We start from the raw sequence: 72,089 nt of genomic DNA, 5'->3' as shown, positions 1-72,089 counted from the left end.
ACCAAATTTCCATTGAGTGGTTTCCGGCTTACTCGTTAATCACTATCATCGCAGCTACTGCGTGACGCTCGAGAAATCGCGGGGTCAGCGTGAGTGGTAACACGGTCTCCAAACCCGCTTCACCCGCCTGGGTCTGACTACGGTGCTCTCGCTGCCTCGCACAGCCGTCATCTCGTTCGCGCGGCAGTCTACTACGACACGTACGCGTGATCCCGCGTCGTGGCAAATAGGTCAAGAGCGACGTTCGCTAAGCGCGTGGGCGAAACCACCCTGGTGTCAAGCGATGGCCTCGACAAAGAAGCCAGTCGTGGACCCTGGCAAGTGGTACCGCTACTCGCCTTCCCATGAAGACGACGAGACAAAGCTTCCCAAAACACGCAAGAAGCTGAGCAAGCAAAAGTCGAAACCAGGTTCAAGGCGAGGGTCAGCAACCGCCGGATATAGTTTGCAGCCAACGCATCATTTGCGCAATCGGAAGGACAGCAAGTCCTGTCGAAAGCGATCTGCGAGGCGTGAATCACCGGTCCGGGAAGCAACTGTTCGACCGCGTCGCCGTTCGCGCCCGAGCCGTGGAAGATCCAGAAAAGCAAGACGCCGGCACGGGTCTGATACGCCGTCCAGCACTCCTTTACAGAGCGAACTCACGGTAAGAGTGCCACGCTGTGTTTTATTTTGGGAAGGGCGTCGTGCTAGATGACGGCTGTTTTTTCAAGGTGGAACTGAGGCTCCCGATTTGAACTCAAGCCCATCAATGTCACTTTAGTACATATTGTAGTGAAAACACTACCTTCACTTCAAATTTTATACCGTCATAAGAAACATTTAGACGTCGGAGAACGTCAGCTGGATTTGTTCTTCGGTGACGTAGCAAAAACATTTGCTTTGGTTATGGATTTTATAATCCGAGCTTTGGCCGGTAATGCATTGCTACTTAAATTTAATCCTGGCAAAAGTATGTTTAAAAGGAGTCTTTTCGCGATAACCGTACCTATATTTCTAAACCATGATAAACCCAACCTCCCGTAACATACCGAATCGCAGTTCACGCCATTTTTAATGATTGCGAGACCCCAACCACAACGTGCACTTTTGGAACCAGTAAGTTCAAAGCGCATAATCTAAATGATATAAAAAAAAACTATACAAAAACACTGCTCGAAAATAAGAATAATACCCACCGAATGAAATGCTGTGAAAGCTACGGAAAGTAGACTACACTCCGCCGTGTGAAACAAAATCGTACTCAGTACAGCATCTGGAGCTATTGACAAGTGCTCAGTAATCTTAACTGCGGTGAACGTTTCTGTCCCGTGTAGCTTTATTCATTGCTGTTACAAATAACTTTAACTTTTCTGTAGTGAACAAACCATGCTCGTAGCAAATAAGTTGTTTTCATACCTGTTGTTTGTTCGCGCAAAAATAAGACCCTTTATTTAGAGAAATACACTTACAACGCGAACCTTCCTTCTGTGCAACCTCAGTCAAAGTCTAAGTGCAAATCCAAACTGCTTCGACCGTGTCCGAATGCACAATAGGATAGAGGGTGACTTCATAACACGAGGGATCCAGGTGCCATGCCCGCTGCGGGAAGCGTTTTTACCGTGCGGCACTTGATGTGCTTTCGCAAAAACCCATCGTAAAAGTTCGCTTTCCGGCAGTGCATTTTTGACGTAACGATTTGAATCCCAGACTTTGACTATGGAATTTCGACCAGACCTAGGTTCGCTTTTCAACCATGTTTCACTTCATCGCTATTCATCATCGTCGTCTGAGAAAGTTGGCCTTTTTAATAGGCAACGTCGCCCAAGTGACCAATAAAATGCTCCCCTTTAAAATTGCCTAGAATTTGTAAGCAATATCTACTAATGCAGCATTTGTCGCAGCCCTATGTTTGACCAACCTTTTGTTTCTTTACTTGTACTGAAGACAGACGTTTTGCCGTATCCGGCTTATTCAAAGCTATCCATTCAACTGCAGCGTAACGCCATGACATCGCTTCTTCGGCTTTTGCCGAGCAGCAGGGCTGTTTGTACGGAGGCATTGTTACCACACGTCGACCTACTATGTTTAAAACCTTGGATACCAACAATGACAAAACTGGCACCGACCATGAATGTTTACAAAAACGCACAAATACATTTCGGCTTCTATAAAAGAATAAATAGTTCACGAGGGTGCTGGTTTGGGCCTGTTCGTAGAATATGACAAAGAATTGAAGCCCTAGGACATCGGGACAAGGGAGTCAACACACACAAGGCGATACTTCCAACAGTTTTATTAGCAGACGAATGCACATATATAAACCTTTTATTCCGTTAATCTTTAATAAGTTCAGAGCATGTTCTGGGTTGTGTTGCGCATGCGCAGTTCCATCTTCTTGTCCACTTGGCCATTTGTAGGCTCGCTAGCACAGCCCACTGACTAAATGGAAGCTCCCAGGACGAAGAAAATAAAAAGGTCTATGTACACATGAACACTGCCCCACTTCATAGTACAATTCTACACGTCACACTCGATTCGGAAATCACGCTCTTTCTTTGATAAGCCGACATACGCACTGCTAAAACACTCGTGGTCTGCTTTCGCTATCATGTAAGCTTCCAATATCTCTCGGATAAGCTGGTTCCTATGCAATAACTGCGCACTTGTCGAACAGGGGCTTGCAACCATGATACTTGCAGTGTGACGCAAGCCATCGCCCCGTGTTGTTCTTTCCGTTATTGTTGTGTTCACGGAGGGCGATCATTGAGGCCCCACCCTGTTTGGCCGATATACATTTTGCCCACAGTCTAACGGAAGGCTGTAAACAACGCCTTCTGGGAAAGCTACAAAGTGGTTTTTGTGCTTTTTGTCGCACGTCGGTTACGTGGGAAGGCTGGGGTCTGTCATTTCGCATAGCTTGCTCAGTTTGTTTGGAGCAGAAAAAAACAACCTTAATTTCGACCGCTCGGATATCTTTTTCAAATTGTGGGAAAGTTTGTGCACGTGGAGTATAACTACCATTTTTTGCTTTTCCATGGGCGTTGCCTCTATCTTACCATTGCTTCCTTTTTTCTATTCCTTGAGCAATGCTTTCGCTACCAAAACTAATGCGTGTTTGGGGAACCCGGGCTGAGACAGGCGTGCATCTTGATTGCCAATGCTCCGAGTCATTAAATGAGGACATGATTGATTTAGGCATTCCGGAAGCATAATTTTTCGGCCCCCCCTTTTCACAAGTTTGGAATGCGCAGAGTTGTAGGGGAGGAGCGGCTTATGTGCTCGTGGTGCGTAGCACCAGCAGACATGTTTATCGTTAGGTGAAAAACATAAATCTAAAAATCGGATTGACCTATTGTCAGGAAGTTCGTGTGTTAGTTCAAGCGGTGCGAGGCACTGCCTAACTTTTGTTAATACATTAAAAGCCTCCGTCTCAAACATGTCACGCCTGCAATTAAGAACAATTAAAAATCCTCGACAAACCTAGAGATCTTATAACCACCGACGTTCCTTCAAGAAAAGAGGAGACGACCTTGTCGAGTCTTCAAAGATAAAGAGCACTAAGAACGGTGGCGGTACAGGATCCAATGCAGATGCCCGCCTTTTGAAGGTGCGCTTGATCGCTCCAGATGATAATGGTAGATCTAAGATATATACCGAAAAGCTCTAAAAAGTCACTGCAAGCTACTCCGGTTGTGTTTTCGAAGGCAATAACACCTTAGATTATAGAAGGCTTAGAGGGCAATAATACCTTAAATCTACCTTTATTATGTGCAACGTTCAACCAGAACTTCAGAAGTCGGGCATTGCATTGGATCCTGTATCGCCTCCGTTCTTAGTAATCTTTATCTTACAAGACTCCACAAGGTCGTCTCCTCTTCTCTTAAGATCATTAGGTAATTAAGATCTTAAGTTTCGCGATGATTTTAATTGTTCCTAATTGCAAGCGTCATATGTTTGAGACGGAGGCTTTTAATGTATTAACAAATGTTAGGCGTGCCTCGCACCACTTCAACTAACACATGAACTTCCCGACAATGGGTCAAGCCGGTTTTTAGATTTATGTCTTTCATTTAGGGATAAACATGTCTGCTTGTGCTACGCACCGCGAGAAAATAAGCCGCTCCTCCCCTACAGCTCTGCGCATTCCAAACTTGTGAAAAGGGAGATCGTAAAATTGTGCTTCGGGAATGCCTTAAATAAATCATGTCCTCATTTAGTAAGTCAGAGCCTTGGAAATCAAGATGAACGCGTTTCTCAGGGCGGGTACCCCAAACTCGCATTAGACCCTTAGCGGAAACATTGCTCAAGGAACTGAAAAAAGGAGGCATTGGTGAGATCGAGGGTACGCCCATGGAAAAGCAAAAAACGGTGGTTATACCGTACGTACACAAAGTTTCCCACAATTTGACAAAGACAGCCCAGCGGTCAAAAGTAAGACTGCTTTTTCAGCTCCCAACAAATTGAGCAAGCAATGCAAACTCACCGACCCCAGCCTTCCCACGAAACCGGCGTGTAACAAAAAGCACTAAAACCGCTTTGTAGCTTTCCCAGAAGGCGTTGTCTACAGCCTTCCGTTAGACTGTGGGAAAAGGTACATAGGCGGAACAGGGCGCTGCCTCGATGATCGCCTCCGTGAACACAGCAATAATGGAAAGAACAACACGGGCGGACGGCTTGCGTCACACTGCAAGCAGCATGGTTGCAAGCCCCTGTTCGACAAGTGCGCAGCTGTTTCCAAGAATAAGAACCAGTTTACGCGAGAGATATTGGAAGCTCAAATGATAGCGAAAGCGGACCACGAGTGTCTTAGCACTGCGTCTGTCGCCTTATCAAAGAAAAAGCGTGATTTTGTTAATCAAGTGTGACGGGTAAAATTGTGATATTACGTGGGCCAGTGTTCATGTGTAAATGTATGTGTATTCGTCTGCTAATAAAACTGTTGGAAGTAGCGCCTTGTGTGTGTTCAAGCGTTAGGACAACGGGACAAGCGAGTCAATTCTTTGTCTTTACGTGAGCTTTCTCCCCATTACGATGAGGGTGAAAGTGGTCGGGTTATGTTTACTTCAAAATGTGACTTAGGCAACGTGCGTTACATGTGTGGAAGTTGCCGTCATTGCGACCAAGTGTGTGCTGCGGGGCATGGCTAGTCAGGGATTCATGCTAATGCCATGAGGTTCAATTCATCGGTTTTTCATTATTTTCTCATTCGCCAGGCTATTTTATGGCGAGTAGCTTGTGCGTCCTCGGCTAGAGAGTTAGAAGATGCGTTTTTTTAAGTTCTGTATGTGCTCCTTGGCAACAGGTGGTCCATATGGACCGCTTGTGTCTGAAAAAAGAATATTGCAGTGAGCAAATGGGAAAATAATGAAAAAACTCAAGAATTGGACCTCATGGCTCTATCTTGAATCCCTGGCAATCCAGAAGATAGAGGGTACAATCTCATTGACAAATTCCCACGTGTGTATGTACATTGCCTGCGCCACATCTCGAAGCCAACGCAACAGAATCGCTTTCGCCCTATCATCTCATTGTGAAGTAACGTCATGTAGAGGAGCCGAAATGTCGTTTTTTTAACATTCATTTTCGGTTACAGTTTCATCACTGTTGCCATGAGTTTTGAAACAAGACGGGCTTCTGTCCAGCTCTTGATTTCTCGAACCTCTTGAAGCCTCAATCATAAAGCCTAATTCTATTATTTCGAATTCCGGAAGACCCATGCCTAGCAGTTTAAAAGTGGCAAGCACAAAAAAATTACACCATCTTCCCGTGGGGAACCCTGATGAGGATGCGAAGCATCGTGGCGGTTCCGTGTGGTTCCATAGTGTTGCCGTTATGTTGAGTGATCTGGTTTTTACTAGCGTCAGAGGGAATTCCGCGTCCGGGTCTACACCGGTGGCAAAGGCACGCAAGTGCTGTTGTGTTACGGTGAGTAGGCGGTGGTTCTCGAGGCGCCGAAACTCGTCCATCATCTTCTTGTCGATGTGTAGAATCGGTAGTCTCCGTCAGCTTTGGGGAGGTAAAGGTTGTTGACATTGGTGCACCGGCTGAGAGCAATGTACGCGCCCTCCTCTTCGCAGCTTTGTCTTTTCGTTCTTCTTCTTCTTCGGCGGTTCCCCTACGGGAAGATGATGACGGTGGTTGAACGCGAACCTATCTCGTGATGGATTCTTTGGTTGGCCAATCCCTTGGGGCATCCTGCCACAATCAGCATCAGAGGCGCTGCGGACGGGGCTGGTTGAGCTGCAAGGCGCGTTGCGTTTCCCGCCACAGCTTTCCCACTGGAAATTCAGCATCCCCCTCTAAAGTTTTCAGTTCATCGTTTCCGTTGACGTTCAGCTTCGCGTGCCTTCGTTGTATCAGTAGCTTCTTGACGTAGTTTGAATGACTCAAGGACATAAGGCGTGTTCGTACCACTTGCTCCTGTCCCGGATTTGTGGCGTAGTGGGAAGAGCACCGCGTACCTCCCGTTGCGGCAAGAGAGTCGTGGGATCGAAACCGGGCACCGCTAACTATTTCTTTTTTTATAGTGTAGTATCGCGGAGCTGTGGGTGTAAGGAGGAGAGTTGCGCATGCGCAGTGTGAGTGCAGAAGGCGCTGATGCCGACGAGGGACAGGCCACCGCTATAAGATGCTCCGCATCTAAAAATTACCCGCACTGGATGAAGGGGGCGCGGCGTGTTTGTATGCGACGGACCGAAGTCAGGCGTAGGCGTTGGGGCACGCTTTCAGCTAAAACGTCATCAGCATATATCCCCCTTTGGCATACAATGTTTGCGTTGCTCGTTATGTCATAGATATCAAGCGGAACACATCGGCGAACAATGAATTTTGCCCTCCTTGGAATGACAGTGATATCACCTACGACGATATGCCGCCTTCGTTACGCCTAGCATAAAAAGATACGCCTAAAATTACACTTCAACCACCACCATCTTCGACTCGTGCGGATTGGAGCAGGTAACTGTACTATCTACTTCTTGGCAAACCTGTTCACGACATTGAAGCTGAATGTTTGGCGTAATCTGCACAGCTACGGTGCACACGCTGCAGTTTTTGAGGCATCCTGGCGGAGAGATACATACCCACAATTTGTCGCATACCCACAGTGGCGTTTTAGACAGCGCTTTAAAAACAGTCATGCAATGTTCTGTAGCACGCGGGGCCACATACGGTGGCAGGACGTGCACCAAGCAGTCAATAAATCACTTATTTTACTTTTACGGCATCCACAAGGGTGGATGATCACAGGAAGTCTGTGCTCGCACAGTGAATGTTTCATATTTAAATCATTTAAAAGAGTTACATACGTCCCGAGCCGCACATGGCCAGAATCGGGTATTCTTCCACAATGTAAGGTTGCAAAGAAATGCACCTTTCTTTTTCTACGATATCCAGTGTTTTGTCGTGAACACGCATTCCGTTATTCCTTTGTATGTAACCTCCACTAACTGACAGTGACCCAGAACTCGATCCCCTATCGAGTAACGTCATTTGAATTACGCCCATTATTTTATTTGAAACAAATCTTGGGTATCACAGCTGACGTGTACTATTGCTCTCCTGAAAAATGATGACGCAGCAATTTACTGATGGGTTTGTAATTTTGGGACTGATAATTTTCTGCTTCTCTTAAAAGCAAAGCGGGTATTAGCTGAAGTTCGCCGTCGGTGGTGGCTCAGGCGGGCACGCCTGGCAACAAAGCCCACTTTATCAACGTGTTCAAAAGATGGTGATGATGGTGTTGATGACAATGATGATTCCCCTAAAATATTTGGCATGCGCACATTCGGGGATGTTGGCCCGGTATGAATTGTTTTCTGCACCCCGGTCGGAGCATAAAAATGTGTTGCTGAAGCTCGAATTTCGCAACTGATGCGGCAACGCACCCACAAATCTTGCTTTATATCACGATAGTCGCGACATTATATCAGCGCCGTGACTCGCATCACGCCACATTGCATGTTCGGGCACTCGTTCTTGTCTGGGAGTTCACCTTTTAGCGCTGCATGGCTAGGCTAGGCGTCGTTCCCTTTTAGGTAGAGCAGGCAGCCATTGAAAAATGCAAATGTTCCGATAATCACACAAGAATGGCTTACGATAATTTCAACCAAATGTTTGCCTCTAGTGAAACTCCGCAAAAAACGTGTTCGTTTTGGTTGGTCAATGGTCCTGCGTTTTCATTTCGATCATTTTGTTTCCATTTTGGTAGTCTTTATTTTCCTTAAAGGAGTACTAACACAAAATTTGAAAGCTGAGATAACTAAATAAAATGCTTCCTTTTTATCAGGAGATATCTCCCAGCAAGTTTCAACAGCAACCGTTGGGGGTAACATATTTTAAATCCATTTGAATCTTCACCCGCACGAGAAAGCCCAGAGCGGGCCGGCATGACATCATCTGCTACTTGCCCCAAACTGCCGACGTCGGGGCTACCGTGACGAAGCCGACGCGCTGGCTGCGGTTGGCACGCGCTGCTCCGGCGTGTGTAGGCGGCATCGTTTTGGGACTGACGTCATGCTTCCTGCGCGCGTGGGGACAGTGAACACCTCGGCCGGTCTGGGCGCGCGCGTCCAGAGCGGCAGCGGTACGGCAAGAATGGTGACGTCACATGATACCTCCTGTCATGGCGGCCGCTCGTTGTTCCTTTTGTCGAAACCGAAACTGACACGAATAAACAACGCCGTAAATGAATGCTTACGCTGCTCTCGACAGTGTAATGTGTCATTCTATAATCGGTAGGCTGGTAGGCACGCATACCAACGAAAACAACATAACACCAAAGTTTCGTGTCAGTACTCCTTTAAAGTCAAGCCCCCGCACAGGCGACCTTGAGTACAGCCGGTAAAACGCTTGTCTATAACAGCGATTTCAACTTCAACCAGCTACATCCGAAAACTGCCGAAACATACTCGTTCCAAACATGTCGGAGGCAAAAGCGAAGGGCTAAGGCTTCAGAATTCCGCAGTAGTTTTATTCAAATCCTGCTCCGGCGGGGCAGGATAGGGCTGAGAGTACGAACGCTGTGTTATAGACAAGCCTTTTACCGGCTGTACTCTTGGTGACGTTAATGGCGACACATCGGATGCCCAGCCCCTACACCCACGCTGTAACCAACCGTGGTAATGAGTTTAAAGGTGAAGGGTAGAAACCACAAACGGTTACTGTCGGAGCAGTGGTCAAGCTCCGGCGGATCGGCTCCCTGGATCTGTTTACGAGGCAGGGAGCGCCGCGACCTGTTTGACCATCAGAGTAAAGTCAAAGAAGAAAGTACCCCCGGCCACTGATTTATACTATGGCTCATGGTATTATGTAAACCCCTTCTTTCAAAGGATCGGGCCCCGGAAACCATAGAGTTTCTTAGTAAGTATACTAGACAGGAAACTGCGCCTGATAATCCATGTAGTCGAAGGGGTTTATCGGAAGATCCCCCATTTTGGCTTGGGCTTGGCTTGACAATTGGATTCTTAAGGCGTCTTGGGGAATTGCTTTCTTCACCATGCATTAACACGTCTACGAGCAAGCCAAAATGCTTCCTGTTCTGTGGTAGGCGTGTTCGGTGAAACAGGAGGCAGTGCTTGATAGCACCTGAGATCATGACGCCGTCGAGGGACGTATGACTCAGCCGGTAATACGCCGCCGCGAAATGTGTTGCCGACGAAAAAAATAAACAAAAAGTACTTGGACGAAGACAAGATACGACAGATACGGGTGCCTGAATCTGTCCTATCTTGTCATCGTCCACGACTGTTAAACCGCACATTTTTCTTTTTTCTTGTCAAACTGCAGCTGACAGTCGGTGCACCTGTTCACCACGAAGGTGACATTTTCATAGGCACGATGCGAAAACTTTCCAAACTCTTCAAACAACTTATTCTTTGAAATATTGGTAAAGTTATTAAAATAAGAGTCCATAATGAGCTTCCTCCATAAATATCAGCATTATTCGTAACTACCACCTTGGCCTGCAAAATAGCAGGATGAAACATTCTGGCAAAACTATGCTTTACCCCCTTTTTTATTAGTTTTAAAACAGCCTGTTCTATTTTTTACACACATAATATCATACTAGTTTTCGCAGTTTTATGGAACTTTGTTTAAAATTGTGGCCACTAAAACGTTTCAATCTAATCCAATGATGAAATTTGGCTAGCGCATGATCTAATGGCGGCCCATGACGACACAGACAGCCTTGATGTGAGCCGCATAGATGCTAGCACCAGATTCCTCTCTGGTGTATATTGTAAGAAACTCTATGCCGAAAAGGGCACACACCGAAGCGATCATTGTTCCCCTACCAAACCTTATTTTCAACAAACCTGACAACTTTCCTCTCTTCCCAATCGTGCATAAAATCCACGAAGCCACCCCTGTACTTTGAAATCTGGCTTCTTAATCGCCAAGTTCATTGAATGTGTGGTTCGAAAACCTATGACGCAAAGAAGCTTGCATCTGCAGACATGCTTATTGATGTCAAAACTAAAGAACAATCTGCTAACCTTCTAAAACAAACAAGCATACGTGACTTACAGATCACTGTAACACCTCACTGAACCCTGAATGGCTGCCAAGGCGTCCTCTCGGAAACGGAACTCATAAATGCAGCTGAGAGAGATACTCTTGATGGCTTGCGTGAGCAAGGAGTGACTGCAGTTAGACACATCACAATGAGACGCGATGGAAATGAGATCAAAACGAAGCATGTCATCTTTTCTTTTGATCATAGCACGCTGCCTCAGTCAGCCAAATCAGGCTTTCTCCATTGCCAGATAAAGGCGTCCATCCCAAACTGGCGACGTTGCTTCAAAAGTCAAAGGTACTGGCACAGTAGCAACAATTGTCGAGAGGTAAACACGTGCAAAATTCTCGAAGCACGACCACCAGACCGATGAGTGTAACGCCACACAATTTCACTGTTGTAACTGTGAAGGATCCCGCCCCAGGTGTTGCCGTTCTCGCAAAAAAAAAAACAACTCAGAAATGAGAAAGACATCATAAACCTCAAAATCGTCCCTAACCTGTCTTACTCAGAAGCTCGGGAAGTACATTAAATGCTTCCCTCAGGAAGTTACGCTGACACTGCTCCCCGCCAGGAGTGGGGCGGCGTCAAGTTTCGGTGGCTACACAGTGCAGCGACGCTGACCTGGTCCCATCCCCGCACCACACTGGGCTGGCTTCGGCTGCCCCGCCTGTGGATTCCACTGCGGCTGAGGTGGCAATGAACACCGTAGGTGCACACTGCTTTCCGTCCAGTCCTGCTGCGCTGTCTGCCCTGGGCACAGTAGACAGTGAGGTGGGGAGCCTTGCTTCACATCCACGCACACAACGCCTTTACAGACACCATTGGCACGCCCGGCAAACATGATCGGCCCTCCACGGGGTCCACGGCAAAAGGATGCAGATCCTGCCTTTACTCCTGTGAAGAGATGGACGTAACACCCACGCCAGGCCGATCAGCTCTTCAGCCAAACGAGCAGCGTGACAACATCGGCTGCGGGAAACAACCAGCTCCTGGCATAACTGGCCCTAACACACGCTCAGTAACATAGATAGAACCACCAGTCTGCAACACACAGATACACGCTGCACTCTCTCTTTAAACACTTATGGTAGTACAATGCATTACACAATGGGACTGCAGGGGCTTGATGAAAAACTTGGATGACAAATACAAAAATCTTCATAAAAACCAATCGGCCATCTTATGTCTCTAGGAAACACACTTACAATCGAAACAAACAAATATGCTGAAGCGCTATTATGTGTTTAGGAAACATAGGGACAACTGTTCTCACTCCCCTGGTAGAAGTAGCAATAGTCATACAGCATTATGTTACCAGTCAATTTGTTCCTTTGACCACAACCCTTGAAGTGGTTGGTGTACAGGTAATTATCTCCATCGGTTTAATAACAATCGCTTCAAAATATATTCACCCTGAATTTCGCCATTCTGGTTCGTAATTTCAATCCCTAAATAATCAGCTACCGGACCTATTCCTACAGGTGGGCGACCTTAAAGCCCACAGTAAATTCTGGGGATCCGAACGCGATGATGGCCGGGGCCGTTAAATTGAAAGTTTCTTACGGTCATCTGGTGACTCATTTAATCAAAATAAACCAACATACTTCAGCACGATACACAACACCGTCTCACACACCGAATTAGCAAGTTGTTCGTTCGTTCTCTTCCCTCGTTAGAGTGGAATGTGGACTCCAACCCTTATGGGAGTAGCCACTTCATTGGCACTCTTCAGTGATTAGATACACTCTCTGACAGCGCCATATACCATAAAGGTGTAAATAAACCAGTGGAGTCTGAGTAGCTTTTGAGCAAATGTTACAATGTTACAGCTCTCATACACAATCAAAACACTTACAGATCCATGAATCTTGTAGCATTGTTACCTCCCACATTCTCGTTGCAGCCAAGAGTTCAATCTCTCAAACCTCCCGTACTCCACAAAATCACAGAAGGCCCTGGCGGAGTGAATAATGTCAAAACTCATGCAAAGCGCAAGACAAGGCCTGTGGGTATCGTGTAAGGTACCCAAGGGTGAATCTTATTACTTTCAAGCGTGCCGAGGCAGTTGGAATACGTATTCGCTGAGAAGCCAAAACCAACAGCCGGAGACCTTTTGTGGGTTCGATTAACTCTTACGCTGACACAAGCAAGGTGGGGAACAGAAGAAGAAATTTCAAAGGAAACAAAACCACCTTACCCCTTGTTAACACCCCTCGTAACACATTAGAAGACCAGGCAAACACACTGCCCAAACACTTCGAACTTATATCAGGCTCTTCACATTATACAGACAGATTTATGAGCTACAACACGTCTGCCGAATTCAAATCTATTAGGGATATCAAGAAATCATCACAAGACTCCAACAACTGCCCATGTTCAATCCACGAGTGCTTAAGGTTGCCTTGGCGACTTGTAAGATATCAGCACCAGGTGCAGACCAGATCACATATGCAATGATTCAACACCTCCACGCAGAGACCCTCGAAACACTCATTTATTTGTTTAAAAAGATATGGAGTGCAGGACATTGTCCACGGGCTTGGAAAGAGGCAATTGTGGTACCACCCCTAGAACAAGGAAAAGATGCCTCCTCTCGTTCTAGCTGTCGGCCAAAAGCCCTTACTAATTGTTTAAGTAAACTGTCCGAGAAGATGGTCAAGAGGCGGCACGTGTACGTTTTAGAATACCATTGTATTCTAGATTGCTTCCAGGCAGATTTTCGTTGGGGAAGATCTACGACCGACAAGCTTGTGGTCTTGTAATCGTACCTTGATGCTGCTTTTGTCTACAGGCAGCACTGTACGTCTACTGTCTTCGACTTAAAGAAGGCGTACGATACTGCATGGCGCTACGGCATACTGCGTGACTTCAAAGCTTACGGTGTATCTGGAAACTGGGTCGTCACTATAGAAAGATACCTGTCTGAGCGAACTTTTCGTGTAAGGGTCGGAGCATCACTTTATAGAACGCACGTTCAAGAAACCGGGTTCCCGTAGGGTGGAGTAGTGAGTTGTACACTTTTCATTGTCAGAATGAGCTCACTCTAAAAGGCATGGCCAGCCAAAATTTTCTACTCAGTCTACATTGATTATATTCAAATCAACCATAAATCTTGTAACTACTTAATCCGCGAGCGGCAGTTACAACTGGGTGCTAATAAACTTCAAAATTAGGCCGATGAAAATGGTTTCAAGATTAATCCTGAAAAGCGCACGTGTGTTTTGTTTTCTAGGCTGCGTGGAGTCCGGCCTGGCCCTGATGTTCGAATTAAAAATGTAATGATTCCCGTCAGAAATGAACACAACTTCTTGGGCATCTGCTGGACGAAAGGCTCACAGTTATCCCCCACATTAAACAACTCAAAATTAAATGAACTAAAACTATGGACGTTTTTACGTTATAAAACAATATTGATGCAATTATATGGTGGAGATAAAACATGCCTGCTCCGTCTTTTGAATAGTTTATGGCGATCGCACATAGACTACGGGAGTGTGGTGTATGGTTCTGCTTCAAAAACAGCTTTAGAAAATTACGCCATCTTCCCACATGGCAACCCTGAGGGGATGCAAAGCCGTTGAGTAGTAGCGTGTTAATTGGTTGTTAGAGTAAACACACGTGTGGTAGTGTATTAAATGTCTTCTTTATTTATCAAGTAGTGGGGAACGTTTTGCGGATTCTGGTTCTCGAAGCGAGGAATCCACTGTTCGACGCTGGCGTTTCGAAGCGTTGTCACGCTGCCGAACGCCATCTGGATCAGCTACTCGCCGCTGTCGTTTCAAAGCGGCTTCTCGTTCTCGAAGCTAGGAATCCGCTGCTCGACGCTGCCGTTTACGTTCGGCGTCTCGAGCTCTCCTCTGTGCAACCTTGTCTTCGGAGGTGCTCGCGGTTCTGACAGTGTGCTGGGTGGCGCTAGTTGAAGGTGTGCCAGCCAGTTCGCTGACGAAATCGTTGGCGTCCATTTCCAGTCATCGGATGGCGCAGTACACAAGAAGCAACTGACCGGAGCGTTGACCGGGTTTATTTGCAGAGCAGAGGGAGTGGAGAGGAAGAGCAGCGCGCCTGCGCATGATTAGACAGCTGGTGTGGAGAGGGGAGAGGAGGAGCAGCGCGAGGAGCGCATAGGTGGTGCGGAGGGGAAGAGGGGGGAGAGTGGTGTTTTCACAGGTGGTGTAGAGATGAGAAGATGGGGAGATGGACGGACAACAGAAGACGGACGACGGAGGGTTGACTAAGAGATGCTTTGCATCAAAAATACTATACCCAGTGTTGCATTTAGGGCTCCACAATGTGCCTGGGACTTTCCGGACAAGTCGTATAGAAAGCTTGTATGTTGAAACCTACGAGTGGTGTTAAGAGCACCAACGTACATACATGGCGCTTTTGTACTGTGTGAGGGCAATGTGATTAAGAAATCATACGTTGACTGCTATTATTCTAAACATATCTGAAAGGTTCTGTTTGAGCAATCCGTCACTCCCTCTGCTTTTTTCTTTGCGAGTGATAGCAGAGGCAGATGACCTTAGTGTCACCCTGGCCGATACAAAACAAACATCCCCGAGGTGATTGCACCTTGTAATATGCTTCTTGTCATCTGTGACCCGTCTGAAAGAAATTTACAAAAGTCACGCAGCCAAGAAACTCATTCTACAACACTCTACACTTGGAATACAAGTACCCATACAATGCTTTTTTTACAGGTGCCTCAAAGTCTTCTACTGCTGTGGCATGTGCTGCACATGGTCCCCACTTTCCCAGCTCAAGAACGCTAAACAGTTACACAAGTATATTTACGGCCGAAGCTCATGCTATTTTAGTAACCGTACAACAGATTACACGAAAAGCACAACTATCTATTATATTTACACACTCCTTACGAGTTGTAACCGCGTTACGCTCAGGCGAAAAAAGTATAAATGCGATATTCAACAAGGTCAGTAAAGAAATCATGTCAGAGTATGCTTTAAAGGAGATCATATTAGTGTGCTGGGTGCCTGGACACTGCGGAATTCCTGGCAATGAACTCGCCCGCCAGGGCGCCGCTGCAGCAGCACTCCGCATTGAAATAGATGTTCCTCAGCTGTCCTATCTTGATGTAAAACCGCTCATTCGTAAGGCACTACGAAAAACCTGGCTGCAACACTGGTACACACAGACAGGAAACAAACTCAACACTACAAAACCCCGAATTGGCATCTACTACACAGAAAAACATAAAAAAACAACAGAAGTGTACATGTGCAGACTACGTATTGCCCATACATTAGCCACTTATTCCTATCTTCTAATCGGAGCTTTACCGCTACGATGCAGGAGTTGTGGGCATCGTCTCTCACTAATGCAACCTCTCTTTGAATATCCAAACTTCCAGAGTTCGAGACAAAGGAGCATTTCCGGGACCTGTACTTTCACATGATTCCACTTCATCCGTCATTATTTTTAGCTCACTAAACGTCTCTTTGCTTACCATGGAGACATTGATTTTTTAAATGGCATTTCATACCACACATAATAACGAAGCCCCTAGAGAGTGGCTTTGATTAAACATACATTCTTCACCCTTACGTCATAATGACTTGGCTAACTCGAAAGTTATTGTGTTAAATAAGGGCTCTATACACACCACACTAGCCTATCACATTTGTATTTTACTTAAAATACTGCACCCGAAATGACACAACCTTTCTTTTGGCGCTCTTTGGCCTTTATTGCCTTTGCGCCACAAAGCAACCAAAGATCATCATCATTAGGGTCAAGCTACGCGTGTAGCCCTGCTAGAGTGAACTAGAAGGTTTAGAGTGGCCCGACCGGCCGCCCGGAGAGGTGCTCGTTTCGCGCAGAAAATAGCGGCGGCGCTGTGGTCAACGACCATTGAAAGCGAAAGCGGCGGCTGGCCGCGCGCACGGCCGCGCGCCCAGCCGGGCCAGGAAACGCCGGGCCAGGAACCCGCAGGAAATTTTTTCTGCGGGTCGTCTAATTGCTGAAATGTACTGTAGGTACAGTGGACTGTGGGTAACGAAATGAAAAATAAACGCTGCCGCTCATTTTGCGTTAGTTTTGCCTCTCCCGCTCGACAACAAGGAAAATTACGGATTTTCCTTCAGTGCAGCATTCGTAACGGATTATAAATAAAGTAATTGCAGCGACATTTTCGCTATTACAATGTCCTATAAAAACGTATTTTGCGTTGAATTGACTAATATGAACCAGTTTATGATTGCTGTGATTGTGTCCTTATTGGGCTGCTTGATGGACATGACACGAAAAAATATGAGGACTGGGATGATAGCTTCTCAGAAAAATTTCTTAGTTATTGTCTTGCAATTTACGCTCGGACTGCAGTTATGTGGGTTACTATCGTAAGTTGTTGCGTTTGTTTTTTATTGCGTGAGTTGTTATTATAGCAGTATTTAGGCAGTGGCCCGCTTGGGATAATTACGGGTCACCGTGGTGGCCGAACAGAAAATGACACGCGCAAGCGAGAGATCTTTTTAGAGTGGTTAGCTCAGTTAGCTCAGTTGTCCCAATGACCGTCTTTCATAGAACTATTCCCGCAAAGTTCTATTATTCGCACCACCTTTCACCTGATTCGATCAAGAAAGGAGTTGAATCAGATAACACAAATTGAATTCGCAAGTATGCTGAGAGTACAATTAGACGCACATAAAACAAATGCAAAACATAGATCAGAAGATATATTGACCGCGACAAAAATGAAATATAACACGTCTACTATAGAGGTAAAGGTTCAAGAAGGCTAACATGGAGGTTCAAATAAACGGAACTGGAACAAATACACATTTTGTTTTCATTTTCAATAGCCCAGCAAATGAAATGTAACGCGGGAAATCATGCACAAAGTCTACACATGTAAAGGTTTAGGAATCACGGCAACATGGAGATTTAAATTGACATTTTTGGTCAACGCATTTTCATAACTCGCCCTCGATCATTAGCGACGGCTAAGTTTAAGGTGTTGCTCCCACCTCCGCATGTAATCACGGAACTTGTTTAAACATTTTATGTAGAAATGAATCCGTGTCGAAATGTATACAGAACCAAACCAAATTTGCGGTCAAGGTCTCACGTGCTGGTCGCAACCAACGCCGTTAAGGTGTTTGTTGTGAATAATTGCTGCAGCACATCCATAACGCTGTCATGGTGGAGCTCCTTGTCGCTGAAGCAACCGGTAAAAACGTCCTAGAGATCGCTAATAAACTTTAAAAAATGCGCGGAAGGATTCAGAAGTTCCCCCAAATTACAAGAGGTAGTAAACACAGCGGCATCGTCCCCTGGCATGCAGGAAGCAGTAGTTGGTCCCGCAGACTTGGCACTTCGTTTTCAGTACACACTTTCTTACCAAGTGCCTGCGACAAAGTAGGTTAATAAAATAAGCCCACTAACGACAGTACACGCATCAACGGTAGGGGTATCCCAGAAGAAGGCTTTAGGTATTTTCGTTCCAAATAGGAACGTAAAAAACAGTAAACTTTTTGCAGCATAGAATGTGCGCCCCGCCGCTTTTGCTTCATTCGCAGTCAAGAAGGGGAAGGGAAGAACATTCCTGGTGACTGTCCGTCAAATTAATCCCTCGTTAACTCGAACTCTGCTATATCTCAAAATATCTTCTCGAAACTTTTTCTCACCGTGTTTACCTCCCATAGGCGGTACGCATTTGCACGCTTTATCTCAAAACGTTTTTTCGGAGGACCACGGATGTCTCGAAATACTGGCAGAGAGGACACAAGGCAAAGTCCGCTGCAGGCAGCTGATAAGGTCCCCGTTCGAATGATTACTCCCACTACTCGCCGAACGCGATCGTGAAGTGCAAGTTTAGGTGGACTACGCGTCCCCGTTACCGGAATTAATGCTGTTTGGCGCATAAGATAACTGTGGACGACGCAGCTGATCATGCGGACGAGGAGGAGCCTCCAGAAGTGCCTACAACGGCAGAAACGACATCAAGGTAGAATGTAGCGGTGGCGACCACCAATTCATGCGATGCGTTGAGAATTCTCGGGTACGCTTTTCTGGGATGCAGATGCGAACGCGAATCAGCCGATCGCAACACAGCTGTTTCTTTCTTCTGCAATAATAAAAGTTTCTTTTTCTTGCAAATTATTTTGCCTTTATTACGAATTCTCCCCTGTGCAATAGTGCTTTTGTTAGCAGCACTATATATATAGCTGTTATTTCAGGGACCTGGCTACAAATTTTCTGCATTTGATTTAACTCGAAACTCCGCGCTTATCTGAAAATTTTCAGCTAATTTTACGGCTTTGAGTTAACGAGAGATTACTGTATATCAACAATTAACGTTTTCAGAAAACGCATACAAAATGAGAAAGTATCGTTGGGGGTGGGGGGGGGGGGTGAGGGAGGAGGGGAGGTCGATAATTTTATGGCGGGTCGTACTAGTTTAAAGTTTGCTCAAGCGGAGTCATAACGTTTCTGCGTCTACTTTCTAAGCCAGCTGACCAAAGGCGCAGGATCGATTCCCGGCCACGGCGGCTGCTTTTGTGATGGAGGATAAAAGCGAAAAACGCCTGTGTCTTCGAGATTTCGGCGCACGTTAAAGATCCCCAGGTGGTCAAAATTAATCCGGAGCCCTCCAGTAGCGCTTGCCTCATCGCCTGTGTAGCGCCGGCACGTTAAGCCTCATAATCCAAAATAAATCAGCTTCGCAAGCGCAAAACACCGCAGCGAGCAACGCAAATATTGCCGCGCGCAGGCTGGGAGCTGGTGCCGGGGAGCGCCGGCTGTTCAGTTGTTGACGACAGCAGCGCCGCCGCTATACCGGTTTTATTTTCTGCGCGAAAGTCGACCCGGCGGAGCAATGGGAGAGGCCGCCGCTCGGGCCACTCTAAAACTTCTAGTACACTCTAGCCCTGCTTCCGCAGGGACGGTGTTCGTTTATTCTTTTGCTGACGTTTTCGCAAATACGTATAAACCGACAACAAAAATTACCCGACCTTGTAACGCCATGCTCTTTTTACAGTATTCCTAATTAACAGAAGTAACACAATTTACAGCAATATTAGCTTATACGAATAGTCGTTTTATAAAAAATTACAATACCAAAGACACACAACTCAATGGCACAGCGATAAAACAAAAAATGGGCATTTACTTTTGACCTTCAAAAAACATGTTCCTGCAATCTCATACCTTCAAACATGTTTATTATAGATTTTCGTCGAAACCTACGTGTTCAAACATTCTTTCAACTGTTTTTTGCAAATGGCTTAATAGTGGGATTGACATACAGATAAAAATTGTGGCGTCTGGAATACCTAAGCTTTTGTTTCGCCACATTTTCAAAAGAAAGCGGTGGTATTTTTTTCTACCGACGCAGGAGCGGCAAATACGACATCCGAGCAAAGATATGCCTCATCAAACGGAGGCTACTCGAGCAGGGCCCTCCGCCCCAGTAATGCCTGGCCAACTGGCTGCCGTTCTTGGAGGACGACGTGGCTCTGGACCACACAAACGGGTCGATTTCTGTGAAGCAGCCGAGGTGGGACGGGCTCAAGTTTTTCTTAAACTTCAAATACGCCCTCTCTTTTCCGCATGCTTGCCTTATTTTAATTAAGCGTGCTACTGTATTCTTGCTGCTTGAGTTGTTGACAAACTATACGCTTCGGAGCAGTAGCTCCAAACGGAAAGCAAAGAAAGGTCGGAAAAAGGGATGAAGGGGAAACAGAACAGAGACAGGTGGATAGAGCGTTATTTGTAATCTCGTTTTTCCATAGCATAATGCCGCGATGGATGTTATGGTAGCAGTTCATCTAATGATTGCTGCTACATCGTCGCTTGGCTGAGGTTGAGAGCTTGATGAAAACCGATAGAATTGCCAATGAGGCAATATGATGCACAGTCATGGACGAATGAAATGGGAACACGAAAGTATGAACCAGAAAACACAAATAGCATGAATTCCTTCCATGCAGGTCAAATTAACACGTGGCCTTATTACATTAACAGAGCTCGGAAATGTGGCTTTCCGACTGTACTAAAAGCGAAAAATTGTTGGACTCCACCAAAAGTATTTTACCATTACGTGTGTTCTGTTTCATATTTTTGTGTTCGCAATCCATTTTTCTATGAGTGTACACATTGGCGGTGCTGTAACTTTAAAGGGAAAGGCCTTATATGTGGCAATTTAGTTTTGCATTGGTTGTAACCATTGTATCTACATATATTGACAGGCACTCGCTGGTCAGGCAGGCGGCTTTGTTCGTGCGCTCACAGCGCCAGGAAGACAGAGCCAGAAATCGATGTTATAACGCTGCACCCACTGAGAAGATGAAGATGATGTGATAATGATAGCATGTACACACAGAACAGGAGGATTGTGCACATTCTGAGACCTAGTTCACACCGCTGCTCACGATATGTTAAAAATTCGCGACATCAGAAAAGGAATTATCCCAGAATTTATCACGCCTATTGCTGGCCACAGAATGTTGTGTGCTTGTTAATAATTAGTTACCTATTACATTGTGCCAGCAACGCCATCTTACCTAGTGGCTGCAAAGCGGGGGAAAAGTAGTGCTAATTTAACGCTTTCAAATTAAAGCTTTCAATTTAACGCTTTCAATTCACATGCCTGGCGAAGAAATGAAATTGTGGTCGCGATACTCAGAATTTCAATTGAAGCGCCACCAAATCAAACATTTCGTACTGTACATTTTTTATTATTGGTATTTACGTAGCTCTTCATCGCATTTAGGTTCTTTTTCGTATTTAAAAGGGCCTGAAAGCTGTTAGCAGAGATAAGCTTCCGTTGAAAAATCCTGTGAAAATTCACCTCACTAAGACATCCAGAGTGAAATACATTTCAGAAAATCAACGCACTTTTCTTAATATAACGATGATTAAAGCTTCTTTCATGCAAACTGAGTCAAATCAAAGATAAAAATCCCCATTCACAAAGTCAAAACTCCAGACTGCCAAAGTCCAAGGTCAACAACGCTCATTTTTACTCGGGGTGCACAATTCAAAGTCAACGGTGGCGCAACTAATCCGAAGGAAATGCGGAGCGTAGAGAACACAATTTCGGAACTTTCAACATTATCAGCAATTATATTATATCATAAAAGTTTATTCCAGTGCTATACCTTATTGTGTTTTTTGCTTAGCGACCTCCTATTCTCTAGGTCTCTGTTACGACTGATGTTCCTTCACGTAAACCCATTGTATAAACCTGGCTTACCTGCATAACATCTTCCGTAAAAAATCGCCATCAGTAAAGCACACAAAGACTCCCTTCAAAAAGAGAGCAGGTTAGGGCCCCCAAATGCGCGGATTGGTGAGCTACTACGGTTTTCTGCTGACGCCAGGTTCCGTTCCCCGGTGGGTACAAGCCAGGCACTTTATTCATAACCTGGTGCCATCTACTCTTTCACATTAAACACAGAAGCTGTAATTTTCAGCTACTGTTATGCCTCTGTGGCTCCGCAGAAATGTTCTGGGTTTCGAGGAGAAGTGGGCCTAACAATTGTTCACACATCTTGCTTTGTAACATCGTTTCCTTAAATCATTTATGCTCGTTGTATGTGCTTAAAAGCGTTGTTTGGGTGTCACTTACTTCTGTGTGCTACGGGGCAGCGATTTCGACGCGATTAATTAGTGTTCTGCAGGGCGCAAGAAATGCCGGTTGTATCTACATACAGACGAAATGTGGCTATTCTGGATAGCCAAGGCCAACCAACATCGGTCATAATATTTCACTTTCCCGAATTCCACCGATTCGTAATCAACCTACACTGGTTATTTTAATGATGATCATGTTCTGTGGGCCAGGCTCGCGTAAAAAGTTTACGTTCGTGCACACAATTTTAGGCGAGCTTCCACCGGAATGGAAAATGGCTAATCTGGCACTCATCCCGAAACCCGGCAAGAAACTAGGATTAGAGAATCTAAGACCGATCTCCATCACATCGTGTGCTGGCATGTTAATGGAACATGTAATTCAAGCCAGACTTGTTAGGTATCTGGAAGACGAGGGGATGTACCCAGACTCCATGATAGGTTTCAGGGCGAACCTTTCGGTCTGTGAAGTAATGCTACAAGCCAAGGAGGATATAATTGACAGTACGAGTAAAGATACGAGAGTCATTGTTGGCCTCGATGTAGCCAAAGCTTTTGACAACGTCAGACATTCGGCCATCCTGCGCCACCTGAGCGCCCTAAACGTTGGGACCAAAACATACAACTATGTCAGGGATTTCCTTTTACATCGTACGACTAACATAGAGTTAGGGGGTGCCTCTCTCCGGAACATCGAACTAGGTAATTGGGGCATGCCTCAAGGGACGGTCCTATCTCCGACATTGTTTAACGTAGCCATGATAGGACTATCCGAGAGGCTCGATAAGATAGAAGACCTGAGATACACCATTTACGCGGACGATCTCACTCCGTGGACGAACCCTGGTAGTGACGGGCACATTGAAGATATGCTACAGCAAACCATAGATGAAATTGAAAACGAGTTAGAAACTTTGGGACTCAAGTGCTCGTCCGGAAAATCCGAGGCACTGTTTCTCGTCTTCCAGTACAAGCGGAAAGCGAGCACAGCCACAACATAAGACGTAAAGTAGGAGGACAGCAAATCCCCGCGAGGGACAAGATCAGAGTTCTGGGGTTTTATGTCCAGGACACCTGCAAAAACAGGGATACCATACATCGACTAGAAAATTCGGTGGCACATGTTTTCAGGCTGATGAAACGCATCTCAAACAAGCATGGGGGGATGAAGGAGCGGAACCTTCTCAGGGTGTTTCAGCCCTTCGGTATCAGTAGGACCTTTTTCGTAGCCCCCTACATGAGGCTGACAAAATCCGAGAAGAATAAGTTGGACATAATAATAAGAAAGGGAATCAAATGTGCGGTAGGTCTTCCCCCGAACACGTCAACGGCAAAAATTCTTAGTTTGCGCGTATCGAACACTTTAAATGAACTCATAGAGGCGGCAAATGCATCACAACAGCAGAGACTCTTTGGCAGTAGGACGGGTCGCAAAATACTGGAACGTCTGGGACACCAGACCAGTGAACTAGCCAAAGATACACGCGAGATACCAAAGTCGATCAGGGAGAAAATTAAGGTAACACCCATGCCCAGAAACATGCATTCCGCGTATCACGAAGCTAGACGAAAGAGTAGAGCCAAAGCCCTGCAAACCAGATATGGTGGACAGACGGACGTCCTTTACACCGACGCAGTGGCATATCAGAGTAAAACCGCTTACACAGGAGTAGCGGTTACGGAAAGTGGGGTCCCAGTCTCGTGCTGCACGTTACTGAGTAGGGACACGACGGAAGCCGAGGAGGTAGCCATTGCCTTAGCAATGCCCCGGCCGGAAATTAGAACGATAGTGAGCGACTTTAAATCGGCCATCAGAAATTTCTACCGAGGGAGGATCTCCACCGCCGCTTAGAGTATCCTCGCAAATGTAAAAAATTTTACAACCGAAGAGGTAACGTCAGTGTGGACACCAGCTCATCGGGGACTCATTGGTAATGAGAAAGCACATGCGACCACCCGCGGTCTTACAGTCCGGGCGACCGGCGCCAACGCCGCCGCTGCTGATGTCCAGTCGTTGGCCTCAGCCTTGCATCCCGAACCTCCTTCCCAAATGACGGCGAATGAAGGCCGGGTGACTACAACGAAATCATGGAATATTATAGACTGGAGAGGAAGATACTACCTCCTGCGGATGTGCAGCTAAGAAAAAAAGAGGAAATTTACGGAAGGCGTTTGCAGACGGGAGCTTTCCAGAACCCAGCCCTATATATAAGTGGCATCCAAAAGTTGTTGATCCAAGATGTAAGAAATGTAAGGGTCGAGCGGACCTCGTCCACATGGTGTGGACGTGTCCTTCGTACAAGAAACCTCAGTCGAACCTCCGAAACCCAGCGCAAGATCATCGGTCTCGCCCTAGACGCCGTCAAATCCCAAGGGATACCGGCCGGCCGACTGATGGGGGGGAGGGACCACCTAACGCTCCCTTTTGAATGGTGTGTATTAAAGTTTTCACTGACTGACTGACTGAAGGCACGTAGGAACCACTTTTTTAACAACTTGATGAGCCTGCCCTCCTAATTCAAAAACTAGTAAAATGGTAGTTACGGCTGTATTTACTGACAATTTACAAACTTTACTGCCCCGCAGAACGGTACGTAGGTACTGCTACTAAGTGCGGAACCAACTATTATCGTTACTATAATATACTAACGACATACTGTTGCAAATGAAGAAGAGGGGAAAGCGGGCAGGGGCACGCAGCGCATTATCATCATGGGTAGTTGTTCGAGGACATGGGAGTTGTTCGAGTTGTTGGAAGCCTTGGAGGTCCCTGAGATTTGCTCCGTGACCAGTCCGCAGCTGGACAGCGCGTCTGCAACCATCCTCGATGGAAGGCGGTACGACATCGCCGACGCCTTCCAGCCTAACACATGGAAGGCAAAGGAAATCGGCATACTGGTTGGATCGGACGCCTACTGGAAGGTGGCCACAGGCAAAATAGACCGAATCAATGCAGATCTCACAGCTGCAGAAACAGCTCTAGGTTGGACAATTCAAGGAGCACTCAGATCTACGGCTTGTAGCTTTACTAGCGCCATGGTACTCTCGGGTGGCACACGACGGCGTTAAAAATTTGGCGCACGTGCTGTGTGGCGACGGCGGAACTGCTGTTCCAGTTCATCGCATGAACCCGAGTCGCCTAATGCCTACCCGAGCACTTGCAAGGGATTCAGTACCAAACGCAAAGTAATTGAAGACGTGACGATGGATAAAGGGGCGGAAGGAACGGATAGCTCTAGCGAGCAAACACCGAAGGAAGAACCTGCCCAGAAGATGCCCACTTATCAATCCACTCGAGGACTCAAGAAAAATCGATCCCCCGAAATGGCCCCGAAAGAATACGCACCTAAGGATCCGACGTCGAACCCGAGCGCGTTATCGAAAGAGGGCACCGTAAAGGCATGCTCGAGACGGGTCAGTTCTGGAAGTCCAGCAAAGGGGGAGACGAAGACAAACCGAACGCCCCATGCGTGTTCAGCCAAGCGTAAACATACGCATGTGGAGAAACGCCAGAAACGTAGCTTGGGCAGCAGCAGCGAAGGTACCAACAGGCAGAGCGTAGAGCGCACCAGCCGTTTCTCAAGGCAAACCGAGCCCAAACAGTGTGCACAGCCATTTGTGTCTGCGGAGCCGCAACGTCAGGTTTCGGGTGGCTGCAGGAACCCTCATACGCGGGCCTGTAACCGGAAGGTTTTCACGCTGTCGACTCCATCCCCAAGCGAAGGAAGTCACACGTCGAATACCGACGATGGAGTTGGACGCCATAGCAATCGTGATCCTGGGCGGCAAGGCTCTTCAATTGCAATGGGGACTTCGCCAAGTGTTACCGCCACATGAGAAGTTTCATGTGCAATCTTCCTTTGTAATAACTGCACGTTTTTGAACTCGCCGACTGACCATCTTGGGCGCGCGGGAAGATGTTGCAAATGAAGAAGAGGGGAAAGAGGGGAAATTATGACCTCATAATTGGTGTACCTAGCGTCGAAAAGGCAATTCAAGTGTACGAGGAAGCTCGCAAAATATTCTCCGAGGCCGGAATGGAGATACGAAAATGGGCATCAAACTCAGAGGAGCTCGGACATCAGTTTGTGCGGGACAACGTCGCAATCGAAAATGAAGCGGGAGACGCAATCAGGATGAAGGTGCTGGGAGTCCTATGGGAGCGTGCTGGAGACTGCATTTACCTGTTGACGAAAGACGCATCAGAATTTGCGGCAGCCAATCCGTCAACCAAGCGCACCGTGCTGCAGACGTTTGCGAGGATGTATGATCCCTTGGGATACTTTGCACCATTCACCGTAACGGCCAAGCTTGTGTTCCAGGACCTCTGGAAAAAGAGCCGCTCATGGGATGAACGCCTTCCAGATGACGAACAAGCGCGATGGAACAGCTGGTGCGCCCAATTAACAGAGTTGAATGAGGTCCAGGTTCCACGGTTCATGTTCTCGCATTCGTTCGATGTGGAGGGTTCAATCGAGATCCACGCTTTTTGCGATGCAAGCCCGCGAGCTTACGGCGTTTCTCTATACGTCCGAAAGCTGGGTGACAATGGCCTATATGACACCAGATTGTTAATTAGCAAGAGCCGAGTCGCCCCTATCAAGCCCATCTCCCTGCCTCGGCTAGAGCTTCTTGCCTGCGTTATTGGAGCACGACTCGTACGTTATGCCAAAACAACTGCAATTCTGGAAGACTCCCCCGTCAGTTTGTGGACGGACTCTCTTGTCGCGCTGCACTGGATTACTAGCGCCGCCACAAAGCGTGACAAGTTCGTAGAACACCGCGTGGCCGAAATACGACGACTAACTGCTCCTACAGACTGGAACCATTGCAGCGGGAAAGACAACCCGGCAGATTTATTCACACGAGGTATATCGGCGGCGGCTCTTCTGCACTCAACCCAATGGTGGCACGGACCTTCGTGGCTCCTAGGTCCAAAACAGGAGTTCCCTGAAACGCAGATTGATCATGTTGACCCGAAGGAGCTCGCAGTGTCACAGGAAACTTTGGTTTGCCCTTGCGATGTCACAAAGCACGAACAGCTACTGACCGTAGAGAATTACAGCACCCTCAGGCGCCTTTTGCGGGTCACGGCCTGGATTCTACATTTTCTGCAAAATGCCCAGCGGCGAGGGCCATCAGTAAGCGGTCCCCTCACAGCAACTGAGATAATGAAGGCCGAACGCTACTGGATGCGGCACGTACAGCTGGAGTTATTCAGCACTGAAGTACGCGCACTGTCAGTCGGTCAGACCATTCCTTCTACATCAGCGGTGCTTCGACTTTCACCCTTCATGGATGACGAAGGTCTGCTCCGCGTAGGAGGCCGATTACACAAATTGAATGCCAGCATCGACATCAAGCACCCGATTCTGCTACCTGCGCTGCACAAGTTTACGTACCTCATCGTTTTGGCGGCCCATCACCACACTCTTCACGGTGGAGTCGAAGCCACGCTCACAGAGACACGAGAACGGTTCTGGATTGTGAAGGGACGCCAAACCGTCAAAAGGGTGCTGGCCAAATGTCTGACGTGCAGACGCCGGAGGCTGACTGCCCAAACTGCACCGTTTGCTCCATTGCCAAGCGACAGAATCACAGCAGCACACCCGTTCTCTGTGGTAGGCCTGGATTTCTGTGGACCACTCTACGTGCGTGGAAAAGCTCCTCCGGCAAAAGCCTACATTTTATTATTTTCATGTGCTGTCACTCGTGCCATACATTTGGAGCTGACGTCGGATATGACAGCGGCTACCACGCTACTGGCCTTCCGTCGGTTCGTGTCAAGACGGGGCATACCGAACACTGTTTACTCTGACAACGCTCAGTCGTTTCATAGTTGCGCTCGAGCATTTAAGGCCGCTGCGTCAGCCCTTCAAGAATATGCGACTGGGCTCAACGTGCACTGGAAATTCATCGTTGAGCGAGCCCCTTGGTGGGGTGGCTGGTGGGAGCGCCTCATTCGCTCCACCAAGGACGTTCTCAAGCGTTACCTTGGGCGCAGTAGCCTTACTGCCGAAGCTCTGTCCACCACCCTTTGCGAAGTGGAAGATGTCATTAATAGCCGACCTCTAACCTACGTCGAAGACCACCCCGATGAAGGAGTGCCACTTACGCCTTCCCACTTCCTGACAGGCAGGCGTGCGCTCCGCATGCCCCAAGAGTTAGCGGTGACCGAGACGTCGTCAACCCCAGCTGACCTGCAGCGACGAGCACGCTACCATCAAAGGCTGACGGCTGAGTTATGGCGCAGATGGAGGAACGCATACTTGCTGTTACTGCGTTCGGCTCACAGCTGTCCCCAGGCAACTTCACCGCAGCTGAAGGTGGGCGACGTCGTAATAGTGCATGACGACAACGCTCCGCCAATGCAGTGGAAGCTGGGACGAGTGACAATGCTGCACCACGGCGTCGACGGCGTCGCTAGAGCGTGCTCGGTGCGGACAGCAACGGGTCACGTGATAAACCGTCCAGTGCAAAAACTTTACCTGTTAGAATCAGCCGCCTAATCATCTTGGGCCCACGGGAGGATGTAGAAAAGAAGGACGAAGCGGGCGTGAGCACGCGCCACGATCATCATGGGTAGGAGTTGTTCGAGGACAGCCAATAAAGAAACACGTATCGCTCCGTCTAGGGCTCTGGGCCGTGACTCGCGGTAGCTTGCGCGACATACTACGCCTATTGAACATAACACCAGAACTTTGCCCACTCCACCTCATGGTTAAAATGTTTTTGCAAATCCACTGGCTGAGCTGCATATGCTCCCACTAAAATGCATAATTCTAAAATTGTTTTTAAAGTATATAATTTTTCGGAAAAGTCCACCGACTCTATCAGGGGACTTTTCACTTATTGCTCCGGTACCCCTGCCACAGCGCCCGTTATAGTCATTCGTTTGACTTTCTGCCATGTTTGTGACGCGCTGCCGCACGGCCAAAATGAATGTCATTTGCAAATGAGGGCAGTTTGGATGGAAAAAGCTTGCGTAGACAACATATTTTAGTACGCGCTTGACCAGCAGACGCTTGAGAAACAGCATAAATTGGCTAAAAAAGCTTACAGATCTTCACTGCATTTTTGGGTGCACGTTAAGGACATTTGCAGCAACGTATTGAACACGATTGAACATGGTAGCGAGACTAGCAGTTCTATTTTGTACAACTCTTTTCGGCTTGTTTTATATGAACATACAAATGAATAAAAATTACACGCATGTAAAAGTATTATAATGCTACTGATGGTTTAGTATTCTGTTTTGTGTGTGCATTCCCACCGAGCGTCTGGTGTCACGATTATACATTTGCTGACCGAATGCAGTCGAATGAGTTCTGCAAACTCATTAGGTCGATATTGTCATTTTGGTCAAATGTCAGTACATTTTCTCGTGTGGCAGCAAGCTAATGTTATTTTTAACGAATGACATTCAATGGGAATGGCATTAATTTGCCGTGTGGCAGGGGTGTACGTTTTACTAAATGTCCCCGTATATCCCGTTACTTTCTTTCTCAATTTATTTGTGCCATAAGTATAATATGTGGGTGTTGAATGTGTCCCTGTGTCGTGCTGATCACTCAGCCGATCCACATTGTACCGCGTAGCAGTGCTGTTCGCACCCTACCTTTGGGATGTTCACAAGTACACCGTATTTCATACCACCTTTTTTTAGTTAAAGGTGCGTGCCATGTGACACGATTCTTAAACCCTCTTTGGCCAAAAATGTGTCAAAAAGTTGAGGTTGTACAAGCTAGAATTATGTCGCTCTATTTACGACGTTATGCATGACCGGTTAGTAAAATCATGTTGCTCATGAGACTGATATTCAATAGGACATTCCTGCTATGGAACCGGTTCTTACCATCTCCCGCAGTTGGAAAACTTACTAGTGCTACATTTACTACCTCCCGTTACAAAGTACCTAGTGGATGCGATGACAAATAACTGATTAGCGTCCTGCTAGTAGATGCTGCAACCTTTTTTTAAAGCACACGGATACACTTCCAAAGTTGTTTACCGGTTAAGAATAAAAGCGTAAAAATGTGGAGATCGAGTGTTACCACACGGCTTCTTATGAATACTGGTCATGCCATTCACTCGTCACCTCTCATGGAGGATATTTTTAGCTGACCTTACGAGTACGACACCCCTTTTTGTATTCAATAATGCACAAATAAGGTCGTCTTTATCAGAAAGTAATCTCTCGTAATCGGGAAACGACTGTTCTTTACCAACGCGACGCATGGAAACGACAAGCCCTGTGGAGGGGAGTCTGGACAATCGCAAGACACAAAAAACCGGCGGGGCTGCCTTGTTCAAATACGGGAAATATGAATGATGGAACAAAGCGCGAAAGTAACAGCAAGGTAGGAATAAACAAAAGACGACAGCACGCCTCCGGTCTTATTTTACCACTGTTTAGTCGTCCGTTTACCAGTGTTTAATGATGGAATTTTACCAACTTACCCAACTTTCCATGTCGATGCAAAGGGAATGAAGAAAAAAGACACCATTTTGCTTTGTACTTGGAACGGCTTGAGGAACCTATTGAGAAGTAACGTAAGTAAGATACAGAAGTCACATCGAGTAAAGTGTTTGTTGAAGTCAGCAGGCTAAAAATTCACGCGTGTCGGCTTGCTTCACTCGAAATGTCGAAAGACGGTAATATTCTGACCGCGCAGCCTCCTCTCTACTCTCCTATCTTACACCTCATCTCTTTCCTTCCCGTTTGCAGAACTCTCATAATGAATTTTGATGGTGGTTGTTCAGTGCACTCTAAAGTTCCCGCCTTCGTACTTACGCTAGAATACTTACGCTGCTTAGGCTGTAACAAACGCGAACGGCGACACCAAAACACATTCGAACTAGAAGGAGCAAACAACAAACTGATCACGTTTTCGTGCGCCTCCTTCCTCTGCCCGCAAAAGTGAAGTAAAAACGAAGAAAGTGAAGAGGGGAAAGAAGGGGGAAAGCTTCCACAGATTCGCGCAAGGCTTTAACCATAGCAAAGCTACAGGATTTCGACACGCATCTATAGAAGTGTGGGATTTTTTATTTACCTGTTTCGTCTTCGCTTTGAACTGTTCCAGTAGTAGTCATCATCGCATTTATTCATATAGTCGTTATCCTGATGGGAACCTCCTCGTAGTCGTGAAGAGGCACGCGCTCAGTAACGATCGGCATTTTCTCACTCTTCCGCGCTTCACAAGCTTTTGTTGTTGGTGGTGGTGGTGGTGTTAAAGCCAATGCGCTTCCCGCAGCCGGTCGGCGCTCCCACATGAGCACGCGGTCACTGGCGCTCGCCATTTTCTTGGTATTTGTAATGAGTCTGCGGTGCGCGCCAGACATTACGGCAAGCTACAATATCTGCGCTGTAAAAAAACGAAAAAGAAGAAAGCACACCTTATATACGGCCTAACTATGCAAGTGGACTGCACAGTAGTTAAACCTCAAAATTTATCGCGCGCACAATTACAGAGGCCAGAGCTCGAATTCATATAAAACACAGCCATTTTCACGACTATAAAATTTACTGAAGCAGCGGAGCTCAGTTCCGCACGCTCGCCGCAATCGTCTTAGACGCGGGTGTAGCTCACAACGCCACTCGCCGCTGTACGCATGTGCTCGAAACATTAAGTAAAGAAAAGTAATCCACGCAGGTCTGGTACTCAGCGGTGCATGTCTATGGAGGTGAACCTGCACCGCGTGCCCATATCGGGCACAGACGATGGCCGAGACGGTGGCGCCATCTTCGGGTGTAGCTAGGTACCTTAGCCTGCTGTGCTGGAGATTATCGCTGCGCATTGCGGTTCCCTAAACACCTCCGACGTTAAGAAAGCAATATTGCATGTGCCAAACTAAACGGAAGCAGCACACGCGAATTCGCCGCATACGCCTAATGCCATGGTATATGCATCCACAACCTCAATATATTCCTGTTTGGTTATCTGAATAAGATTTTGATCTTATTCAATCGTAATGGCTGCGTTCTTTTTAACGTTCGACCAAGTATCCAGAGTAGGTCGTCAACGCACACGTGTACCGGTGCTCCCTGACCTTAGTGCTCAGGAATGCCTGTATGCCCGATGTATCTCCTGCTACAGATCAGGGGAGATGAAAGAAAAAGTACCAATAGAGCAATCTATATATTGGGGACTTCGTATGTGCCGAATATTCAAGTGAGGTTCGCTTACACCAGTGTGTTTCTGTGCGTTTATCGTATAGACTAGAGCAATGCGAACGTCACCTCGCACCGCACTAGTTCGAATCTTAAGTGGCCTAATTTCTGCATTACATTTTTTTATTTGTGTAATGCTTTCTATACCGCATCCTTGCTGTCCATTCCAACCATCACTGCTCGTCCGGCGAGCCTGTACATTCCGTGCAAACATAGACGCACCGGTTTGCTATCACCGACACCGACTGTTGTCGACATTGGCTTTGGCGGCGTGTGGCATGAACGCAGACGGCGCTGTGATAGGGTGAAGTATCGGTCCACCGTTTTTTGAGGGCGAACGCTCCCCTTAAGAGACAGAAAAGAGCCAGTCGCGTTCTGAAGATGTTGGCGATATGCTTTACAGTTGTGCTACACAATGATGCCGGTACGTTCAGTCGCTGCGTCTGCCTCGCCTGGTAATTGGGCACTTGGTAGTACTCTAACTCTCAGCTCTTTGCGGTGCTGGTAGGCTAATCCGACCCGTGCTGCAGTCGCCAACAAGGCAGACAGGCGGCATGGCGATTTCTAGAGCTTTGAAAATTCACTGGCAATGACAACGACGGACGCGAAACATGTAGTTGCCTCAAATTGAAACCGAAATTGATATAACACTTCTAAGAAAGCCCGTCGAACTTCATTCCACCATATTTATTCTGCAAAAGGTTACTAAAATTCTCCCTTACGAAAAAATAGCATTTCCAGAATCGCAACTACGCAGGCATGTACTTGAAAGCATGTGCATCATCCAACCACAAAGAAAAATATCGGCAAGTTGTTTGATGTCACTGCTGCAGTTTGTGCAGGCGCCCGCAGCTTATATCACATGGTATTTTTATTCCTCCCCCCATATAAATAAATAGTCTGTTACCGCCAGCGTAAGAAAATGGGAATATTTCCGGCTGTGTCTTGCATACCGACACAACCAGAAGATTGAACATTCAGTTCTTTGTCCCGTTTGCTTTACTTACTTGCCTTTAATACGAGAGCGTTCTACATATCTTTGAAAATACCTAACTGCTACAGCGGGAGCGCGTCATGGTGGTTTCACAAAGATGCAATCATTTGTAATACCTCTGGGAGATAACCGTATTTGTATCCCTATAGTGTTGAACCCATGGCTTGAGGTTTCGAAATTGGAATCTTTGTATCAGTGCGAGCTTCTGATGGTGGGTGTAATTTTCGCTGGGAACTTCGCCTGATAGAGTATGTCAAAATGTGTGGCGAATTCTGACGTTGCGGTTAGATTGGAATTCTGCGAGCGTTTGAAGGCAACTGTCGCTGCAAAGGTAATATGCTTTAAGTGGGTAGGCTTCCGCTAAGACGACTATTCGCAAAATCATAAAAAGGCAACAGGACTGTTTAGTACGGTAACGTTATGGGTCCTGCACCACAGACGCATAGTGGAGTAAGGTATCACTCCGAGAACCCTTAATTCTTTCGTACTCAGTTCACATAGGCAGCCGTAAGTCTTCCTCGCAATCAATTGTACCCTGTGGTTTCGGGTGGGTGAGTATTTAGGTCCCTTGCTCTCACCAGCCGTTTGTGATTTCGATATCATGTCGACTCAAGGACTGCTGTCATCATCTCAGACTGATCTTTATATGTTGGTTTTTGATCACCCGAAAGTGAGGGGGAATCCCGTACTAAGACTATGCAGATCTGTATTATTGTTGCTTGCTTTGAACCACCACAAAAACATGGGATGTAGCAATAAAATACCACCATAAAATGTCATACCACTTTCGCATTCAAAGCACGCAAGCAAATGGGTGTACATTGAAAGTCGTGGTTTTTCGAAAGAATTTTAGAGTTATGGATGAAACACGTACCCTATACCGAGCTGCGCTGTGTGTAAATTGCGTTTCGGCCACAGCGTTTTCTTTTTATTTAATTGGAAGCAAGCAGGTGAAGTATTCTGTTTTTACTCATAAAGAACATAACGAGCTTGTATAAATATACACTTTTTCGGCTAGAAGTGCAATCCGAAGGTTCTGTATGGACTTGCGAAACAGCAAATGCCGAGGTTTGCGCCGCTCACACCTTGTTGGCCGATGTTTTCCGAAACAGAGCATAATAAATGGAAACGAAACACGCGCAAGGCAGTGACAATACACATTTTACTGTGGCAATTTGTTCTCTTTTTAGTTTACCTATGAGCAGCACCATCATTGCCTGATTCAGGGGGCCCAATTTATATGTACATCCCCTTTTAGACACAATTGAAGCCGACGTTGCCTTTTTGTTTGTTTACATCAATTTTCGCACAGCCAATTTTAAATGTGTCATGTTGGGCTCCATTGTGTGTCATCTTTGTGCCTGCGGAACCAAACTCTCAACAGTACAATTAGGCCAAAGGAAGTATATTGCTTTTACCCGTTTTTTAAATTCTGTGCCTCAATTTGTGCAGACTCACTTCGTTAAAAATTGGTAGTTCACAAAAATTCGTAGTATACATAATTATTCAATGCAAAGGACTTCACACAACACGACGCAAACTCTTCCCACAACTATACAGAGTACACGTCCCCCTACACCCACCGTTTTTTCTTTCTGACGATCCCATGTTTTCTATCAAGTGCGTTTTTAAATATTTAGAAGAAATTAAATTATTAAACCTAATTTCATACCACGCATCATCACTCCCAGGCCCTATACACCAGCCATGCTCATTTTCGTTTTCGTATTTTACTTTTGTTTTTGCTCACTTATCTTAGTGTTTACGGTTTCACCTCTAATATATAACCATTCTTTTAGCCCTCTTTGCCCGAGTTGGCCTCGCACCACTAACATCCAACCACCATCAATTCTTTTCCTGAAATTGTGCAAAATTACTTCGTTAAAAATGTGGGACGTGACCTCTGCAACGGCAGCTATCTGATGCAGAAGGCTTACTTTTCAGGAGAGTTAATTTGACAGCACATCTCTTATCACTTGCCCCACATGCCTCCTCGTTAGACGCAGATACCTGGGGCTTTGCCGGAGGACCCTCGACCCACTCTCATGGAAACCACGCAAACAGCCTACGGGGAGGGGTTCGGGCGCCTCAACAACCATGGCCGATTGGAGATAGCAAGGAAAAAGTCCGCGTCTGAAGAACAGTACTGCGACAAATCCTGCTGCCTGATGATAGTATGCCTCGTGGCCATCAGCATTGGGATTGTAGTGGTTGTCCTCAATCTGGATGCCCTAAAGCCGACCGGAAGCGAACCGTCAACATTTACCACACCTGTCCTCCGCGGATTTCAAAGGGATTTAGGCATCTTTTTCAAGAATCCAACACGCCATGCTTCCTGGACAAAGGTGGCGTGGTACGAGGTACGTATCAGCGTTGTAAAAAGTGCACTAACGTGTATTTTAAAAGTCATTGTTTGGTCGCTAACTTACTTTCGTAGTACATCTATGATACAGGATTTGGAGAGGGAGAAACTATGAACACGCGACAAAATTAGCTCAGATCACAAAAAATCCGCTTGATCTTTTGTGGTCCATAAAGCTACAGGTTTTCACTTGGATGCGCGAGATACCTTTTTTGCAGCCTCGCTTTGTCAGAACAGTGGCGCGGTTTTCCGATTATGATGCTTTGCTTGCGACGAAACTCAACAATGCCAAGTAATTCGTTCTGCCTCACGGGCGCTGTGCCAGCGCTAGTTCCTGCGACCTTGTAGTATAAAATCGTTGATTTTGAAGTTCGCTGCTTACCTCCTCACTTATTTCGCTTCGTTCTTGCACCGCCTGGATACAGCAGTCAGTTGAATATATCGAAGCCCCTAGTACGATGCATTGGCTGGCAGCTACTTTGAAGTAACCCAGGCAAAGGCGGTCACGTTTCCTGACAGGGAGGTCTCTATTTCTTAGCGCCTACTGTCAGACTATGTCATATTACCTATAAAAATGGGTAATAGCACACTGCCGATGATATAACTACGCGCTACAATAGAAGCACCTGGGCCCAAAGCCTGCGTACTCACCCTGGTGCCGTCGTGCGGCCTGTTTCCAACTCTGGACTAAGCTGAATGCCTACCCCTGCCCGCTATGCGGAGGGAAACACCGAACGCCCGCCAAATAGTGCTGAAAGTTAGTTTGTGCCGCAATGAATGACACGAGACTTACAAATTGATGGTTCCATTCTGAGAGGCCATGAACTTATGTGGTCGCTAATTACGGTAAACGTAAATTCAGGCAGGCCTTCCCATAAGAAGTAGCAGTTCTACAAAGCGGTCTCGATTCAGTCGTACGAGCTTCAATTTGTTGAGCGGTACACTAACTCGAGTGCTATCCCAAACTTGGGATCGTAACGTAAAGGGAAGAACCCTGCAGGAGCAGGGATCCTGCGTCCTCGCTATAGTGTCATTATGGAGGCATGAAGGAAGGATGATCTCGACATCTACATGACAAAAGATAAACTCTTTTAGTTCCTTACCAAGACGGCGCTCCAATTTTCACAATTTAACAGTCATCTCCTAGGCAACCGGACGACCACAATACGGCCAAACAAAATAACGAAGCTTCAAATTGAATCTTGCTTCACCTAGACGAAGAATAGGGTCATTCACCAACCAAGCCAGTGATGCCGTGGTTTAAAAACAAAACAAATATCAAGGTGCATTTCACACGCCGTACTCTGTACAGAAACGACACGCAATGACCTCCTTAAAGGAGCCATGAAGACAAAGTACAAGTTGGGTTTATTAAACAGACGGCTTAGTCCCGATAACAATGATGCCAATATCATCGCAATCTTCGAACAAATAGCGGAGATATTAAAGAAAATGTGTGAAGCAGTCGCGACCCCCTAGCCAATTTCCCGCAACTTTTCTATGACGTCACGGAACCTTGTTTGTGCGATTGGCGGCCGCCTAACTGACCTGTCGCGACGACACATGACTGGACATCTGTAATGGGGCCTCTAGTTCCATTTGACCGCATCACTTGAATGCTAACGTGCAGTTAACGCACTGAAAATTATGTTTTATTGTTGGCCCGTATGACGTCATTCTTGCTCATAACACGTCACTGTGGCGCAAAATTTGAAAGTTTTTAAATACTTCTTGCTTTTTTTTTCGTTAAAAAAACATCTTTTGTGGCTGTAATAGAGCTGAGTGAGATACTGAATCCTAGTTCTTTCAAATTAAACGAAGTTGTATTTTCTCTTCATGGCTCCTTTAGGCGTGTGGGACCAAACTAATTCCTTTGAAGAACTGTATACAACAAGCGCAGCCTATTGGCAATCTGCTTAAAGTTTTCACGAGACATTCAGGGAATAAAGGACGAGATATAGCCCCATCGAACATCCTTTTCAGTCCAAGATGTCATCAATAAACAATCAAACACGCTTTAAAGCAGCTCACAGTCAAAGGAAGTGCTAACTCTTCTTATCGGCATGGATTTTATCGGAGCCCATCAGTTACATCAATATGCTAACTCCCATTCCCGAGGTTACATCTCAAAACCTCCAGAAATCTATGTCCCTCTCCTCACAAACCAAGATAATCTACCAGCCCGAGCACGAGCAACCCGAAGAATGCCAGCCCTGACCTTACCATTAGCGCAAGCATTAGACAGGCCTCTTAGACGTAAATATATTAAAATCACGAAAGTGATCCCTAAATCCTAACCACAATTATTCAATGCAACAATTGCAAAACAGTGATGGCACTGCGCAGCTCTACACTTGTGTGAGTTTTGAGACCCACGCATTCAAATATATATGAATTAGCATTTAACAGTTTACAACAATAAACAAAACGACTAAAGAAATACTTAAATTACACAGCAACCACATCCGGTAACCTTGGTAACCTTTCTAGGATCCCAGCGATGACACGCGACTTAAAACACTAGCATCTCAATAGAACACTTTGTAACCAATTCACGAAATTGAAATGCCGAGATAACTGGCAAACATGCAACGAAGGGTTGACAAATTTGCTCAAGTAAGTCGAAGATGCGGAAGTTCATTTGATATCTGCCTAAATCAATGGCCTCCTGTAATATATAATCCCACCGGAATATGCCTCGAGTCCTTCAAGCATTCCCTGATCGAGATAAGCCCCTCCTTGCCAGCCTAAGGGCCGGTTATGCCCGCTATCCCCCCAACCAGCTCGCCTCAACTTGCACCGGCGTTGTTACAGTCTCCCAAATAAAAGTGGCAATATTCACGGTGACATCTTACCTTTACGATGAAAACCTACACGCCCTTGATATGAACATGGTTACCAGAAAGGCGCTCATCAACCTCAACGGGTTGCCTTAACAACACGTGGTGGAAAGATTTCCTTCCAGGGAAATATACAACTTCAAAATTACACTTGAAGCTTAAGCCGTGAAAGAAATTGACTTCTAATATAATGCATATATAACTTGCCTCGTGCGATGGGAATTTTCTCGAGCGCGTAAATACAAGCCAGTTGTAAACCTGTCCTGCCGACTGGGGCATACTATGTGGCGCTAGACTTTCCTCCAGCACAAGATACCCCCTATATATAAGAATGAAGAAGTGATAAACGATACCCACAATGCACCATTCGCAATCCGGCGCTTCACCTCAAGAATGCTTTCGACGAAGTGAAGCAAATAGATCACCTCAACGCACTTGGGTTTTGCATGCGCACGTACAAATAAGCGAGATGCGTTTTCTTGGACAGGAAGCCTTGAACATCGTGTGAGAGAATACCACGCATTGGACTGATTGGATTGAACAAACTTTATTTAAGCCGGCAGAACGACGTTTTACCCGCCGCGACACGGGCCTCGGCGTCGTTCTGGAGGCTACTCATCCGAGACGAGAGCTCGCTGTTGCCGACTCACGAGTCTCATGCCTTGCGAGCGCCCGCAAGACTTGATGGACGGCCCAGTGTTGATGTTCGTATGTGTAGCTCCTTGCGGCTTCTGCAAGCCGTGGTGGGATGGTTCTTGACGCCGCTTCCATTGGGTTCGTGACACAGTCCCATAAAATGTGCTTCTGGTCTGCAGTCTCCCTGCAGCGGAGCTGGCATTTGTCAGTCTGGTATGCCTCCGGATACATTCGGTGAATCAGAGCCCGGGTGGGTAGGGGCCCGGTTTGAAGCTGCCTTAGTAGCACTGCCTCCACCCGGCTCAACCCCGGTTCCGGAGGTGGGAAGGTCCTGCGAGCCAGGCGGTAGGCTTTGGTGATTTGGCCAAAGTCTGTGATTCGGTCCTTAGCACCGAACCACGTTCAACTGTCAGTTGCGGGCGCGCGGTTCATGAGTGCTCGCTCCTCACGTGTGCCGTCTCGTTGTGGTTTGCGTTCTTACTCGACCCGTCCTTGCCCGCATGCGCCGAGATACACTTGACTCGAACAGTTCTTGGGCCTTCTAGATGTGCATTGCGTAGCACCTGCAAAGCTTCTTTGCAGATGCGTCCATTGGCGTAGATCCGAATAGCAGTTCGTGAGTCTCTGATCACCGACTGGTAGAGAGAGAGAGAGAGAAGGCTCTTTATTGAAAAAGCAGAGAGTTTTGCCGGCGTTTGTGATCACCTACATGCTTCTCTGCTAGGGGTCGGGGATGTAGGGAGAACAGGCCCTAGAGAGAGGTGGGCAGAAAAGAGAAAAAAAAAGAGAGAGAAAAAAAAACGAAGAAGCAAAAAAGAAACACTGGCGTGGTTTGGCGGGCTTGGCGGACTATTTTTTAGATTGTGTTACAGAATTTACAATTTTGAAATGTGGCCTATGTCCTCCAAATATGAAAACAAACTCTTTAGGGCCTGACGCTGCTTCGATGGGCTAGTCCATGGTCCTAAGATGGTCTTCAAAGTTACCGGCCCTTGATCTAGGCGTTCAATATCTTCAAAAAAACGGGATCTTGGTGCCAAGTAGGCCACACATTCTAATAAGATATGTTCGATGGTTTCTATGGAAGAACAGTTATCACAGTAAGGGTTGGTCGTCAGTCCGAGGCGAAAGAGGTAACTGTTGGTGTAGGCCGAGTTCAGTCGTAGGCGATGATATAATGTCTCCAGCCTACGAGGGAGCTCTCTAGGAAGTTTTGATGTCAGATCAGGGTCAATCGCGTGCAAAAATACTTCATTATTGGGTTCGTTGCTGCGCCATAGCCGGTTTCTTTCATATTTACGGATGGATCGTCATCCCCGCAAAGCTCTTCATCTGGAATGTACGTGCCACTTACGGGTGAAATGTTTTCATTTCGTCTGGAGCGACCAACATCATCTACAGCGGCTGAGCTATATGCCCTTAAAGAAGCGATTGTTTACGTCTTACGCCACCAGCCGCGTCAGTGGAGTATATTTACAGACTCCAAGGCAGCTCTGCAAATTCTGTCAAGGAGGAGCAGGTCTTCCCCTCACCATACCGCAGCCGCCGATATCTCCTACCTTCACCACCTCGCTTGCATTGCTGGACCGACTGGTAGCCTGCGTGGGTAATGGCCAGGGCAATGGCCATCTCCTCTGCGCGTTGTGCATCGGTGCACTTGACGCGTGCCGGCGTCACAGTGTCTCCGGTGGTGGCCTTTATGACAACGGCAGCGAACGCTTCCTGCGGATATTCTGGCGCATCTACATAGCCAGCGCTCTTATCCTGGGCGTGCAAGTCGACGAGGGCTCTACCTTGCCACCCTCCTGCCCTTCTTGTTGTCAGGGTGCATGTTTTTTGGTAGAAGATCTACCCTGATTCGGCGAGGTATCCCATCCGGGATGGTTATTTTGTTGTCACCGCCGCTGTGACGTACATAACCTAGGTCCTCTAGGATCTTTCTTCTAGTCGTCCTTGTAGATAGACGCTGGAGCAGGGCCGTACGTTGTGCTTCCGCTATCGCCTCGAGTGTAATAGGCACTCCTAACGTGAGGAAAAGGGGTGTGCTTGTAGATTCAAACAGGCCTAGGGAGGACTTATAGGATGGCGCTGATGTTATTACGCTCGTGTTGTAACCAGTTGTGGTATGCCGCGAAATACTTGATGTGGCCCATCAACACGTAACTATTTCTGAAGGGACACTTTTGAATACCACAGAGAGCTGTACCCGCCTAACTCTTTTTCGACTTTGCCCTCATAGGCTTGCTGGCCATGTTGGACTATGTAGCAGAGTACATAGATGACCTATAAGCATATAACATACTTTGGTCGGCGATGTTTATACGTCGCAGAAGGCCAGATTGAACGAAGCAGTGGTGGTGGTAAACAAGTTTACCAGGTCATGCTGCCTCTGCTGAACTCTACCGAAATTCAAATTGTTAGTCATTTCACCATGTATAAACACCTACCTGGTGTACCAAAGACAGCCCTCTATTACATGACCACCCCATCAGTATGGTCCAACTTGTAAAGATTTTCGGCATGTAATTAATTCAAATAAATAAATAAATAAAATAAATAAATAAATAAATAAATAAATAAATAAATAAATAAATAAATAAATAAATAAAAAATAACATTTAGTTAAATTAAAGTACATGTCATTTCATCCTATCAAGATCGAAATAATGTTAATTACCACGCGTAAAACCTTAACTGACCAGGTGAGGGACCTGATCCACCAAAAAAAAATCATGGCTTGTGAAGGTGGATTTCCATTGGATTTACGAGTTTGTTTTTTGTCGCGTATTAGGCAATCGTGCCTTACAGTTTGCTGAACATCACTGATTCACAGGAATTCTGCACGATGATCCAGAGGGACTACAAATCGGCACTCTTTCTTACGGCCTCTGTGCCGTTGCTACTACGGGTGGGAATCCATAACGCGGTAGAGGAGTAATTCGAAACTCATTCGCCAATCACACAGAGACTAGTTTTACAGAAGCTGGGACAGCGGTCCTCGCCCGCCTTGACGATCGTCCTTGATCAATGTGACACCTCCGCTGAAGGGACACTTTCTCCGCGAGAGCCGTACAAACATCCCGGACCTGTCGCTGCCACGCAATATGCCCTCCAAGAACAACGTCAAAAGTAGGGAAGCCAAATGAAATGCCATTTACACAAACCATGAAACTAACCAACATTTCGTCTGTGGAGGAGGAATCATCTCCGGTTACGCTCACAACAGTGCTACACGTGTCCGAACAGGCCCACATCGAACCTTTCTATTGGTAGCAACTATCCTTTCCAAGCGGCGAAAGGATCCATCAATCTTCCTGTTCAACAACTAGCACACCAGTTGTCGTCACCGACACAGAGCAGGTCTGCGAAGAATTTGCTGCATTAATTCTGTTCCCCACAACACTACGACTCACCAGTAGGCAGCCCCTGAAGAATCAAGTAAGACTGTATGGGTTCAACGCTTCAGGGCAGCCCTAAAAATAGAAGCTGCTGATATCATCCTTTAAGAACTGGCCTACCGAGCAGGCACCGAGAGCACCGCCAATGAATCTAAATGTATTCCGCTATTACGGTGGCATCACACAGCATTAGGGACTTCTGCTACAAACTCTAGCTCACCCACAGTAACGCACATCAAGAGACCAATTAGGGCACTTACGTCATACCCAGCCGCAAATTTCTATTCGCAAAAACTCCCCCTTTGCTTGTTTGCGAAGAACATGGAATACTAACACATATGGTAGGGGAGTGTGACCAGCTTCTTCGGACGTACCCCGTCCTGCACAATTCAACTACCCAGCTTCGGTAGGCAGTACTGGCGGGCTCCAGTCGGACCCAGTGGCTTCGGTTACCAGAAAGGCGGCCTATAGCTCCATGCTAAATGTTAGAACTTTGCGCGGACCTTCCGTCCAGTCGTGTAGACAGAGAGAACAGAGGGACGACAGTACGGTCGGGCGCCAAAAAGGAAAAGCCATTAAGAGGCGCCTCCGGCCGTAACGGGACACCACGACTGGAGGAAGGGGGCCGCTGGGAGAATTCCAGGAAGTGAGGGAAGGGCCCGGCTCTTAGTCACCGCGAAAGTAGGAGAAAGCAACGAGAACGACTCGGAGGGGCCCACTGACGAGCATCGATCCGGCGACTACTCGAATTGGCTCCAACGAGAAGTGTAAGAATAAACGGTTAACGAACGAACCAACGAAGTGCTTCTTTAGGGCTATTTCAAAAACCTACGACGACAGAAGTATTCCCACACAAACTTTTTGATGCCAAATCTCGGGAATGGATTACCACATCGACCGGACCCCATCGACTCCACTTCAAGCACCGACATGGAGACTCAACAAAAGAAACGACGGGCCGTCCGATCACAGGTAACCCGGATCGTTAAATAAATTGCCGAATACCTTGCGGCCAGCGCCTAACCGACCGTTGACGCATTGAAGGCGATGCTGCAGCGCCTTGAAACGGCCAGCGTCAAGCTGTCAGAAGTGGACGCGGCGATCGAACGGTGCCTGACAGATGAGGATGCTGACTAAGAGTTCGAGCAGGTCCTGGAATATTCGGATAAGATCGCCAATTCCTTGGGCAGGTTCAAGCACAAGATCGAGACGCAGTGTCTTCCTCGTCAGGCACAGACTCCAAGAACGAGCAGCAACGAGCCTCAACCGCAGAAAACGTTAGCCCCAAAAACGAAGCTGCCAAAATTAGAACTCATTCGGTTTAACGGCAAACGGAAAAAGTTTGCAAACATTTTGGGAACATTTCGAACAATCAGTGCACAAGAATGCGTAATTGACTGCAAGCGACCGATTCCACTACCTGAGGTCCCTGCTCACCGGAGATGCTGTGGCTGCTCTTGCGGGACTCCCAGCGACCGCCCAGTGTTGACACCGTCGATCTTCTACAGCAGCGTTTCGGCAGCCCAGCGGCGTTCATACAAGAGCACATGCAAGGCCTCATCAACGCGCCGCCGTTTACGCCGTCAAAGAATGTGCCCTCCCTGCGGCGTCTTTACCACAGGCTACAGGTGCGCATGCGAGGACTCAAGTCGTTGGGTGTGGCCGACGAGTCGTACAGGGCGTTGTTCTACCCCATGCTGCTACGTGTGCTTCCAGCGGACATGATAGTGGATTATCACAGCCGGCAGGCCGAGGATAGTGACAGGAGTAGAGTTGCAGAATCAACGAACGGAGGCTCTGCATCAACCGGCTCATCAACGTCATCTTAAGGGTCTCCACTCGGATCTCTGCTCCACTTCTACCGACGAGAGCTGGAGAGCCACGAGAGGGCAGCGGAAAGCCGACCCGACGACAACCACGGTAAGCCACCGCCTTCTTTTCACAAGCATCACGCGGCATCAGATAAGGGCCCACCTAGAACCCCAACGGTAGCGGCCTTGCACAGGACGTCGTCTGACACAGAGTGCCTAATTTGTCAATTGAAGGCCACGACACTCACGACAGCAAGCAAAAATAGACCTGAGGGAAAAGAGGGCCATCCTAACATCGAAAAGCAGGTGTTTCCGCTGTACCAAGCGCGGACACCTTGCAGGGCGTTGTAGAGCAAGCATCGAATGCAAAGCTTGCAAACGACCGCATGCAACGCAATATGCGACCCGGAGTTGTTGAGAAAAATGCATGCGCATGGCGAAGAAACGAAGGTGAAGGAGGTGTTTAACGCTCCCATCTCTCCGCATGCATCCGAGAACACAACCGATCGCCCCTCCGTACTGATGCCGACTGTGACAGCGTGGAGCAGTGGACAGAGCGCAAAGAGTCTCACAAGAATTGTTTTCGACAGTGGCAGCCAACGATCGTTTATAACAGAGGAGCTGTCTCAGAGACTCGGCTGTCGGCTGCTCGGCACGGAAAAGCTATCGACAGGAGTCTTTCAAGGGCAATGCGACGCACGAACGTTCCGGGTGATTGAGGTTCGCCTCATCAGCAGGCATAATGCAAACACGGAACGGGTAATTGAAGCGCTGGAAACACCCTCAATCTCGAGCAACAAATTCCCTGCCCTTACGACGAAATTCGGAAGTCGCTAGAAGAACTTCGCTGCCCACTGGGTGACGACACAACAGTACTAACGAACGCGAGCACCGGAATCCTTGTTGGCTCTGATTAATATTGGGAGTGCAATACGGGGTCTTTAAGCTGAAAAACAAACGCATGGCAGTGGAGACAAGATTCGGTTGGGCAGTTCAGGGTCAGACTTCGTCGACATGTCAGCTGGTAAACTGTGTCCATGCGGTCGTCCTACGTACCACAGTAGCCGACCAAGTAACTGCGCCAACTTTGAGGCAGTTTTGGGAGCTAGACTGCGTCGGTGTGTCGGAAACAACACAAAACCTGTTCAATTGTCAGGTTAAGGACGAATTCAAGGAAACCTTGAGACAGTTACCGGCCGTTACCAGGTGAAGCTGCCGTGGAAAGATGACGTAGAGCTGGCAGGCAACCGCCCGGTAGCAGAGAAATGATTTCGTTCCCTGCAAGAAAGACTCAACAGTGCTCCGGAACTCATGGAAAGGTACGACACCGAAATGCGGCGACTGATTGACGCTGGCGTAGCAGAGGAAGCGCCCACTCAACCACACGACGGCAACCAGCATAGCTATTACATGCCGCACCAACCTGTTCTCCAAAACAACAGCACGACTACCAAGCTTAGAATACTGTTTGACGTGTGATCACACAGTACGGACGCAAACTCGCTGAAGGACAATTTGGACAGTGGGCCAAATCTAAATCCAGACCTCGTGGCCTGCTACTAATTTTCCGAAGCCACCCAGTCGCGCTCGTAGCTGATGCGGAAAAGGCGTTTCTACAGATAAGTGTCGCCCCCGAAGACCGCAATGCGCTTAAATTTTTGTGGTTTACTCGTAAGCCCGAAAATGATAAGCCGTTGCCAGAAATCGCTGCATTCGGGTTGACTCGATAGCCGTTAGGGACACCGTCAAGCCCGTTCTTTTTGGCGGCAACGCTGCAGTGCCACCTTGAGAAAATGGAGCAGCAATACCCAGAAACAGCGAAGATGCTGAAAAACTGCATCTACGTCAATGACGTGCTGTGCGGCGCCTCCAGCGAAGAGGAAGCGATAAAAGTATACTGCGAGGTAAACCACATTTTTGCTGCAGCGTCGATGCGCCTGCACAAGGGGGGGTGTAACAGCAGCCAAATTAGAGAAATTCTGGCGCAGGACAGCCTCATCGAAGTACCTTTTGGTCAACCCGCCAACCTGCTAAAGGTTCTCGGCCTTACACAATTACCTAACGAAGAACTCCTAACCTTTGCTGCAGATCCTGTCGTCGAATTTTCTGCAGAGCAAAGAAACACGAAACGCTTCGTGCTACAGGCAAGCGCTTGGCTGTACGACCCACTTGGTTGTCTGTCAACTTTCACAGTAAGGGCAAAAACACTCTTCCAGGAAATTTGGACAGCAAACATCGCCTGGGATGACCCCTTACCCGACCATCTACTGAATGAATGGACAAAGTGGTGCCAGGAGCTACCTTTCCGCAGTGAGGTGAGCATTCTCCGAACGTACGAGGGAAATATCGGAGGGAACCCTGTGCACCACACACTACACATGTTTTGCCACGCTAGCCAGAAGGTGTATTGTGCGGCTGCATACCTGTGCACTGACAGCAGCTCAGGAGAACGAACCTGCACCCTGATCATGGCCAAATAACGCGTGGCACCTGTGAAGCCCATCACATTGGCAAGGCTGGAGCTGATGGGAGCCTTGATGGCATCTCGACTTTGCCGATTCATTGAGTCAAGTCTCAAGCTGCATATCGACAGCGTCCACTTGTGAATGAACTCGATGATCACCATTCCCTGGATCCGAGGGGACGTGACAAGGAAGGAGGAGTTCGTAAAGAACCGGGTCGTAGAGATCCAACTAAACACGGACGTCGCACAGTGGCGGCATTGCCCAGGCAAAAGTAATCCCGCCGATGTCATGACGAGGGGAATGACCGCGGCTGGCCTAACATGTGGCGGCACGGTTCATCATGGATAATACAACAGAGGAAGTATGGCCGTCCAAGGAGCGTCCGTCCGGTTTTACGCCTGAAGAGTTGGAAACACAAAGGGAAGTGAATGTAGCGACAACGACTTGCGAGGAACAATCCGATCTCCTGAAGTTAACGCGTTTGAGTTTGGCGACAAATGTGAATAGCGTGGCGGGTTGGGTTATGCGCTTTCTGCATAACCTGCGAAGTAAGGAAAAGACGTCCGGTCCCATGACGACAGCCGAGATTGATCGAACCGAAGAGTATTGGCTGAACAAAGCTCAACAAACGGCCTTCTCAGGCGAAATACGCCCAGGTCATGAGCACAGGAAGTTTGATCCATGCCTTTCGTCGCTTTGTGTCGCGGAGGGGGTTATGCCAGGTAGTTTACTCGGACAATGCTTTGACTTTCAAACGCGCCTCTAGAGACATGGGTAATCTTTGGAAGTCCCTGCGGCACCCCGATTCCCAGAGCTACTTCTATAACTCTGGCATTGAGTGGAAGTTTATTGCTGAACGAGCGCCGTGGTGGGGAGGGTTCTATGAGAGAATGGTTCGAAGCGTCAAATTGGCCCTAACAAGACCATTGGCCGGCAGACCCTTGGCTTTGTCGAGCTGTCAACGGTGCTCGCCGAGGTCGAAGCAGTCATAAATTCCCGGCCCCTCACTTACACTTACGATGACTCTAACGATGGTGCCCCCCTCACACCAGCCAGCTTCTTGGCCGGAAGACGCTTAACCACACTGCCACTGCACGAGGGCAAATTCGTGGGAAGCTCTGCGACTCTCGCACCGACTGCTTTGGAAGAAATGAAAGCAGATCCTGCATCTGTTCTGGAATGTGTGGTGAAAAGAGTACTTGGGGCAGCTTCGTTCGGGCTACGCCTCGAAGAAAACGAAAGGAGGGGTCCCTGGGGTCGGCGACGTGGTGTTAATACGGGAGGACCGCCCGCGGCTGCTGTGGAAGACTGGCATCGTGACAGCAGTTATTCCCGCCCAAGACAGCAAAATCCGCTCTTGCGAGGTCAGGGTGCCGCAGGGAAAAACAGTAAGGCGACCGGTTCAGCTCCTGTTCCCTTTAGAAATAACACAGCGTAAAATGAGCCCTTTCTCATTCCGGGTGGGGGGTGGTGTGGTAGGGGTGTGTTAGAACTGTGCGCGGACCTTCTGTCCAGTCGTGGAGAGAGAGAGAACAGAGGGACGACAGAACGGTCGGGCGCTAAATAGGAAAATCCATTAAAGGTCGACCCACACGTCGAACCAAAACGATTATTTGGACCGCGATCCGCGCATCACGGGATAGGACGTCACCAGTTGGCGCGGACCGTCGTTGGACCGCGCAGGAACGCGGCCTTCGCGGTGAAAATTATCGCCAAGGCTTGTCGGTCCGCAGTCTCGACGGCGGACCGCGACATCAAGCAATGGGCCTCTTCGATTTACAGTCTCTGGCTCACCGCGGACTCCCCGAGAAGCAGTCCAACATTCGATTTTCCCGTGTATCCCTATGGCTTCGGGGAATCCTCGGACTACCCGCGGACTATCCGCGGTGAGTCCGAGAATGTAAATCGAAGAGCCCCATTGTGGTCTGACAGCGACCGCGTCGCGTGGGCGGAGTCGGGTCCAGTTGCGCCAATAGAAAACCGCGCGGGGAGCGCGGCTGTTTCGAAGCGCTCGAAGAAGCCTGTCAATCAACCCCGGTGGGATAGGCGGCGGGCTAGGCTTGCAATCGCGACACATACTTCATTCGCGCTTTTACTAGCGAGTCCTAAGACTCTTACTAGTGCGATGCTAGCTATCATTATCACTTTGTTTCACGCATGTGGACCTTTATTTAAGGGAAGAGTTCTGTTCCAGCGAGCGGTGACGGGCCGTATGCAGCCCGGATCGCTCTGCCATCGCCGCTCATCGTGTCTCCTTCGTGCGAACCATGGTGCGAACGACGGCGGCGGCTGCGTGAGCGCGCCCGCCCGGCTTGCATGCGGGTGGCTGTTATTGTGGGGATGATACGTTTGGTGCAGGATTGTGCCTTACAACGTGTTTTCGCTGCCAAAGGGCGCCTGTGTTCAACTTTTTAGCTTGCTAGTTCAGACGGTGCGCCATTAAAAAACCGTGCTGTCCGCTTCATCTTGTCTGATCACTCACCGTATACCAGCGTTACTGAATTAAAAAATTGTGCTGAACTCGAAACCTTATCGCATTGTCGCAACATATCTCGCTTAACATTATTTCGTAAACTGTACTGCCATGTATCCCTTCGTAACGAACTTATCTGTGAGCCCGCGGCCATTTTTCGCGTCGAGATCATTCATGCAAAATAAAACGCATCACATGTTGTACCGTTGCTTTTGCCGAACAATTTGCTCCTACCACAAAAGACTGGAATAATCTACCATCAAACATTGTTACTGAACCAAATACGATGAAATTTACTGGTTTGAGCAAACCTATCAATGTATAATATGTATCATTTCACTGCTTCCTTTCACTTAGTTCTTGCGTTGTCAAATGACGTGTGGTAATATACCATGTGGTTATAATATGTGTAGTTGGTTCTAGTTACTGTACCAATAGCTGTTCTTACTGTTGTACGGAATTTTTCTATTTACTTGAATTCTTGCAAGGTAATTATTTTTGCCATTTTTAATTCTTGTATTTATTTTGTTCTTGTAGTTTCTTGGCACCTGTGTAACCCCCCCCCCCCTACCCTATGTAATACCCTCCCCTGAGGGCCTTTAGGGTTTTCTTGAAAAAAATTAAAATAAATTCGCGGTCCGCTCAGCCGGCCCGCCGTGTGGAAGCGCTCTGCTTTGGATCGGACCGCGGCGGACCGTGACGTCTCATCAATGACTGATTGGACCGCGGACTCGGTGCGTCGTGTGGATCGGCGTTAAGAGGATGCCGCGACTGGAGGGAGGGGGCCGCTCGCAGAATTCCGGGGAGCGAGGGAGGGGCCCGACTCTTGGTGGCCGCGAAAGCGGGAGAAAGTAACGAGAACGACTCGGGGAGGCCCACGTACGAGCATCGCTCAGGCGACTCCTCGAATTCGCTCAAACGAGAAGTGTTAGAATAAACAGTTAACGAACGAACCAACGAATTGCTTCTTTTGGGTTATTTCAAAAACCTACGAGGATAGAAGAAGTATTCCCCCACTAAATGATTCTTCGGCTGGCGACGCCTTGTTAAAGCGGACTACTAATAAATTAAAGCACTTTTCAACTGTTTTTCTCGGTTACTTTTTTCATCGGTGATGTGGCTTGGACGGCCATCTCTCGGTACTGCCGAGTTTAAGTCACCACTGGAATGCCTCTTACTTTGGAACATTGGCGAATGATCTGTGTTTTCTCTTTCAATCGCTGACGACATGGTCAGCGCCATCTTATTGCTCAAACAGGCTATTTCCGATTTCGAAGTTGTAAAAGCCTGGGTAAAGTACAGTTCTAGTGCCACGAGGTTCCATATTTTATGGTACTGTATTTCATAGAAGACTGCGCAAGGTTGAACTGGTATTGATACGCAATACAAGAAGGCGGGGAATTGAAAGCGCCCTTATGCTTTTTGTACCTGCAGCCGTAAAAGGTTGGCTAGAGTGACTTCATGACACCTGTCGTGCGGTTACGGACTTTGCAAACGTGTTTCGTCGTAATATACAGGACTAAACAATTAATGTCATGAAGCATTACTCATTCTGCAAAATGCACACAATAAGGAATATCCATAACAGAATTAACCAAAAAGAGTGAAAGGGATGAGTCAGAAGAGAAATGGGTATAACACGAAACAAATGTCAAGGCAGTTAAGTGCAAAAGTGCTATGATGTATTTGGCAATCGGCCTCTCTGAAGTATCTTTTTACGAACTGCAGGCTGGTTCAAAGAACCACGACATCGCTGTATAAAGGCAATCAGCAGTTTCATTGCCGTTGACGCTCAACGCATCTTTATCATTACATATATTTTGGCAGCTTGTACGTCTTTGCTCAAATCTTTCACTCAAGAACCCTTGCTCTAAACAACCGGCTAACCACAGCTAAACCATGTGAATGTTTGTGAGGCAGAGTATGACATCATTTGAGAATATGTGAATACAAGCGGGCCCATCAAGAAATCAAGTATCCTGTTAGCAACAAACGCTATAGTCATCACTAAGACCTGTGACGAATGTGGTTCTTGCCGCATCGTATCCACGTTTAAAAATACACTACATTCGCTCTCACGCACGCACACTGGCGCATACACGCACGCATTCAAGATATATATAATACAGCTAAAACACTAGAAGCTGACAATACTTCATCAGGAAAACGTATACCCTCCTCGATCTTTAAAGGCCGTAGTGGGCACAAACGTGGAGGCGTCACTTCAATGAATGCAAATAGCACATATGACGAAAGATGTGGTACAGGAGCACATTCCGGAACCGTCCGTTTATACTTTATTCCAAGTTCAGGAACATGCTAAATTGGGCTTCAACGCAGTGCGCTATGGAGATGTCGTACGCGCAGTGCTTTTTCCCTTCCACGAGACACTTACTTTATTGTTACCACCAATCATTACCACTGGTAAACTGAGGTTCCAGTAAACTGAGGCACTGGTAAACTGAGGTACCACATGCACGCCGACAGGCTGATGGCCACGTAAGGCGTCCGCTTCGGTATCCACTGCCCTACTTTTTTTATGTAACCTGCTTTTGTCAGCTTATACGCTAATTGATTTCAACAGATTCTCGTAAACAGCCGTTTTCGAGGTACCACATCACAATTTGCGAAGGGCATTTCAATATTTTGCATTGTGAAACCAATGGTCTACGTTAAAATTTAAATCCCGTAATATATTTCGGAATAACGGTTGTCAATTTTTCTTGCCATTGATTTCTAGAAAGGAGTATCAATATAACAGAGGCTATAGTAAAGCGGAGATAACTTCATCGGTATTTTTGTACTGCACAGGCATTTCTATAGTACTCTGAATTATTTAATAAAGATATGCATTAAGATTGCCCTAAAGAAACGTCAAGCAATCATTTACCCACTTTGTCTTTGTTTCGTTGACCCAATTCTCAACTTTCGATGTGCAGAGTGGTCTGAAGTGAGTTTCTGTGTTGAGAAGGTTTTTTACAATGGTAAATCACTGTTAGTAAACTCATTCTATGTTTGTGTACGTAACGTGGACATGACCTTCATTGTCTTGGCGACCTATGCAGGACGTGAATGCGAGTGACACCGAATACACGAACCATTCCAGTCTGCATGTTTGCGTGTTTCACGCCAATGCCCATGGTCTGAAGGCACCGAACGGCGTTCGTTTTTACCTCGATGGCTTCCCATTTTCGCTGTGTGGCGTCGCGGTATTCTGCTGCCCACGGCTTGGTGCGAGCCTTCAACCCAATCCGGAGTTCCCGGAAGACTTGGTGCAGGAGTTCGTCACCCGAGCGAGGTCCAACCGTTTCCTCAAGGCTATTATGATGCTTGGCGACGGCTCAGGCGCCAAGGATTGGGCGCAGTTCGAGACCCTGCTCGACGAAATCGAGGCTGGAACGCTGGACGACTCTGTGGGCGAATGGTACAAGGTAAAGTCATCGGCTCTAATTTCATCGCTCGTAAAGGAAAAATAATTGCCATAAGTTTTTTTTACCCATGCTGATTAGATAGCCTATACACGACACAAATCTTTTCATACGGCTGTTCGGTTCTACATTAAAAAGGGAAGCCAGATGAGCTTTAATTGTAAGTGAGACGGATATAATCAATGGTCAAAGATCCTTTTTATACTGATGTGAATATGGAATGATAAAATAGTAACGCATTACGGCTGCGTCAGTATAAGAAGGCGATTTGAAATATAAAAGCACCAGATTTCTCACCCAAAAGGCCTCAAGGAAACGCGGTTTTGCAAAGTTTCTGTATATGCTGGCTGTTGGTGGCGAATATTTCTTTCCGCCCCATAATTATTTCTAAAGCTCTATGACCTCGGGTGCATTGTCCGGCCTTTCCGGGCAAAGACATGTTCAGGAATGTTCAAACGTTATGGCTGAACAGAGCCCTCAAAGATATGCTCAGCAATGTTCAACGTTATCGCAAAAGAGATTGACAATTTCAGAAAATTTAGTGGTTGTTTAACTTCTAAAGGCGACACCAAAAAGTAAAAAGATGTTGACCTGTATCAATAGATTACGGTGGGGAGAATGTCAACAGACCATTCTCGCGACTCGCGGTTGTTTAATAAGGCAGAAAACGCGAGAAACGAGAAAAAAAATGTGACTTATCGTACCCTTTTGGGTTGTACGGTTTGTGCCGTTATACTAGCTGTGAACGGCGAGAGCTCACTGGAGAAGCATCTATAGATAGTTTCCTGAAATAAACAGTTCACAATCGTGGATCACGTAAAACAAACGTAAACTGACCTTTCCGTAAGCTCATCGAATCTAAGAAACAGAGAATGCAGCTTTTATACACGGCGAGGCAGGCTGCTTCCCTGAATTTTACTATGTTATGCAGCTTTCAGGTTCGTTTATGAAAAGCAAGATGCACAACTGGCCAATTCAGAAACCTAGGACGGTGAGCACGAGGACGAGTTTTCGGTTCCCGGCCGCGGCGGCCGCTTGTTTAATGGAGGCGAAAAGCAAAAACACCCGTGTGTTCGAGATTTCGGCGCACGTTAAAGATCCCCAGGTGGTCAAAATTAATCCGGAGCCCTCCACTACGGCACGCCTCATCGCCTGCATTGCGTCGGCGCGTTAAACCCTACAATCAATCAAATCAAATAACCTAGGACGGTGAGCGCCTGAGCTTCTCCAAGCAATACACCCTGCAGGAAACAGCTAAAGGGCCTTTAAAAGCAGCGGCTGAAGAAATTGAATGCACAGCAGGTGGTTAAGCTACCCGCCCGAAGTTCCAATCTCCCGATCCCCTCACGCACATATTCTTGCCGGTAAAGTGGGCTCGCGCCGCAGTTCACACATAATCGCCCGTAAGATGAACATACTGTGAGTGGTTGGCTCGCCGACCCGCCCGATCGTCTCGAGCCGCCATTGATAATCCGTAAAGCGTGCGTCCCAGTCGCCTTGTTATGTTGTGTCTGGCGGGGCGGGGAATGATGACTACTCGACGCAGCGGCCATGAGTAATGTTTATTTCACGCTAGGCTGGCGCCGCGCGAGAGATGATAACATGAGATGGCTGTGATCGCCAGATGGTGGTAAAAACATTTATTGCCAGACAAAGTGAACTGACGGCACCCTCCTGAACGCTTCCAACCAGAGGCGCGGGATACCCCGCTTGATATTTAAATGGCGCTTGTTGTATCAAAAAAATTACGCCCACCTCCCCTCGCGAGAACCCTGGTGTGATGCGACACTGAAGGGCGTTCCATTGTGAGTTTCCGTTGGGTCGATTACTCGAATTGCGTGAGCAATCGTCGGGTAATGCGAGAGAGAGAGAGATAGCAAGCGTAGCGCGGACGACCGTCGACTGAGAGACCGGCCGGAGCGCGGCCCTCCGCTTGTATGCGCAGCGCGCCCGAAGGAGGAGACCGCGGAGAGAGAGGGCGGTGCATGTGCGCACAGCGCCGCCCACCAGCGGAGTGAGAGAGCGCGCCGTACTGCGCGCGCCACAGATGTTGGGGCAGAGGGCGCGCTATCAGGCCGAGAGGAGAGGGGGCGAGCGGAGGAGAGACGCAGCTGTGCGGACGCCGACGACAACGACGCAGGAAGGACAGGGCCGCCGGCAAGAGATGCTCCTCTCAACGTCGCATCTAAAAGGGCTTCGCTGCCAGCCGGCTGCATGGTGTCTGGGAATCCGGAGTTGGCGGGCACAGCGGCCGCTTCAGCACCTAAAAGCGTTTCTCATTCCATCGGCGAAAATGAATAAACTCTCAAGCGTTCCTTCTCGGCTACAGAAACGCTGCCGTAATCGGCCATGGCTGGAGACATAAACGCTACCGCTGCCAACGTTTACGCTCTAGACCGCACCGGTGCCGCCGGCGCTTCGCTCTTTGTGGCGCAATGACTACGCTATGAAAAAAAAAAATAAAATGGAAGCAGGTAAGAGAAATGCCAGCTTTCATTGCCTGTTTCTCAACAAATAACGCATCGTCGTTGCTCGTTGAACTGAAGCCCAGACAGCTACGAAGCGTATGGTCTTACAGTCAAAACAAAATTTTATTGAGCCTTTAGTGCCCCTATAAGTACCTACTAAAATGCTCTTCAGTCAAATTGTTTCGGTAAAAAATAGAAATTGCTTCACTATTCCCAGCTTTTTGTTCCCAACATTTTGCTCGTAACTGCACGATAAGGTTGCATTTGGGCAGGAACGTGCAGCCCAGAAACCATGATTTGCCAGCAAATCTGTGGGCTCTGGAGAGAATACCATTTACAGTATTTTGTTTTAGCAATGAAATGCTTCAATTCAATCTGTCAATTGTAGATTTCTGACGCGGGCTTTATTTCCTACTCCCTGAATAATGCTCAATCGCAGAGCACCACAGTGGATTAGTGGGCCATTTTCTTTCAGAACTGGACTCTTCCTTTTGTTCTGTTTCAATACTACATTTCGTATACTTCGCGTACCACTACTTTTAAATACTACGTATATAATATATGCTATACTACGTAACTATATATACTATGCACACTACGTACAGGACTACTTTTGCAGACAATGTTTTTGTGTACTACAGCAGACGTGAAAACCTTAAAAAAAGGTTATTTCACCTCTATTTATTCTTCCATTAATGCAGTCACTTTGGTAGGGTGCGGTAATCTTCATCTGTACGTCTCATCCGATATAGCGGACTCCACTCGACTTCTTGCAGTACCACGGCTTCAAAGGATTGGTCCTGCGCTGGCCCGAGTCTGCAGCATCCCGATCAACGTGGCCCCGCATGCCCGTCCTCTTGCGGCTGCTTCGTAAGCGCCTGCTTGAGAGCCACGCCTTAACCCTTGGCGTGGCGCTGCGCCAAGATGCTGTCGGGCCTGAATTCGCCCACCTGGCCCAAGAATTAGGTGCAGCGTCCATCTTCCTCCTGCCGCCTCGGATGACCGAAGCTCAGTACAGAAGCGTCCCTTACAGGTAGGCTCTGCGCGTATCCCTCTGGAAACGTAGACTTTAGCAGCAGTTTAGTAGTGGTGGGGAGTTGAAGACGTGCTTCATGTGCTTGCCGATCAAATACAACAACAGGACTTCCCAGCGCGACAAAAAGCACAAATATGCCAAACAACACAAACGAAGACGCCACAAATTGCAAGCGTAACTGTGCCCGGCCACCGCGCCTGAAATCCAGCATGCAGGTTCTAGATCTCTGTTCAGGTATTTTTCCTGCCAGACGAGCATTCCCCCTTTTAGGTTGACAAATGTGTATAGTGTGAATCGTTTTTCCAGATGGACCGGCCAGACAATCCCCCATTACTGATCTATGTTCATCACAGAACTTCCAGCGTCTCGACCCTAGCGCTTATTGGTCGTTACTATCGTGGCTCACTCGCCGCTCTTTGGAATTGCACGTTTCTTACGAATAATATTTTCAGTTATAACTGGCAGTCTGAATGCCGAACAACTATTTCCCGCAATACAGTGTGTCGAATATACGTTTGGCCTAGTAAACAGTGCCGATGAAATGCGAAGATTCATGTTGGTAGACGAAGGTGGTGCTGTGTTCACAGACGTTTGCTTAGAAAGCCGATATGTATGCGTAAAAGAAACATGTTTTACAGGGATTACGAGTAAGGGTAGACAGTGTGGGGGGAATGGTCGTAGCAGATGGGTACCTTATTTGATACTGCCCACCTTTGAAGCAAGGTCCTTGGCACGAGTGAGCGATGCAGTATACAGATGACACAGAATAGATGTACAAGCATATGAAAGCAGTTCACTGGGGTATTGCCAGCGAACCATACAGCACCTCATATAAAACAAGTCGGGGAGAAGCAAAATTTTACAACAGGACTGCACAACACAAGAGATAAGCAAGAATAAATGTGTCGTGTCTTTCAACGACAAGATAACACACTAGCCACATTAATCGCTTTTGAAACAGCATTTTAGCAACCGGCGCAGCACGAGCAGTAGGCGTTGCGACACCGTGCGCGTACGGCATGATAGTGCTGGAAAAGAACGAACAATGCGGTTGTAAATCAAGAGTTATTTTTTATGGCTGATAGAATGCTGATTTTTTAATCGATAACAGTGTTCAAGAGCGTGAGCTCTTCGCAGGGGTCAGCTTTAAATTTCGCAATGGCAAACACGGGCACCACATTACTTCGAAATAAGAAGGCCACGTGTCCTGCGCCCTTCCTAGGGGCAGGGATCTTAGTGTAGCGAATGGCTCTGGCCTGCCGCTACGATAGCATCTTCTGTCCGGTGATGAAGTAATCAATGGCTGTGGAGGCCCTGGGATAACTTTTTTCAAATCTAATGAGGACGACCCTCATTTACAGTACAAGAGCTGCCAATTAACATATGCACAAGGTATGCATGAAATCAGCGAAATTATCAATACGCTTAGCTAAACATATTCAACTCAAGAGGGTCTCCGGCATCTGCCGTGGTTCGCTCTAGTCCGGTCGCCTGATCTTCGTCTCAAACTTCGCATCTATGCTATCCTCCCTTTCCTGCTGGACCGACTCTAAAACACCAATAACAACATTTTTGACACAAACCACGTCTCCAAGAGTGTGTCCCAACAAAGAGTAAGGAGGTCTTACTAACACACTGTAGGTCTCTGATTGGCGAGAACAAATAGTTAAGTTTGCACACAAATACTGACGTGATCCTCACACTCACATATAAACAGCAAAGTATGCATCAGCACGTCATTACAACACAGATTACAGCCAAACAGCTAAAAGCAACTCTGAGCGCTGGCCGACGACCCTCGGGCGGCATCTCCGAAATATTGTTCTCACGACGCCTGTTGACATTCCGTTAGATGCCGACAGAAATTCCAGTCTTTGTGAACACGGCGCGCGCATTACAAAAGCCCCTGGCACTCCCGTTGAATTATCCCTCCGGGTTGGCGACCCATCCCGACCTGACGGATTTCGAATACCCCTTAACATTGTGCAGTAAAACCTCTATCAGGGATCGTAACTCCACAGACTAGAACACAAGCGACTCGCATGCTCCTATGCAGTAGTTACTCCCGACAACTAAATGGACATTCTGGCGGTGTCAAAAGGCTACCTCTGCGCCACCCAGACTGAAGACCACAAAGGTACCGTTTCGCACCCGTTGTGGGCATAATTAGGCGCCGTCCTGGCATTACTCCTAAAAAACGATCAAAGCTTAAAATCGGAACCGCGGCGCCCCTATGCCCCCCTTGAACGCGGCATAAGGCAAACTAGCGTAAAAGCAAACAAAAGAAGCTAACACAAGCTACACACAACCGTGAAAACCGGGCTGCCGGCGATCTTCATTGATTAACTATTTAAAGTTAACCGCCTGTCTCCCTTCCAAGGAGCTTTCCAAGAAAAACTCTTTTTCTTCCTACGCAAAGAACCAAAGAGAAAACATATCGCTGTGCTCGCGACATTATTATCAGCGAAGCGTTGAGCTGGAACGTAAACCAAATTAAACAACACAACTGCGAAAAGTATGTTGAAAAATTTAGTAATGAACCACTTGAGCGCCAGCACACGCGCCCACATCGGCCACTCGTTATGCGTCTATGGTTACCATGTGTACGCCGTGGTGGAGCATGTTGTCTGTGCCAGAATGTGTGGGGTCTGCGGTGCCGTATGCGACCGTCAATTTCTGCGGAAAGCTTTCTTGTTGTTTCTTATCTGGTGCCGCAGTTAGCGGACTACCGATTCGTCGAACCGGCCCCTACACATCGGATGCGTTCGTGAAGTAAACGTCAGTGCCCTTCCACTCTGTGAATAAGAATGACCAGCAAAGCTGGGAATTGGGAAGGGATTGCGCGAAACAATACACGTTTGTTTGAATTCACGCTTGGGCATACCTTCTTGCTAATTAGGACAATGAAACTTCGGAGGACTACACTCGAATTTGAGGGGAAAAAATGGGGCCCGTTCTTTTCCCTCCCGCATCATAGGGACTTACTCTCTCTGTAACCCACCAACCCAAACCACGTTGCAATACCCCCCCCCCCCCATCGCAACGGGTATGGTAACGGAGATTGGGTCAAGACTCTCTGTGCCCCCCCCCCCCCCTCCACCTAAGGCACGCTTAAAACGCCATGGGGAGGTAGACACCGCGCGTGACGAGCAGAAAGCCCGAACAAGGAAAAGGTGGCGGCAGAGGGGGTCCTGTAACTATACTCGCTAGGGTGCCTCGATGCCAGCACCGTCGTACAGGGTGGAAACACCCTTTCGACAGTCCCGTGCCGCCGCAATTAGGTGAACGTGCTCAACGCGTTGTTGTTTTCGTTTTCCACGAGACCCATCAATGCGAAACAGATAACGTGATTCAAACTACGCCAGTAAATCGCGTTTCGCTGATAATTTTAGCAGAGTTTTTCTTCAATGACTTGCTGTCGCGGCGACCGAGTGACCCAAAATGCCGGCGCTGTCTCCACCCTTGTCCGGCGGACGCGTGAATCAGGCGCCCTCATGCTCCCTCCGTAAATGGCCTGGCTTCACTGCCCAACAGTGAATACGGAAAAACCAGCTTACAAACACCAGTCCTAACGGTTCCAGGGTGTTCAACAGAAATTTTTTCGGGTACGGTTCGGGTTCCGGTTCAAGCCTTTCGGATTCAGTTCCCGGATCGGTTCCGGGGCACCAATCCGTTCCGGTTCGAACCAGCTCAAACAAGTTCTAACGGGTTCAGAGAAAAAAAAAACGGATTTATTGTGTTTATTTCGTTAGTGCTTTGTTTTCGTTCCTGTGTCAGATTACCATACAAACAAATTCTTAAAGGGACACTGAAGTGAATTTGTCAAGCTCCCGTTTTTGCTTGCACTGCGTAGACTGGCTCAAATTAGCACACTTTTCATCGTTTATCCGGTTGACAAATCGGTAATTATTTTACAAAGCGCGAAAGAAGAAAAACTACCATGCGCGGTTTGCGGCGGCCGCACCAACTAAGGCTGTGACGTTGAGAGGAGGGGCGCCGTGATTGGACGATGCCCAAGGTTAGCAATCACACAAGTTTCGGTTTCGGTTTCGGTTCTGTAAAACATAACCAATGGCTTTGTTGGATGGGCATTCTCAATATCTCAGTAATCATCGTACCGCTCTTCTGCCATGTTGTCGGCTGTAAAATGCACAAGATAAGCCTCCCAGGACGGCTTGTAGTCGTAGCATTCACTAGCCGAGACCTACGCAGTGCATGAACGCCCTCCGCGTACCCGCAGACGCCCAAATGTCACGCGCTTTTCCCCCATATTTGGAGCTTGCCTCCCTCATGCCTGTATCGTAAAAAGCGTGCTCGCACCAGGCCAAGGGTCTGTTCATTCTGGCCTGTGCCCACTGCCTGCAAGCAGTCGGTGCTTATGGCAACAGCACGCCAACGAGAACTCGCTAGCGCGCCAGTGCCAGCCTGCGCGCGTTTTGTGAACTAGTTCGTGTAGCCATGAAAGTTGCGGCCCCAAAAAAGGTGAACTCAATATAGAAAACATCGGCGGAAAACAAAAAAAGTAACTTACAAAAAAAAAAAAAAAAGCACGTATCCGCGGGGATTCGAACTCGTGACTCGCAAAACATTTACGGTGAATTCTTAGCGCCCCAGACTGCTACGCTACTGAGCGGGACGCGAAAGCCATGCTAATATAGGGTATATATTGTACAACCGGTTTACACTTTTATTTAGTTTTGGCATTTCAAGCAGCTTAGGTGACTATTTGTTGTACTGCGATCGTGCAGTAAGCGTCGCCCGAGTTTCCACAGTAGCTCACGTCTAGCAATTGCATTGCGTAGACGGAAAAGCGTTCGCAGATGCGTAGTCGTGCTGCTGACCGCTGTGCTTGTTCGCCCAGCGCAAAAAAGTGCTTCCCGCGCCCTAGTTTTACGCTGTACGGTAAAAATATCAGTTGATTTTATTTGCTTAGTACCTATATTGACTTCGCTGACTCTTCTCCCGCCTTCAAGAGGCCTTATATTTTCCTACTGGCGTACCAGTCAGCGAAGCGTCGCATGTGCAGCGCTTGTGTGAAGCGACCTTGACTTGGAGCTAGATACAGTGTACAAACAAACCAAGTAAAGAAAGGCACATTCTTCCATTCACAAACGTGTCCTGGCTTCGTTTCAACTAAGCGAACGAATTGCGACCAAGCAATTTTTTTTAACCTCCTTGATTGCGACGACCCGCCGGCGGCCGGCGGACGAAACGCTGGGCCGACTGACTCTGTCGGCCGGGGAGCCGTGCAGTAGCGCAGCCGTGGCGCAGCCAATTGCCAGCTCATCCCCTCATGACGTCACACGAAAACGCCACAGAAAATGGGCGAGCGTAAAGAGAGGAAAACAGCGTTTTCGAATTAGTTTTTCTACTAAATAAAATCGCGTAAACGCGCTAGCGTGGTCGAAACATGGCCTGGGGACTCCGGACTACAATTTTTGCTAGTAATCCCGCAATGTTTACATATCACTTCAGTGTCCCTTTAATGTAGGTATTTTGCGCAAGTGTTTTGACTTGGCAAACATGGATGTTTTTCATGTGAGATCAGACCTTGCAGCACTAACTAAACCGAAATAAAAGGTTCAAAGGTACACTTAAGACTGCTTATGTGTGTTATTCTTTAGTGTGTGTTAAGCATTACTCCTTGTTTCCGCCAGTTTATTTTGTAATATTTTGGTTTAGTTCATTTACATAACAATTTATTTTCTATTCTGGCTCATAAACGTGCGGTTTCGTACTCCGCAGTTGTTTCGTTGAGGCAAAAAAAAAAAAACAGAAAAAAATGGCTGTCGATTGGGATATACTCCTTAATGCGAAATTTGAACGCAGCGAGTACTGCAGTCTTCTCGGCGACGGCGCATAGCTGCTGTGTCTCAGGAAGTCATCACGTCGTCAGCGAACGAGTGTTGCAGCGCGCTATTCCCTGGCGTTATATAGTAGCGCATTGCCGCCGCAGTCAGTCAGTCAGTGAAAACTTTATTACACACCAGTCAAAAAGGGGGCGTTAGGTGCACCCTCCCCCCATCAGTCGGCCGGTATCCCTTGGAACTTGGCGGCTTCTAGGGCGAGACCGATGATCTTGCGCTGGGTTTCGGAGGTTCGCCTGAGGACTAGTGCCTCCCAGGATGCTACGTTTCGGTGCGGTTTCTTGTACGAAGGACACGTCCACACAATGTGGACGAGGTCCGCTCGACCGCTACATTTCTTAAATCTTGAATCGACGACTTTGGGATGCCACTTACTCTATAAGACTGGGTTCTTGAAAACTCCTGTCTGCAAACGTCTCCTGTAAATCTCTTCTTTTCTACTTAGCGGCGTATCCGCAGGAGGTAGTATGTTCCTCTACAGTCTATAATATTGCGTAATTTCACTGTAGTCACTGGGCCCTTCGTTCGCCGTCATTTGGGAAGGAGGTTCGGCATGCAAGGCTGATGCCAACGACTGGACATCAGCAGCGGCGGCGTTGGCGGTGCTCGCCCGGACTATAAGACCTCGGGCGGTCGCATGTGCTTTCTCATTCCCAATGAGTCCCCGATGAGCTGGTGTCCACAATAACGTTACCTCTTCGGTTGTAAAGTTTTTTATGTTTGCGAGGATACTCCAAGCGGCGCTGGAGATCCTCCCTCAGTCGAAATTTCTGCTGGCCGATTTAGAGTCGCTCACTATCGTTCTAATTTCCGGCCGGGTCATTGCTAAGGCAATGGCTACCTCCTCGGCCTCCGTCGTGTCCCTACTCAGTAACGTGCAACAGGAGACTGGGTCCCCGCTTGCAGTAACCGCTACTGCTGAGTAAAAATATGTCTCGCGCGGCCTCGGCACAACACCCTACCCCTCACACTTTCTCCATGCTTTCATCTTCCGCTTTCCTGCTCGGTCTATCTTCGATGCCCTCTTCGTTCTCCAGCGTAGAACAAGGCCGATGCTGAGACGCTACGCGATACCACAGGACTGGGCGCTGAAGAGCTGCGCCCTTTGCCTCGGTTCCGCCTTGTGATGCCCTCCCCAGTGACGGGCTGCACCTCGCTTCCAAATTATGCGCCCTGAGCGTAGCCTTCTGGCAAGCAGGCATGTAGGCTTCTGGCCAGGGGGCAGCGCCTCGGTGTCGCCGAGACCCCCCTCCCTTCCACCTCCCCATTGTCGCATCCCCTCCTAAATCTTCTGGCAATTGAGATGGGCCTCCCTACAGGCTGCCCATTTCCCGGTCAGCCCACTAAGCAGACGACTCTTTCTTCCACCATCATTTTTTGGTAGCATTGAGTGCCACCGTAGTGCGGCTTTGCAAACCCCCCCCCCCCCCCCCCCCCCCCACCGGGTGGTCGTAACGGGCTTCCCGTCGTTTTCAAATCACGCGTCCTCACCGGAAGCTTCTGCTGGCAAGCAGGCATCCTCTTTGTGGGGCAGGCAACTTCTCTAGGTGGCAAAGAGACTGCCCGGCAGAGATTCTTTTGGTAACACCAAATGTCCACGCATGTACGCACGCACGCGCACATATTTTCGCACAGTGAGGCAAAATATCGCATTTTAAGAAAACAGGTTGTTCTGCTACGGTTTTCGTGTACCTATAGTTCCAACCGTGGGTTAGCTTTAACACGAGATCCTTAGTAGTGCTAGACGTTGAAAAGGGTCCGCCGTCGGCGTCAGCGTAGACCTACAAAGCGTGGCTTGTGGCGTTTAGAGCGATTCCAATCTGCCCACCATCTACGGGCTAACAATGCGCCTACAAGGGAGGAACGGCTATAATGACTCACTGAATATCAGGAAATACCTACGGCCAAAACTTGCTAATGACACTTCATGGTCAGGTGACAAGTGGGTTCTAGTAAAGATAGTGCCTTAGTGAATTCATAAGCAGTAGTGCAACGCCCTGTATTCCCACAAAAATGCAGATTTATCGAAAGTAACACTTGCAATGATTATAATGGCGTAAGCGGAGGTCATTGGTAGGACGGGATTTGGAAGAACCCAAAATTAAAAAAAAAATTCACAAACTTGATCTGAAACAATCAAGAATATCCGTTTATAGCTTTCCCCAAAACAGAAGAATAAGCAAAAAACTTCCGCGGAAGAACGTTCGAAATACCTATAAAAATAGCGTAAATATACCAACAGTGCAGTACTCCTTCCATTGTCGAAAAAAAACCTTATTAGCGAGGTAAACGCACTTCATTACGTTACAGGTTATATGCTTACGTCATTGCAGAAAAGAATCAAAATAAAACTTAAAAAGTATAAAATATGCCAATGGTTTTCTCTACTCATAGCCATCTTTGGCTGTAAAGAACTCGCAGGTCTACACAAACGGCGTAAGAATGCTACGCAATATTAGCTAATTCACTGAATTTCTGTAGATCTTTTTCTTTGAGTTTTGTGGCTTCCTACAGTGTTACCCCAGATATATGTTGTGAAACCCCGTTAATTTGGATTTCAATGGACCGGAGAGATTTTAAGAATTCACTGAGAGTCAGGATTATCGCGAGTACGACATAGCACTTAAATATTGCTTTCAGTATCACTAAACGTTTTTTTAAGTTGCTTACTGTCGTTTGCTGACAGAACAAAAGTGTTCGACACAAAAGGCAGAAAGAAAGGAAATTTTATGGTCCCTCGGTTGGTCGGCTAGATGATGGCCACAGAGATGGGCACTCTGCCTTTCACTTGCGAGGTGTTCTTCATTGTGTGCCTCCGAGATGTGCACATGCCGGTTCGTATCTCGTTCCGATCTCAAAGTTTTTTAGATGCGTCTTTGATTTCTGCTGCGAATCCGAATTAGCTGTACGCGGCTGTGGAAGGATGCCCTGCTCTTTCCACACCTGAACTCTGCGGGGAGTCCAAATTAACAGATATGCAGCCCAATCTGTCCATAATAATGGGTTTTCTTCCATAAACCAAGCCAGAATTTGGACGCGACCAGACCACGTGTCCGAATCGAAGAAATTGAGAATTGACGGGGGGGGGCGTGGAGGAAGTGATTTCGTTTACGTTCAAACAAAGTGTAGCTGTCGGAGCTCTTCAATTTGCTTACACATTTTCATATCATTCCCTGGTGATTGTTATGTTCAGATTCACGAATATTTTTCTGCGAAAACTTTTGTCCTACTAAAAAAAAATTAGCAGTGGCTTAGCTCGGCTATTCCAGGATATACGTAGCGTTAGCTAAGTTCAGCTTGTTATTTTAAGCACAAAAACGTGAGTTAGCTTTGTGGCCAATCACTCTTCTAGCAATATGAAAATAGCCGGGACTTTCTTCTAACCACCGCTTGACGCTGAAAATATGGGTTTCCTAATTGCGTGAGCGACGAATACAACAATTACAACAGTCACAACAGAGAGTTTCTAAACACTTAAATAGCCTGTAACTTCATTCAGGCTGATTTAGTAATGTGTGTTTGTTCTCCGAAGGAACGCAACAAGGATTCACTGTTCATATAAATGTACCGTCATAAATAATTCGAACAAGCATTTAAGAATAACACAAAGTATTTGTCTTACTGGGTATATGACCGGCATTACCGGTTTAAAGGAAGCTTTTCCTATTAGCAGGGCTTCTCTAAACGTGCCCCAATGCAGTCAGGCAGTTTCGAGAAGAAAAAATTCCCATAAATTTACGAGACCTTGTTCCAATTACTTTTCACAGCACCTGTACATTAAAACACGTATTTATGGGGGACATTCTCCGGGAAAGGGAACTATCACGGCACTCATTCTTGGGCAATGCCCCACAACGCCATGACCGCATTCAACACAGGACGTCAACGGAAAAGTGGTTAGCGCGCACCTTGCACAGACGCTGTCATAGCTGCATTTTAGGTAACATTAATACGTGTCATCTGTGTTGCCGACACGTTACAGTATTACGCGGCCCCTACCATAGTTCGACACTTACCGCTAGGCACTACCTCAAGCTTTATAATAACAATTCTGAATTACGTTAACATTTTCCTGGTTGCAGCTACTTCAGCGAAGGAACTTTGGTCCGTCTATGGGAGCTTTACCACCACGGCTTCAACTCGTCGTACGCCAGCAGCATCTGCTACATGCTGCCTGCTGAGACCTACAGCTTCAAGGTATACTGCAGAAAAAGAGTAAAATTTGCAATTGTGTTAACGTCACCTCCCCTTCGGGCAGTGCAGCCTTATGGTTTTACTGAACGGAATTGGTCTGTAACGCAATTGTGAGAAATTTTACATTCTGCACCAAGAAAGAAATAACACAGATTGTGCAACGTGACTTCCCTTTGTAAGGTCGCCAGAATGTACGGACAGAAGCATAAAAGCTAAGTTACAGAAAAAAGTGCGAAATCCACAGTTTTTTTTCTTTGCAGAGTCAATATTGCAGTCAGAATTCTATGCGTCACATTCCAAGGATGCTCCCATAAGTGGGCCACACCATCTTCTCAAAGGGCAATGTTCGCTTTGAGTTAGGCTAGTGTTGACGGGTTAAGCTAAGCCATGCTGCGCATTTTAGTTCTTGTGAGCCCTTGTGCTCTAAGGAAGCATTCCCGCGAAGCTTTCGTGGCAGCACCTTGGCGGGGTTTCACAACCGGAGTGCCAACAGCAATGCTGTCTGCAGGGCCACTGTTAAGGTCATTGGCCGATGACCCACTGCTCCTGCGAAATGCAGAAGCCACTGCTAGGTCGCCGTCACTTGTTCTGCAGCAACTAGGAACAACAGCTTTCAATTCGTTAGGGAGCGCGAAGAAGCTGCAATGTGCCGGGTTTGTCACATGCATGCGATAGTTTTATTGTCCGCCGGCAGCCATTTGGTATCTAGTAGTGCGTACACCTACGCGAAAAGTGGCTAAGCATCGTCTAAGCGCACCACGGCAGCCACACACCCGCCGCGGTGGCTCAGTAGATAAGGCGTTGCGCTGCTGAGCACGAGGACGCAGGTTCAATTCCCGGACGTGGCGGCTGCTTTTCTGATGGAGGCGAAAAGCGAAAACGCCAGTGTGTACGAGATTTCGTCGCACGTTAAAGATCCCCAGGTGATCAAAATAAATCCGGAGCCCTCCACTATGGCGCCCCTCACCGCCTGGCTGCGTAGGCGCATTAAACCCAACAATCCATCAACAGTAGCCGGAATCAGCACTCCAGGTATTTCCCGGCTACAAAAAAGAGTTTACCACGAACTGTGACGGTTGGCAGTCGGACAACCTTGTCTTAACGTTGAGAAGTAGAAATATTTCGGGGAAGTCGCAATGTCCCCCTTGCACCTTTTCCGCAAATTTCTTATGCGCTGGCCGTGTAAACCAACGGGTCAGTAGGTGACTATGAGTGACAGCAATGTGTGCGAATTCGGTGTCATGTCATTATCAGGCACAAAAGCTTGAGGGTTGTCTACGAAGAAGAGAGACAAGAAGATAATGGCGTATGACAGTACAAAATTGTTCTGGTATGCACCTGGGCGCCAGACAAAGTACGTTATGAAGTGAATTCTCCTTCGCTATTTCAAGCTTGAATAATTTACTCCTTTAGCTTGACTGAGTTGAAGAATTTATTTTCACACTTACGGGTCTGTTATCCTACTGCGGTAAGAGAGTGCTCGGGGACTATGCTCAGTGGATTTGGGAGCACTTGGGCTGATGGAGATTTTGTAACTGCAAGTACTTCTTATTACTAAATATTTCAGTAAAATAAAAAGGTTTTGTGAAATCTTCACTTTTCACCTCCTCAACGTCATCTCCAACTCTTCAATCCGACCACGATATTGGAGATATTCACCGTCGCCATTCGGATCGGTGTGTCGTAGAAACCGGGTCGCACAAAAGTACGGTCATTATAACTGGCGGACTCTGGAAAGAAGTCTCCTACTAAACACCTGGCTCTTACAATGGCCAACCTGATCGTATCTGCATCTACCATGCCTCTGTCAGGCTTCGAGAGGCCTGATATTGCCTGCGTTAGCGCCAGGTATAGTGGCATTTACATTGGAGGCTGTTTTTGGTAAGTAGCAAATGAATCGCCCAATCTCGGGGCGCTAATAACCGCAGAAACTCTTATTTGAAGGAGCTCTCGTCAATTCGCAGAGAGAAATTCAGGTGTGGTGGACCGGGGCCTAAGGCACTCGGCTGAAATTCCTATAGATCCAGCTGGAAACCACTGAAGACGGGTGTCATTAAGTGTTTTGCTGAGGCAAATATCTACAAGGTACTCAATGCACCACCCATTGTGGCAGAAAATAAAGGGTGTGTGCCCATCTTGTTTTGTAGCGTAGGCATTAAAATTTTAGTAAATTTACGGTAATGCATAAAGCAGCTCTATTTTCGTCACTGCAGTGCTATGAAATACAATCCTTGAGGATAAGGCATGGTGCTCCTAAGCAAGAAACGGCTGCGTAAAATGCAAATCAGTGAAATTTAAAACAAATGATGAAACCAGTGCATCATAAGTATTATAAGGGGACGCAAGGCGTACTTCTGCGCGCAAGACGATGTTGCGATAGCTAGCATACGTAGTAGGCAGCGCCAGCAGTGACGGATGCAGGTGGAAGTTGACCCCACTAAAACGCGAGCCAAAACAAACAACGTCAACTTCGCAGGTTCACGCATCGAGAAACTTCACGGCAACACCTCAAGTACCCGCAATAGGTCCTGGCGTCAAGGGTTCCGCTACTGGCCAACCTGGCAGAATGGCTTACTTCGAGACATGCCGCATTGTGACCCGCTACCAAAAAATTGCCCACGAATATGGAATGGTAGCGGCTCGTCATAACTCATGGTTGTCGTTCACAACGCCGCCATTGCTCTCGAAATTTATTGCCGTCCTGCACAACAACTTATCGGCGAGCTGCCTGGGCTTATGGAACCCGCAATGGGACGACTTCGCTGACATCTGCGGGCACAAGATGGCGTACCCGCTACTACGGACGGTATTTAAGGCTCACGACGACTCGAACATTTAGCGCATAAGCTCGGCCACAAGCAATTTGTCGACAAGCGATCTTTCAAATTCCTTGTCTGCCTTACTTAAGAAACTCCCTGTGTAACGCTAGGCAGCACTCGCGTCGCTATATAATGTAAAGAAACGCTCTGAATCTGTTCAGTTGTTAAACTCATTTCTTCTTTCTGTCAACATTCGTCATGCATTTTAGCTCGTTTGTGCCGATCGATACCACAGTCCTTCATAAGTGATATTATCGTACCCGTTATCGTACCGCGCCTATTATTGTACAATCAAAGTACAGATTTATCGCTCAAAGGTGTATTTTCCACTTACCGTTATAGTTCCGTAATTGGATCAATACGCTTGTAGACTTGAACATTTGTGACCTTTTGACCATGTCCACTTCCTAAAATCTAACTCTAATATAGCATGAGACTGTTCGACCATGCTCGTTCTATCGATGAAAAGCGAGGTGTGTCTGATTAGTGTAGATAAACCCCAGATGTAAGGAGTTTACAAATGAACGTGGTTTCCTACGGCTATTTGCACTCCGTCCACCGGCGCCAGGCATAATTAGGCCTCTTCAAGTAAACGGTGAAGTAGCCATCATACTCGTTCCTAAGTGGGTTCGCACCACTAGAACGTTGCAAGCAACACAAACCATGCGATGGTGGTACCCTTTATCCGGCCGCTTTCTTGCTGTGAATTCTTGAATTCCACTTATTGTTTCCTGAAATCTAAGAGCTGGTGTGTATGTTTTTTGTAGTCGAATTTTCATTATAATTATTGACTTTCTGAAAACTGAAAGCTGCATTTTTGTGTGTTAATTGTGTGCATTCCTCTGTTATTTTTTATTGTCACAAAGTACGTGCCATTTCCCGCAGAGTCGTGCCAAAACGGGAAGAGGGAGGGGGACGTCACCTTGTCACGTTTTTTTTTTTCTGTAGCCTTTTTGACCATCCCCCTCGACAAGTGTATAGCCACTCCTGTACATGTTGTCGCAATAAACTTTCAATTTTCCACTAATGCGCTGCGTGTACTTGGTTTCATGACAGCCTAACCGGTGTAACGTCGTTGCGTGCCAAGCAATTTTTCCCACGTTTAAGCAAACATTCAAACGCTGCTTCTGCAAAAAAAAAAAAAGACACCTCACCATGAAACTCTGCTAACAACTTTGTTGAAATTTTGCCTTCGTACATGATTTTCACAGAAGGGCTTCTCTAACACGATATGTTTGCATGAAAAACGGATCGCAACACGCGCATTGAATGAAGTCTTCTTTTAGATTGTGAGGACGCCATTTTGTTAAAAATAGTATGATGTGCATTTAGGTACCGCTTAATTTAAAAACAGCAAATCTTCATCAAGAGATTATTGTGAGAGCTGCGTAAACACCAGGGCGTTGCTTCCTATGCCAGTCAAAAATTCAATCGTGGGACTTCGTGCAAAACGGCTGTGCCTCATTTGCTGCACAAATATTAGCCCCGTAGCGGGTTCGATTGCTAGTAGCCAAGGCTCGTTTTCCTGCGTTAGAACAATTGTCTTGGCCAGTTGATGCATGCTAACTTGAATTCCAAACAGCGCAAAAAAGACGGGACAAGAAACGACGACACACGGCGCAAAACAAAAACGTTTTCTTTCTTAGCCCAGTGTTTCTTCCGGACGTGATACCCCAAACAAAACTTCTACGGGCTCAGATCCGCCCGTGCCCGTGACACGATGCATGTTAGGGAATGATTGGAAAGATTTCTGGGTTTACGGCCTACCATCTACGGCCAACAGCCAACCACCTACGGCCCTACGGCCCTACGGCCAACCACCTCACGAAAAGCCCACGATGATAACGTACCCAGGTGAGTCCCTAGAAAAACGCTTGCTCACTATCTCACAAATAGCAAACTGGCGTTTCTATAGTTATAAGCAAATATTGATGCAGTGTCCAGACTTTTCTGTTTGTTTAAGCTATGTGGTCTGGGAAATCAAACCCAGTCACGCTGCTTTATAAACTTATGAAGGCACGTCTATGACGGTTGTTTTCCTAATGCTTGTCTACTGGAAGTGAAGATTGTGAAGCCATTGCTCTGATTTCGCCACCGGAATTCACCCTCGCGTGAATACCGCTTAATGGGTGTGCGAGAACTGGCCCTGCAGTGAAGTCGCAGCGCAGCGCAGTGCCCCATAGTAGACACACATGACCGAGTGCACTTACAACACTTACAAAACTGCTCAAATCGGCTCCCGAAAACAGGTACCGAAACCTGTTTACATGAATTGTGCCAAAATAAATTTTTTACTCGGAATATGTGAATGTGAGAGGATCTATCAGGATTGCTAAACCAATATAAAAGATTTGCATAGAAGAAAGCACAATCAAGCACTTTGATATCCCAACATTTTTATGGTTTCATCGCTAATATTCTGGCGATTTTGGGGAACATTCGGCGCAATAATGCTTCCTGTGAGCCCATAGATTCTTCTACAGTTTTTTGTTTGTTCTGTCGTTAACATTTCCGTAGCAGGTGACCATTATACCCCCACACTGCAAAGTAGAGCGGAAGAGATACCCTTTTTACCCTGCCGGGGAAAGGGACGGAACAGCCATGAAAAAAAAAAAAGATACAGCGAAGTCCGCAGTAGTCAGGTTTTGACCTAATCTTCTATGTTGATCTATTGTTTCGTTTTAAACGCCAAAAAATACATTAAGGGTTGCTGAATACTCCGTAAGTGAACTTGCTTGAATCGATCGAGTACGAAGTGCCTCGAATATTTTTCTGCGCGAAGCGCAGCGACCCGGCTTCGCGTTTGGTCTCTTAAACCCACTTTCAGACAGGACACTTTTATTGTCGATGATGGTGACCCGGCGTTTCTTGCAATGTTGACTCTCTTCAGTGCTCGCTGCTCCCCGGTTGCAATAGGAACGTCGAGGTTTTTCTCATGAGACACCGCTTTGTTTCAGGAAACATAAAGGAATCGCAGCGAAAACAGCGCTAACAGAGAATAAACAATGCCGGCCTCAAATAGAGAGAGGCG

At 47.3% G+C, this 72,089-nt stretch overlaps 2 protein-coding genes across 2 annotated transcripts; both read left to right on the top strand.

Moving 5' to 3' along the window:
• The first annotated feature begins 35,306 nt into the window (after positions 1 to 35,306).
• On the top strand, positions 35,307 to 52,722 carry LOC144148384 (uncharacterized). The gene is made up of 2 exons (XM_077679926.1): positions 35,307 to 35,621; positions 52,312 to 52,722. The coding sequence occupies exons 1-2, from the start codon at positions 35,307 to 35,309 to the stop codon at positions 52,720 to 52,722; spliced, it is 726 nt and encodes a 241-aa protein (XP_077536052.1).
• Positions 52,723 to 55,931: 3,209 nt separating this feature from the next.
• Positions 55,932 to 69,109, top strand: LOC144149801 (putative chitinase 10). Its single transcript, XM_077681446.1, has 3 exons — positions 55,932 to 56,175; positions 66,128 to 66,242; positions 68,716 to 69,109. Exons 1-3 carry the CDS (start codon positions 55,988 to 55,990, stop codon positions 69,076 to 69,078), a joined length of 666 nt encoding a protein of 221 aa, XP_077537572.1. The 5' UTR covers positions 55,932 to 55,987; the 3' UTR covers positions 69,079 to 69,109.
• Positions 69,110 to 72,089: the final 2,980 nt, after the last annotated feature.

This window comes from Haemaphysalis longicornis, unplaced genomic scaffold (assembly GCF_048455015.1).
Source record: "Haemaphysalis longicornis isolate Haplotype H1 unplaced genomic scaffold, Haemaphysalis longicornis Haplotype H1 scaffold_8, whole genome shotgun sequence".
Lineage (NCBI taxonomy): Eukaryota > Metazoa > Arthropoda > Arachnida > Ixodida > Ixodidae > Haemaphysalis > Haemaphysalis longicornis.
This window is presented reverse-complemented; position numbering and strand designations above follow the sequence as displayed.

Coding starts and splice junctions, on each gene's coding strand:
- LOC144148384 (XM_077679926.1), top strand. CDS start 35,307: ATGGAAACCACGCAAACAGCCTACGGGGAGGGGTTCGGGCGCCTCAAC. Junction 35,622..52,311: donor CAAAGGTGGCGTGGTACGAG/GTACGTATCAGC, acceptor CGACCTATGCAG/GACGTGAATGCGAGTGACAC.
- LOC144149801 (XM_077681446.1), top strand. CDS start 55,988: ATGCCCGTCCTCTTGCGGCTGCTTCGTAAGCGCCTGCTTGAGAGCCAC. Junction 56,176..66,127: donor TACAGAAGCGTCCCTTACAG/GTAGGCTCTGCG, acceptor TCCTGGTTGCAG/CTACTTCAGCGAAGGAACTT. Junction 66,243..68,715: donor CTGAGACCTACAGCTTCAAG/GTATACTGCAGA, acceptor TCAACTTCGCAG/GTTCACGCATCGAGAAACTT.